This window comes from Wyeomyia smithii, chromosome 2 (genome assembly GCF_029784165.1).
Source record: "Wyeomyia smithii strain HCP4-BCI-WySm-NY-G18 chromosome 2, ASM2978416v1, whole genome shotgun sequence".
Lineage (NCBI taxonomy): Eukaryota > Metazoa > Arthropoda > Insecta > Diptera > Culicidae > Wyeomyia > Wyeomyia smithii.
In genome coordinates this window covers 215,945,623-216,017,711 of record NC_073695.1, presented here as the reverse complement: position 1 = coordinate 216,017,711, position 72,089 = coordinate 215,945,623, and the positions used below count along the sequence as shown (strand labels likewise).

General features: G+C 38.0%; 1 protein-coding gene across 1 annotated transcript; it reads left to right on the top strand.

The window, feature by feature from the left end:
* The first annotated feature begins 22,334 nt into the window (after positions 1-22,334).
* On the top strand, positions 22,335-50,725 carry LOC129719927 (toll-like receptor 6). Its single transcript, XM_055671339.1, has one exon. The coding sequence runs from the start codon at positions 22,667-22,669 to the stop codon at positions 26,576-26,578; it is 3,912 nt and encodes a 1,303-aa protein (XP_055527314.1). The 5' UTR covers positions 22,335-22,666; the 3' UTR covers positions 26,579-50,725.
* The last annotated feature ends 21,364 nt before the right edge of the window (positions 50,726-72,089 follow it).

The following is a 72,089-nucleotide window of genomic DNA, read 5'->3' as shown; positions in this document are numbered from 1 at the left end:
CACTGTACAAAAAAATGTTTTTTGACCAAAAAATATTAAAAATAAACATAAAATTTCAATTTAAAAAAAAGAGTTGAATTTTTTTTTAATTTTTTTTTAAAGAAACTAGACGTTAATACGCAACTTTAAAAAAAAAGTCCAGAATAGAGAAATGAAAAGTATTTTTTTATGGTAGATTAATTTTTTTATGAAAATTCTAATTCAAACATTTTTTAAAATATTTGTATTCTGATGATTTTAAAAGATGCAGAGAGTCATTTTGAATCAAAAAGCTCTTGGAAGTAAACATTCTAACCATTGGTTTTTGAGTTATTTTGAATTTAAGCTCGAAAAATTATTAATGTTTCGGAAAATACACGTTTTTCTTAATTTGTCCATGGGTCTCCAGCAAAAACCATACGTTCATTGGAATGCTTGATCAAAAATATACAATTCATTCTTTAACAACAAAACGATTGGGCGAACGGTTCTCAAGAAAAGAGTTAAATGGTCTAAGTGATATAAATATATATTAGAATCAAATATATATTTTCGAGTTTCATTATCTAAGGAACATATTTTTTTATGACATAGATACTTTACAGAACTAGTTTCACCTTATATTTTATATACATCATAAGTAAATGATTCGTCATCTTTTGAAAACAGCTTCGATTGTATCTTATTTTCTGAAATCGGAACAAAAGAGTAATACTTTTGTGTGGCAGCTATCATTATAGATTTTTTGAAAATATTGCTTCATTCTGTTACTCTTTTTTCACATTCTTCATATGATACCCAACTAAATGACATTTTTGATGAATTTTTATTACTTTTCTGATTAGACCAATCATACAATTCTTTTGCGCTTGTAATGGGATGTTCATGTTCTTTAGCTAAACTTGCATTTCCTGCCATTCGTTTTATTATGCCACCAATTGCATCGCATGGGCCTTTACCATGAGAAGTCGCAAAAAAATGCCACTCCGCATCGCCGTTATATTTTGTTTCGAACTTGAAAAGACTTGCAAAGTTTTTTTTATATTGTGAGGCAGCTCCATCAGACATTAATATCGCTTTTTTCAACGCTATTGTTGTTTTCAAAAAACTCATTAATTTGGCAATGAACACCTGAACCGCAACAGTATCATGATGGAGTACTTCCGATATTATGATGAAGCTGATATTCTTAAGTGTTCCAGATTCTAAATAGTAAACAACGAAGGGATGAATGGTGACTTGACTATCATTCCAATAACTACACGAATCACAAATTGATAGAGACGTATTAAAATGAGCTTGACTGTTCAATATTTTTAATTTTGCAATAACGTTTTCGTTTAATTTGCATAAGCTTGATGAGCACCGATGATCAGGAAAGGGTTTACAGCATTTGGGCTTGGTGTATTCCATTTTCACTTTATTCATCTTCACAAAATGCAAACTGTTACTAACACATCTGGAGTAGTGCAATCGTATTTATATACGAAAACAGATACTTTACGTACTTTACAAACAGTTATTATTAGTAAACAAGTAGGTAGTGCTGCACGACAAACATATTTTTTTATAAAACATTCGGCAAGGGGGGACGTGTAGGTAGGCAAAGGTTTAGCGCTTTAGTTATTTATCCAATCGTTTTGTTGTCAAAGAATGAATTGTATATTTTTGATCAAGCATTCCAATGAACGTATGGTTTTTGCTGGATAACCATGGACAAATTAAAAAAGCGTGTATTTTCCGAAATATTAATAATTTATTGAGCTAAAATTTCAAATACCTCGAAAACCGATGCCTTTAGAATGTTTACTACCAAGACCTTTTAGATTCAAAATAACTCTCTGCATCTTTTAAAATCATCAGAATACAAATATTTTGAAAAATGTTTGAATTGGAATTTTCATAAAAAAATTATTCTACCATAAAAAATTAGTTTTCATTTATCCATCCTGGACTTTTTTTTAAAAGTTGCGTATTAACGTCTTGTTTCTTTAAAAATAATTAAAAGAAAAACCAATTTTGTTTAAAATTGAAATTTAATGTTTATTTTTAATTTATTTTGGTCAAAAAATATTTTTTTGTACAGTGCATATTTTTTTATGGTGCATTTTTAATTCCCTACAACTCATTTTCAGACAGTTTTTCTATACAAACAACGGTTTCTGGGCTACAATGCTTCGAATGAAACCTATGCCAAAAGGCATACGCCCTTTTAGAATGTAACTCAAGGGTGTAAAAAATCTCTCCATCTGTGAAAAATGCTCAGTTTGCTAAGCCAAATACGTGTGCAAAGTTTCATTCAAATCAAAAATGGTCGATATTCGACCATAGGTCATTTCGCGCGATCTTGCTCTTTTGATAAATAACATACAAACTAAAAATCCGATTACAATCAAATTTAATAGGGTTTCATGGGGCAATCAAACCGTTCATTTGAGAATAATTTTATGATAATCGATCCAGCCATCTCTGAGAAAATCTGAGTGAGATTGAAAAGTTGCACATACACACACATACACACAGAAAATCAATTAACGACCAACCAACGGCTTTGTCAACAAGTAGAAAGTGTCAGAGTGCCTTATGTGAAAAACTACATAAAAAATCGTAAACTTTGTTTTAATTAATGAATGTCATTCTGGCTAGTTTTATTAGAAGAGGGCGGCTGCGTTGCTTCCTGCGTATTTGGTTTAGGATATTAAGTATTTTTTAGAGGTCTGGAATTTTTTTTATCCAAGAGTATTTTTTCAACAAGGTGTAGGTACCATATGTTAGAATTCACTTTATTAAAAGGATTATAACTTAGAAACCCCAAGTTTTACAGATTTTTTTAGAAACTAGTTGTAGATAATTTTTAATTACTTAAAAATACTTTGCAATACAATGTACACTGAGGAAAACATTTTTTAACTTAGAAACCCCAAGTTTTACAGATTTTTTTAGAAACTAGTTGTAGATAATTTTTAATTACTTAAAAATACTTTGCAATACAATGTACACTGAGGAAAACATTTTTTCGTTTGAAGATAAACAGCTAACATAATTATTATATTTTGAATTTAACGAAATTGTTGAATTTTTCTTCCATTTTTACAGGAAAACTTAAAGTTATAACACAACAGGGGAGCCCATAGTCTCAAAATTATAGAATCCGCTTGATGAGCAAATGGTCATGAGTTCGAATCTAAGAAGATTTTGACCGTTCGGTGTCAGAGGGACTTTTACGCATTTATTTGTTCTCAGGCTCCCCCAACTCCCTACTTTCCCCTATTCTCACTTCCCACGCAGGCAAGCGTAACTAACGAGGTTCGATAAAGAAGAACAGTAGAGTTGGAAGAGAAGGGTGAAAACCCATCACTTACCACGGTGACAAAAATACCTTTCCGTGGCAGTCATTAGAGCTGCAGAAGTAAACGCGCTATCTGGCAGCAACGATTGTAACATATCCTTCTTTATTTTTACAACGATCGTAAGTATGTAGCCGGCGCCGTTATCGATCTTTACAAGCGTAAGCTACTGAATAATTTTACATTGAAGATAGTAAAGGGCCGTTCCTAAACCACGTGGTCATAAATAGGGGGACGGGGAAGTTTGTTAAAAGACCACGAAAGACCACGTACGCTGGTGGGGAGGTTAACGAAATGACAACGTGGTATTTTTTCCAGATTTATCATTTATTGTTGCCACCAAGTGAAGAACGAAGCTTCTGCATTTTAGAAATATAGAATGTACTGAAAGTTTAATAATAAAAATGTAAAAATTTAAGTGAATTTTAGGCACTTGACAAATGAAAAGACCACGTGGTTAAAGTCGGAAGGGGGGGGATGGCCAACAGACCACGAAAGACCACGGAGGGGGGGGGATACAAAGTGATCAAAAGCACGTGGTTTAGGAACGGCCCTAAATTGAACCCAAGTAAACCATCTCCACGTGGTTCTTTGTGCTCGTAATTCGTAATTTTACATCATAAAGCTTTCGGTGACTAATTTTCCGAATGAATCCGTTTTCGAGATATTGCAAAATTATTTTGGAGAATTAGAATTCCTTACGGATGTACGCCTTTTCCTTACGTTATCCGAAATCTTCCAATAACAAGCATAGTTATCTAGAAATTTGTGTTTATTATAACACAATTCACTTTAAAGCTTACCAAACTAAGTTTTCATGAAATTGAAAGGAAAATTAAAAAAAAACTTTTCTATTATTCTTGCAAAGCTAAATAATAAAATACTCTACACATTCCCTCTTAAAAACGTATTTTGAGTTTGTAGTTTGCACATTTTTCAACTTCTGTTCGAGCGTCTTGATAAAATATTTACACTACACATTACACTTTTTATCCACTTTCACTATTTAATTCTATCACTTCTCACTTGCATATACGTGTTTCAACACTTACTTAGTGCCTTCGTAAGTGCTTATTTGGACAGTCCAAATAAGCACTGAAGAAGGCACTAAGTAAGTGTTGAAATACGTATATGCAAGTGATAAGTGAAAAGTGAATGAAAAATAGCCATTTCTCGATGAGTTGATGAACCCTTCGCTTCAGAAATGATTTTGTCATCTTTGCCAATGATGCAAATATAAGCATTTTTATCAGGTAACCCATTACCAAATCCATCCAAAAATTAGCAGGTTCCACATGCCTACCGGAACTCAGGATTATTTCCTACATCTGGTGACCTAGGCCAGATCTGAGGTCAGAAAATGAAACATTGGAAGTTTTTCAGTTCAATGGTGTTCGAATTATTAAAATCGAATAACATTTGGCGAAGCTACAGCATTTCAAATTTCATAAAAATTTTGCCTATCCTACTTATTTTGACTATCCCCTGTATATATGATTACATTTTGTGTGTTATTAACGACTGATAATAAATATACGGATGGGATGGCTTCTTAGTCTTTTCGAAGATAGTAAACGATAATCTGTGTAAATTGCCCGACGTTTCGGCCGTTTTTAGCTCTCTTTTTCAGGGGAAGCTGTATTTATTAGTGAACACGTTTCGAAGCATAGTACAATACAGTGTCATGCAAGAGTCACTCACTTTAGTTATGTCGTATTTGTCTGGATGGTTGTTTACCAACGATAGGAAGTCCTGTAGTGCTGTTGTGTAGTCGAATGTTCAGCGACGATATATTTTTGGGATGGTTCTTTATTTAAAAACAGCTAACTTTAGTCACTGAAAAATCAGTCTTGCACTTCATATTACGTTAAGTTCAAAATGGTGTCTTAAGCATTGTCGTCGTGATTAACTGTACAATGCTGGCGAAAAAAGGATTTCAGTGAACAGTTGTTATGGGCATAATTGTTATGATCTGTCGAGCTTACTCTTTGCGTAAGACAACTATGCTCTAATGAAATACAATGCTGAAACAGTCGTGTCGAAAGTATTGCGGCTCCATAGACACATATGTATATGAATCATCGATACCATGTAAGCTGGAAATATGATCATTAAACCAGAATTGCCCGCCGAATTCTCGCGTGTTAGCATAACTATTTTCTACATTTGAAAGCATTTTGTACGTGCCCGGAAGCACTAGGCTTTTTAAAAAGCTTAACAGGGAAAACAATGAGCCACATTCAAGTATTTTCATTCTCCCCTATCAAAAATTCAAGAAAATGTTTATGACGACCGCACAATGGGCCGGACATAGGTCCTATTCCCTAGTTTAAGTGTTACGTGTGACCATCTATGGCTTCGATAACAGTTCGACATCGTCGTTGCATCGACTCTAAAAGCTCTTTGCTCCTGGACAATAGTTTTCAAAATTGACCAGAGATGCTCGATCGAACGATAGTTGGGATATTGTGATGGCAACCTTGATACGCTTTTCCTTGAACTACTGCGAAACTAGTTTTGATGTGTGCTTCGGATCTCCGTCTTATTTTAACATATATCTGCGCCCAACTTTAGCTTTTGTGCAGACGCTGGAAGTTTTTGCCTAAAAATATCTAAATAAACCTCTTTGGTCATGAGGTAGATCATGTTGTGGTAGTCTAGTCTAGGTTTTCAAGTTGAACTATGGCTTGTTCGATTGCTAAAGTCATGTTCGATTACTACAGCCATGTTCGATTGCTACAGTCATGTTTTATGGTTGAAAAATAAATAGTATTAAAAAGAAAAATTGCTTTGTCCGCCATTACCCAAGTAACAATTATTGTTGCCTAAACATTTACTCGATCACTTTACAGTTGAATAATAACCAAAATGGAAAAAAAAACTTCTGTTAAATGGTTGTTCAGTTGATTTTGGAGAAATTATCCGACACACAGTAGTTTAGGAACGGCGAAGAGGGTTTTGAGCAACACCTGCAGAATATTGTATTCAACACTTGTTAAACCAGCGTTGAATAGATGCACCAGAAACCATTTATTAGCCTACTGTATTAGCCTATTCTGTATGTGTTCGACCTGTGTTCGAATAAAATATTCATTAAACATTTGTTAAACCTTTGCTCGATTGTTGAAATGCTCTTGTTAAATGCGTGTTTAATAATAATGTTTGAAAACGTTTGTTTCGCGTATTAGAATATACTTATGCAGCTCACGCTGAATAGTAGCGTGGAAAAAGCGTTTAATCGATATTTATTCAGTTATTTTAGCTCAAACAAAACATAAAAATAAAGTTCGAAGAAATTAGTTGAACCATATTCATATCTGTGGTAAGATTTTTTATTATAATCCTCATTATTAACTTCATTAGTTTTTTTACTTGAAAATACTACGGGTAAATTTTAATTTATGTCGGAAGGCAACAACATCGTCACACGCCACCCTTTTTTTAAACCATCTTTTTTGTTGGGTCCCTGATGAGATTCGAACTTGCGATCCATTGCTTGGCTGCCATCGATGAATGCATGTGAGCTAATCTGTAATATGACGTGTGCTGTGTTAAAGTGAATATGCTTCTGATCGTTCTGATCTAATGAATGTTGAACAGGCATTAAATAACTGCTGGAATATAAGTTTCTTGCACGCACCTCTAAACAAAGCGTACCGGGTGATTTGACATAACCATTGTTTGCAAGCAGCAACTGCAGCGTGCAAGAAGCTTATGTTCCAGTAGTTATATGATGGCTGTTCAACATTTATTAGACCAGAACGTTTAGAAGCATATTCACTTTACACACTGCACACGTCATATTAAAGATTAGCTCACATGCATTCATTGATGGCAGCCAAGCAATGGATCGCAAGTTCGAATCTCAACAGAAGCCCAGCAAAAGATAATTTTTGTTGCCTTTTAATACAAATTAAAAAAATCACCCATATAATTTCCACAAGTAAAAAACTAATAAAGCTAATAAAAATAATTTTAACAAAAAATTCGAGCTCCATTTTTGCATTTTTTTGTGCTAGAAGAGCTGAATTAATGTCGATTAAACATTTTTTACGCTACTATTCAGCGTGAGCTGCATAAGTATGTTCTAATGCGCGAAACAAAGGTTTGTAAACATTATTATTAAACAAGGTTAAACAAGCATTTAACAAGAGCATTTCAACAGTCGAGCAACGGCTTAGCAAATGTTTCATTGATATTTTATTCGACAGGTCGAACACATACAGAAACAACAATGTCGCACGTTTAGCCTTGGGGCTAATAGCGGTCTCGATCAACTAGATTAGTTGAGAGAATTCGTTATCGATATTGTTTTGGCACATTTTGTATGTGTAGGATAAGTACAACGATACACCGTGCCGCAGTGCTGAGTCGAGAAAATTTCCAGCTCGAAAAGATCCTCGACTCGGTCGGGAATCGAACCCGATATCACAACCATGTTGGAGAACTAGCCGACCGATATCGCTAACCACAGAGCCACGGGGAACACATACAGAACAGTAGCCTAATAATTTTTTTGCGGTGCATTTCAACGCTGGTTTAACAAGTGTTGAATGAAATATTCTGATGTTGTTGTTTAAAGCCCTCTTCGCCGTTTCTAGACAACAGTGTGCCGGAGAATTTCAACCATTGAACAGAAATTTTCTATTTTCTATTTCGGTTGTTGTTCGACTGTTGTCTAATCAAAGTTATTCAATAATTGTAAAATGCTATTCAAATTTTCATAGAGTTCCTCAGTTTCCAAGAATAAAAAAAAACTTTCGGGGCATCAGTGACGTTGATTTGAAAGTACACAAGTTGCTATAACTTTTAGTGGTTTGAAAAAATGTTTATACTGCAATAAATCAACTATACGACGCGTTCAGAAGGATGTTTTATAAAACCGGTGATCTAACGTTCGCGTCTATAAGAGCTAAAGAATTGCTCTTTGAAAGACTTCAAACGCATGCAGCATTTGAACAACACGTGCAGAATAATAGTTGCGGAGTTGCCGTTTGAAATGTTCAAATAGCTTTTATTGGGCGAAAACGCCACTAATAAATGGAGACCTTTAAAGCGCTTCAACGCAGCACATATTTATTAGTGCTGCTGGTAATCACTTGCAAACGTTTGAACAACTTCTGTTAAGCTAGAGTTCCACCGTTGAATAAGTACATGAACAAAGAATGTTGCAACGTTTGTTCAACAAATAGTTCAACGTGTTGTTTATTCAGCATCGATTGCTTCAACACTGCTTTTGTTTCACATTTGCTCTAATAACAGCTTCCAAATTGTTTCTTGGGTACTGATATGACAAATACAGTCATGGAGAAAATAATAAATACACTTGCAATGTTGGATAATTTTTCGTATTTGCGCACTGATTTTAATGGTTGTATGATGTTATGTTACGTCATTATGATCCGCAGACACTCTTTTGAAAAGAGGCACGGAGAAATGACTGGAGAAATTTCTTTTTCGGTGACTCCGAAATTTTTTTGCGTGAGTTGGTGTTTTTAAAGTGGCGACAAAAATAAATACACTAATGAAATATATATACAAAACAATCCAAATTAGCTTTATTTCTCTACATATCGTTGGAAAAGTGACCTTTAACATTACAACTCAGCTCACTTTCAAAATTTTGTGGCTTGTCCTTTGTTTTGTAAAGCCATATTCAATCTTCCGGGTATGTTTACCACCAGGTTTTCACGAGTAGAAGCTGAACTAGCATTTCACGCTGCCTGTCCGACGTTCCATAAATCTGTTTTATTCTTTGGATGATGCTTTGCAACCTAGACTTTCCCAATCTTTCATAGAATTTCTAAAGGATTTGAATTAAAAGTCTGCGCTGGCCAAACTAATAATTTTATATTTTCGTTTAAAAATCATCTTCGTGTTTTCAATGCTGTATGGTTAGGATCGTTACTCTCCAACGAAGAAGCATGCATTGCGCTACGTAAAACATCTACACAGTCGTTAGTATTCATAGTCTATGTTATAAAATCAATGGGTTCCATACCAGCATCAGAAAACAGTATTACACCGTTTTGTGGTCACTTCCAAATTTTACTACTTTCGTGGTTAATTGTGCGTTGAAGGCAATATTCACCGGTCTTCTCACCCGCTGCTGACCGTTTGAACCAAAAAGGTTAAGTTTCGACTCATCCGACCAAACACGATGTGCCATTAAGTTGCACCCTAGTCTAAAAACTTTTCAGAAAATTCAGTTTTTGCCAAAATGTGTCACTTTGCTGGATAGAGATCCAGCAGTATAACGATCCTAAACATACAGTATTGAAAACACGAAGATGTTTATCAAACGAAAATATAAAATTATTAGTATGACCAGCGCAGACTTCTAATTTAAATCCTCTAGAATTTCTATGGAAGATTGGGAAAGTCTAGTGGAACGTCGGACAGGCAGCGTGAAATGCTAGTTCAGCTTCTACTCGTGAAAACCTGGGGGTAAACATTCCACGAAGATTGAATATGGCTTTATAAAACAAAAAACAGGCCACAAAACTTTGAAAGTGAGTTTTATAACGTAAAAAATCACTTTGTTAACAATATGTAGAGAAAGAAAGCTTATTTGGATTGTTTTGTATATATATTTCAATAGTGTATTTATTTTTGTCGCCACTTTAAAAACACTAACTCACGCAAAAAATTTTTGGAATCACCGACAAAGAAATCTCTCCAGTTATTTCTTCGTTCTTCTTTCAAAAAGAGTGTCTGCAGATCTTAATGACGTAACATAACATCATACAACAATTAAAATCACTGCGAAAATACGAAAATCATCCAACACTGCATGTGTATCTATTTTTTTCTCCATGACTGTATTAGAATAGTAGAAACGTTGTGTGGCATAGTGACTTTTCATTCTTCCATCAGCTTTAATAAAAATAGTTGAAATGACCATCTTGCGGTTGTACACCAAATTTTTTTCCACACTCTACCATTGTATTGACTTTGATAAATTTTGAAAGCTATGCTGCGTTCCAAGCATAGTTGACCAATGTTCTACAAAAACCTTATGCTCAGTATATTAAGTGGACTTTTTTAAAACAAGCATCTGATGGTTCATATTCTGTATAATTTTAGATTTTCTACCTAACAAAAGGTTGTGTTTTAACGTTTCATATAATCAATTAATGGTATGTTTCAGATGATAGTAAATATTTCATCATACTTTGAAATTAGTTATCTGGGCAATACTGTATTACCGATGTCACCAAACTCATAAAGTTTCATTTCAATCTGTGAGGGTGTTTCCAACTCCATAGACGAGTGGAAAATTCCTTGAGTATAAAACATGACAAATCTTTCAATAATTTAGCCACTAGCGAGTTGCTAACTTGCGTTATGGTTATTTCCTCTCGCAATCATCCTTTTTTAAGGTCACGATACCACCTGTGCACATTTCAGCTCTGCTAGGTGAATTCCTCCAAAACCCATGGGAATGCAACCCTGCACGCGTTCGATAGCACCACTCTAGCTACTAGGCTGTTGTACCTATTCTACCGGGAATAACCTCACATCCACTCTCCATTCAGACTAGGTATAAAACATGCGGTCAGCATTATCGTCTCCTTCAGAGCGGCGAAACAAAAAAAACTGCGTATGGTTTCAACGGTTTATGGCCACTTTCGGAAACGCACTTCTCGGACCGCGCTTTCGACATGAATCACAAGTATTGCCGATAAAAAAAGAATAACGTGCTGTTTAAGGTTTCACGCTACAATGCACATCGTTTGGCCTGGTAGTGCACGGCAACAAATCGTATCATAGCTCAAAATACCTATGTGTGCCCCGCCGCAAGCTCATCCTGTTGCACCACGATATGTGCGGAGAGGGAAAAATACCGAAATGGAAATAATTTTGGTACAAATTGTTATTTGTGTTTAATTCTCCGGTGCCTATTCTCGGGTGTTTTGTTTAGTACCTACCTTTTTCAGCTTATGGGCGCGATAGAAAGTGGCAAGGCGCTCGTTCTTCGGTTCGGAATGGTGCGGTGCGGCACGCTGTTTACCTTTTGAGCTGACAGCTATGACGAAACGTGCGCGTTTGGCTTATTGTTTCCCCTTTCCCGGTTCTTGACAGGGGGAAGCAGAATTTTTCCGGGTACAAGAAAAAGAACTAATTACTGTAATAGTAGGGTGAATTACTGAACCGGTTGAGCATGGTTATGAGATAAATATCGGCTACGTTCTGCGGAACATTCGTTCGGTTAGGCTTAGGAGGTGTTGAGTATGTTGCCGCGTTGTGCACTGTCTATAGGAACAAGAACTAATAACTCTTCCGGCTGTTAATGTTGTGGTCGATCACCACGATAAATTGGGCGAAAGAACGCAGCCAAAGTTACTACCATTATGCCACTGCTCTGTCATTAGTTGAGATTGATGTGGTCAAATCTTTGGAGTCGTCAGCTGTAACGTGAATAGAAATTAGTCGTTTTCAACTTAATTGACGTTAACCGTATGGGACGAAAAAGAATCCGGCAGTTAGCATGAATTCTGTTGCTACTTAGAATGTGGCAGAGTTTGGACGTGTTAAAAGGTTTCAATTCTTTTTGCAAGACGAACGTAGACCTTCAGCATCGACTGCCATGTGCGCGCTATGTTAGACTTTATGTTGTTCACACTGGGGTGAGATATTTTACAGGCTTTTGCTTCAACATACGCCCAAATCTTTCGGCCAAAACTTCAAATTTCCCATCAGACAAAGTTTGGTCCGGTTAGACCTATGACATGACGTTCCATCCTTTTATAGCACAACTTATTGATCCACAGAGAAGTTGGCCTATACTCAAGGAAGCATTCGGTTCTTCAAAATAACGATATACACTTTGGTATTGATTTTAACGTCAGTATTGGTAAAAACTGGCGGCGTTTTCAAACCTTTGGACGCTATCCAATCAAACATTATTACACCACCGGAATGTTCGGTTTGGAACTTAAACTTTACTCTCTCAGGATGATCCCCAACTTTCTCCGGTTAAATGAACCGGTCTGTGCGGCTGTTGGACACAGCATCGATGCTGAACAGCTTTCCGTCGGAGAACTGAATTATAGTTTTTTTCCTTTTCTAGTAGTTCTTTTATCCGCTCCTTGATCAAGGAAAGTTTCACAGTGGCTCTGGAAGATTCGTGCAAATCTTCTTTGATGATTCTTTTCATGGATTTCTCAAATATATTTGCACGGTTCGATTTGATCACGATTTGCGTACGAGCAATCCGAGGACGATCACTTTTCGGCTTTTGCTGCTTAAGGTCATCTTGTAGAGACTTTTTCGATGTCTCAAAGGCAACATTCATCATCATGAAGTTTGCCTATCTTCTTGAGATGATACTTACTCGAACAGTGCCCTGTAATTAGATTTGTGAATGTCCTCAGGTCTTTCTTATTTAATCTGAGCAACAGCTGTTTGGCTCTATGAACCTTTTCGATTGTCGTAGTCCGCTTATCACATCCCAGTTTGCTTTGATGGTCGCTTTCTCGCATTCACCAAGCTCAGCTTTTAGAGCACTCGGGGAAACTCCACAGAAAAGTTCTGGGCCAACAAAGTTAGTGGATGACCCTTGTCTGGCTAGTAAGTCGGCCTTTTCGTTTCCTTCGATTCCACAATGACCAGAAACCCAGTATAAGTTAACCTGGGTTTTCATAGATAACTGTCGGAGCGACAGGATGCATTCCCACACTAGTTTAGAGGGGCAGTGGAAGAATTCAGGGTTTCAAGTGCTACCTGACTATCACAGAAAATGCAAATATTTACGTGTCGATAATTTCTTTCCAGACGTATATTTCCGCCTGGAAGAATGTTGGCCAGTGTCCCATGGGAAAAAATTTATTAATTCCTGGTCCTGTGAATCCAGCACCCGCAGAACCATTCATTTTAGAACCGTCTGTGTGGAAGCAAAGTGAGCCGTCCCGAATTGTGGGTCCACCTTGTTGCCAACTTTATCGTTCTATTTCTAATATTCTGTAGAGAATTTCAAAATTTGGTTTCCTCTCCATCCAATCCTCCTTACTTTCTATAAGACTTATAAGATTATTTATTTGCAAATCTTTCAGTATTCTCTGGTGTCCTGTTAGATCTTCTTCATTTAGGTTGTACTGTCGATTTAGCCTTGGAGCACTTTTTTCCGCTTTCATGTGAACCACCTGATGAAGTGGAAGAAGTATTGCATCTAGGGCTTTTGATGGAGTGCTTCTCATAGCTCCAGAAATCGATGCACAGGCTAATCTTTGGATTTTACCTATCTTAACTTGAGTGGATGTTTCAGTGGTTTTGGGCCACCAAACTAACGAGGCGTAGGTTTTCTAGGTATGATTATTGTATTATATATCCAATGTATCATGCTGGGTTTGCGACCACAGCTTTTTCCAATGGCTCTGCATTCCCATAAAGCGTTTGTGGCCTTGGTAATTGTTTGTTCGATTTGAGTGTTCCAGCTTAGCTTCTGGTCAGGTATGATTCCCAAATATTTGACTTTAGTGGAAAGCTTAGTATCAGTCCCTTCCAATAGCAGTTTAGGAATAATATATTTCCTTTTTCGAGTGAAAGGAACAATAGTTGTTTTGGAGGGACTAACACTCAACCCCTCTCGCATGCACCATTGAGCTGTGAGATTAAGTGCAGTTTACATTCTATTAGAAATAACGCAGTCGTGCTTCCCCCTAACTAAAACCACTACGTCATCTGCAAAACCGAATACGTGGAAGCCTTTTTCCGATAGGCTCCGAAAAAGATCGTCGATGTTGCATCACTTAAAAGTGAATGTAAACAAATACACTGCTCAACAAAACAGGTCATTCGATACACAAACTAACCCAATACCAACGTTTGAACATTTTCGCATTTTTTCTGCCGCATACTGTACATCCTTTACTGTTTTAAAACGGTTCTGTTATTAACAGAGAGGGAGTAAACGTACAAATGTAAATGCATCTTCTTCTTCTTCCAATGCTGTGACAGCCAACAGTCACTTTGTCAACGGTTATATCAATGGTTAGCTTTATCGTTGGATAACGCAAATCGTTCGAAATCGTTTTCCCGAGGATTTTCCTTACCCCACGCGGGTACAGCTTCACCTCTTTCGTTGCATCTGAATATCACTTCTCGCTTCAGAAGTTGTTGTGCAATCAGCCAACACTGATGAAAATCCGCCGGCAACACTTGCCGCATTTCTTTCCAAAAGAGTGTTCTTTGAAATTCCAAACAGCAACAAAAACCAGCATCCGTAAAGTACATCGAGCAGTTTGTCTTGCGAAATACTTTTACCAGCTACCGGTGCATCTTCGAACGAATTTTCTAAATCCAGATATAGACCGCCGTTCACCTCTTCAGCATCTGCAAGCTGATCGAGGATCGCAGGACATGCTACCATCGGGTGAATTTAGATACTCTACGATGATGGTGGAGTTGATTTGTTGGTTCAAAATCCATTCCAGAACCGATTTCTATCCAGCTTCCCACGAGCGGTAATGGCGAATGGATTGGACAATCAATTTAGGTTGTCAAACTACACGGTGACAAAAAAGTCCGGTCACACTTTTTTGGGGTCGCCTGTAGCCTACACGTTCCATCTCTCTGGTGCTATCTATATGTCAAATGAAAGGGTTAACTTTGTTGCCCAAAATGGCAGAGTTTCGTTTCAGTGCAGTTTGTTTACATTGAGTTGTGAGCCATGGCAGAGTTGAGAGCAGCTGTTATCGCTGAATATGTGAAAGGGTACAAACCCGGACACATATTCAAACACCTAAAACCGCTCGGAAACAACCGGAAATTCGTGTACCGGACCATAAATCAGTACCTAGAGACCAAAGGCACCGAGACAAGGCATGATCTGGACGACCAAGGTCTGTGAGAACTCCAAGGCTGAAAAAGATTATACGAGACCGGATTCACCGGAAACCCGCCCAATTTGCTGGCCAGGAACCTTAAAATGAACCGAGAATCAATCCGCCTGCTTCTGCGCAAGGATTTAAAACTTACACCGTACAAAAAACAGGTGGTTCATGGGGTTACCAAAGCTACAAATGACAAGAGGTACCAACGGTCGCGGGAGTTGCTCGGTTGGCGCGCAAATGACAAGATTATTTTTTCGGACGAGAAGCTGTTCAAACAAGCTCCTGCGGACAAGCTGAACAATTCCCAGTTCCAAAATAAGACGTCAGTGATGGTTTGGGGAGCCATTTGCAAGAGAGGTAAACTGCCACTTATTTTTATCGATAAAGGGGTCAAAATCAATGCAGCGTACTACCTGGACACGGTTTTGAATAAAAATGTTCTGCCTCAAGCTGAACTATTGTTTGAAGACGATTACTACTGCTTACAGCAAGATGGCGCCCCATCCCACACCGTAAAGGTTGCTCAGGCGTGGTGTGAGGAAAACTTGACCGATTTCATTTCGAAGAATAAATGGCCTCCGTCGTCTCCGGATCTGAATCCACTGGATTATTTCGTGTGGGGATACATGATGTCGAAGCTGAACGACTATAAAATAACAAATTTGGAGCAATTCAAGCGAGTTATCACGAAAATCTGGGACGAGATGCCGATGGAGCACGTGCGCGCCGCTTGCGACGACTTTACGAGACATCTGAAGCTGGTTCGATCAGAGAAAGGTGGTGTAATTCCGAGATACCGTCTGTGAAGTATCTTTATGAGTTACTGAATAAAGCTATGAAAGCCAGATTCAGATTTTCTTCTTATTCTTTGAAATATTGAGATTTTCCTGTGTGACCGGACTTATTTTGTCACCCTGTACTAGTTCATTGGATGAAATTGATCCTGTTTTACACGTTAATATTTCCAAAACTACTGGATTCCTGTTGATTTTTGCCGAAACAATTTTTTTATAAAGCTAATACTGGTATGTGGTATCTCCCAGATGGTCTTGAGGTACGATGCTGGCCTAACAAGCCAGTTGTCGTAGGTTCGAGTCTCGGCTCGGGAGAGACTGTTAGTGTCAGTAGGATCGTAGCGCTAGCCCCGCAATTGTCCTGTACACTAAAACAATCGGCTGCGAAGTCTGTGTATAGATAAACGGAAGGTCAAGTTCCGAATCGGAATGTATCACCAAGGCTTTACTGGTATGTGAGCAAGAAACCGCTAGTGTCATGTCATGAGTGAAATTTCTTTAATTTACCTTACGAAACACATTCAAGAATTCTCACAGTTCCTATCACATAAATCGAGGTAAAATTGATCACCCATGAAATCTATGCATTCTTTTAGAAATGTACTATTGTTCGATACGTGTACATTAGAATGGGATAACGAAGTTTTTTTGGCTCTATTTGGGACCCCGAAAAGTCATAAATTTATCGGAAGTCGATTGGTTTTGTCTTCGCTTAGTGCATTGCATTTCAAATTTGCATGAAGATTTGTATGGGAAAACCTACTTTTTTACTTTTCCATTTTAGAGAGCGCTAAATGGCTCAAACCATTCGTTGTATGACTTTAAAAGGTAGGTTTTTTGATGCTTGAAAACTTCGCCGCAGCCATAAACGAGCTAAAATACCTCTAAAAAATGCCAGAGCTGTTCAAAGATGAGCATGACGATTTAACTGCCTAAATGTAGGTTCTCTACCAACACTTCATGTTGTAGATCCTATCTACGCCTATAATATTGATCTACATTCCAGCCGAGTGTAAAAACTCGAAACGACAGGCTACTTCTGATGGAAATCCTACTGACGTCGGTACACTGGTAGTTTTGGCGGAATACATGATTTTCAGGATTTGATTGAGAGGATGATTTCTACAATGATATAAACCAATAAAATGAAGATTCATGTGAAAAGTGTAACCAAAACTCTCTTGTAACTTTTCGTGAAAATTTTTTTAGAACGGGATTTTTTGCGTTACATCATTACCGGATGCTCCTCTAAGGTACATCTCTTCGATTACACAAACGCCTGCTAGGATACCATTAAGAATGCAGCAATTGATGCAGAAGCCTTTTAGTGCGTAGACAAACTCCAAAATCTAGCAATTTTGAAAATGCTGTATCTCTGGAACGCTTCATTTCGTTTTTTGCTGATAAGTGATTCCTATGTAAAATCGTCTGCTAAACACATTGGCGTGGTCAAAATCAAAATCGAAGGAGGGGTATTTTGAGGAAATTGCGCATTAAGATTTGAATCCAAAAAATATCAATGTTGGCAACACTGCAGAAAAAAATTGATCACGTAGTTCGATTTACATCTAAAACCCTTCAAAATGATATGTCAATATAAGCAGTAGCTCTTCAGGGTCTCGAGATATTCACAAAATAAAAAAAGTGTTTTCCTAAATTTGCAAAAAGTGGAGGCAGTCCCACTGGCCGAGGGGTCCACCAATCGGTACAACACTTTGTACTTATAAGTTCCGGCCAAAAATACATCGACTCACAAATTTTGGTCGAAATCGGAGATGGTCGATGCATTTCCTCGGATACTTGACATGGAATGACCCATATTTAACTTTAAACAGTTATAGCTTTTTTGAGGACAGCCTAGCTCTCCAATGTCTTCGGCAAAGTTGTTGGGCATCCAAAATACTATACTTTAACGTAATAAAGCATTATTGAGCTCACTAGAATGCAAAACAGTAGGGTAGATCTGCTTAATATAGGCCACTTCCTTTAGTGGACCACCTGAACACCTTTAACCAAATGACACATGATAAATACACTTATCTTGATAGGTTCTTTGGCAATAATGTTCTTCACCAGAAACGTTGCAACAGATGTTTACTATAATATTCTTAATTAAAACTGTAAAAAATATCTTTTAACCTGATGCTACCTGATTTGCCATAGTTCGTTAACGGTTTCATAGAAAAACAGCTTTACCAAAAACAGAACTGACATCACACTCTCCGAGCGAAAATTACCAGATTTTTGATGAACGAGTGGAATTATAGTGTCTTCAAAAGAATAAGCAATCAGTTTCACTAGAAAAACACTTAGAATTTGAAAAAAATCAGTGGTCCAATTTATGGTAAAAAAGCACTGTTTTCCTTATTCTGACAAGCTTCTTTTCGAACGAGAGCGATCAGCAGGCTGTCTCGCTAAGTACCTAAATTGTTATTTACATCGAAGTAACACAGCGAATCATAGTTACCATAGATGTGTTATGATCGTGTTATTGTAACAAGTTGCAGCTAAAATGCGACAAACGTCAAAAATTGGTGAAATATATACTGAAGCAGCTGTTACTGAGTATCTCCAAGCAATAAAAAGTGGTGTTTCGACTAGAGAAACTTCCACGATCCACCGTAATGTTCCGTGCAAGCAGGAAGTCGTCAGGAAAACCACGAAAAGGAAAACCAGCTGCATTGTGAAGGATTCCCCATTTTGAAAGAGCGGCAGCGGCAGCGGCAGTCTACAGTTGCAAGATTGATTTCGTCTTTCAAGGTTCGTACGAAATATTCAGAATTACTTTGGAGGATTGACTACGAAGCGAGTAAAAAACGGCCACATGGTTTATGGATGGTCCTATATAATTCGAAGCAATCTGCGGCATGGTGCAATTGTTCGCAACTATCTGTTATACAGTGGATTGGAAAATTTTTCAAGTGGTCCTGGCCCAAATTAGGAAATTGTTGTGGTCCAAATTAAGAAACGGTGGTCTATTAAAGGAAACTGCAGCGATGATTTATTTCTTTTATTATAAGGAATTATAGGTATTATCTTGTTGTTTTTCATGCAGAAAAGATAGAAAACATGTTACTTCATGTTGATACATAATGGAATACTTAACTCAGTTGAGATATTTACACTTGTTCTTGCAAAATATGCAGCTACACTACTAAGTGGTCCACTAAAGGCAGTTATACCTAGTTCTACAAATGTTCCTACAAATTTGAATGCTAGCGGAGACAAAACCAAGTGATTTCCAGTAATGTTGATTTTTGAACTGAAAGTTTTCAGTCACAGACCTTCAAAAACTAAAACAACAATAGTTCTGGTGAAAATCTATTCATTTGGGCTCACGCGTTGAAATTAACTCTCATTTTGTCATCGTTCGACCAATTTCAATGTGGGTTGTTTCCTAAGGTAAAAAATTAGATCAGGAATTCAAGCAATAGTTTACCAAACTCTACTCAGTTCTTCAAATTTAACGTAATTTACTTTGAACTGACTTTACTCTAGATAAATTCAATAGGTTTTTCCTTTTTGGAACTTGTCAATCAAATTTGATTGAGTTTTGAGGAAATTAGAAAGATTTTACAAAAATATGTCAACCGGCGACTCAAGGGTTAAGTTTGACAGGTACATGATTCTAGTAAATGTTGTGAAATCAGTATCTTTTTATCAATACTTTTTATTCGTACTTTTTTTTCGTCAATTTTGGATGCTAATATCTCACTACGAAGTTTTTTACAGTTTTGTTTGGTTACCGTGACAACACTATGCGTTGCTATTGTAGTTCGCTCCACCACCTCCAACACTAAATACGTATTTTCCTACATACTGTAAGGCAGTCAATCTTCAAGCACTTTTACTAAAAACCCAGTGATCAATTTTTGTAGTATAAAAACTAAGTAACCCGATCAATCGATTATAACAAACGAGTAACACAAGTATTTCTGAACTTGATAGGACTAACAGAGCTTGTAATAGGTCTTGATATGTCAGAATGATAAAAAGTACAGAGTTATATCAAATTCTGTTACCATACACCTGAATGTTCAAAAGCGTGTTTTTTTAAAGCATATTTATAACAAAATTTGCTATTCAATTTACAAAATAAGGTACATTCTAACTAATTCCCATCTTTTTCTGCCAAAAACCTTACAAAACTTGCTATAATTTGTGATTTTCTGTAAGTAATTTTGTTAGGAATTTAGATATTTTAACTATTAACGAGACCAAGTTAAGAAAACAAATTGATACAAAAAGTTCGTAACAAAATGTCCAGATTTGTTATAATCGAGATATTTTTGACTGGTCGGGAAGGCGGAATAAATAGGTTAAAAATAGGATGCAAATGAAAACGACTGCTGTCTAGAGAATTGAAAGAGAAGAAGTTATGATCTGTTTTGTAGTTTTTTTAGTTTTCTCATCGATATATCTAAGGTTGATGGTAAAAAAAGCTTAATTTAGTGGCCTGTGTCGAATTGTGGAGTATACACATGTGAGAATCTGGTCTCTACGAGGCTAACATTTTACCTTCGTGTGTCGTCTGTGCTTGGTTTGCATTTTATTAAAATTGGCTATGAATCTGATCCATTGAATAAAAAAAATAGAAAAAAAAATAATGGCATCAACTAGAGTAATTTGTTCTATATCCAACGAGATAATAATGACCACAACCCTTTTATTTGTAGTAAATTTATAAACATTTGAAATCTTTCATACCGTTTCACTCCATCCTCGATTTTTTGGCAGGCCACCCTACTGAAGTAATATGTAACTCTACTTCAAGAAATAACACGATTGTGACAGCAGAACATATAAGCGGCAAAGTCTTCACTCCGAGAACATGAACTCCTGCAACGGCCCTGGTTAATGGGCAGAAGTTTTCCTCCGACGAGCTCTTCATATAATGAAGTAATCTAGCCAGTCGAAATTGCACGGAAAAGATGGGCAAACTTGAGAAGCCGCCGCTATCGGCTTCCGGAAGTGCACTTATGAGAATCATTCAGTCAGTTACAAGTTGGCCGGCTGGGCTCTCCCGCATCCGGCACGTTCGCGACCGTAATTTTACCGATCGATGAATTCAAGTGAACACGCATGAAAGAGGAGAGCGAGCAGTGAACATGAGCCTTACGTGAGCGAGTTCACTGTCTGTTCGCTTCTCTCGCAAACAAATTGAAGAGACAAAGACGACAAAAGAAGAGAGAATGAAGTTGGGGAAAAGTTGTTCATTTTAGAGCCCGCTCTTCAGCTTGGAGCAAAACCGTTGAAAAACATCAAAACGAGTAGGATCAATCAGGTTTATGGCTCTTACGGCCCTATCGTGTGCCATAAACAGAGAACCATCGATTCGGGGCAGGTTTAGGATTCTCGCGCGCTCTCGGAATGCACGCAAGATGTTCATTCGCTTATGTTTCTGCTCCGTGTGTGGACCGTGGTTCGACTAGTCGCTGTCGAACCGCGAACGTGAAAAGACGCCTTTTTTAACCGTGGATCCGTTCCGCTTTCGTTTCGAAATACGTTCCACCAATACAGCAGCAAATAGACGCTCTCACTCGTGAACAGACAACATTGAATGTTGTTTTTGTGCTATAGTTTGCCGCCTGATCACACCAGATAGAAGGCGAAGTATAAAAGCATTATAAAATTAGTCAGAAGACAAGGAAGAGCTGGGCAGTCCGTGGCACAAGAGGAAAAGGCTATATAAAACAATTCCGTGTGTTAATGTGTTCTCCATAGGCTTAGCGCTGGTGTTCGGAGTGTGTTTACTGTTGATAGTGTGTGCTTATTTATAAACGGATATCATCGCCGGGGGAACACTCGGAGGAGCCCAGAGGAGAAGACTGTGAGCTGAGCTCGAGCAAAAGCAACAACATAGTGGGGAGAGTGGAAAAAATAGTGGTGAAGAATTCAAACAACAAACGTCAGTTTCGTGTGTTGAAGGTTTCTTCGGTGGTCCTCGCCACCGTCACCCGGTGAACCTGCGGCACTGCATCCTTCCCATTACGCTTTCGCACTCGCGTCAACTGACGACTGTGAGGCTGCCGATTGTACTAAAGCGGTGAAGAAGACACAACATACTGTTCTTCGGTTGAGAGATTGTGAAGAAACGGGAAGAAAGTGACCGTCTCATGACCCCCAAACCGGTCGGTGAATGGTGCAATAGCGATAAGTGCTTGTGTTGCGTGAGATGAGATAATAAAGCTGATAATTTGGTGCGTTCGATGCGCAATTTTAAACTAGAACAACTGTTAGTGAAATTAAATAAGGTATTCGAAAGAAAAGAAAAAACTGCTGGTTGCTGACAGGTGTGGCTAAAATGAGAAACGAAGAATTCGGTGACGCAATGAGCGAAAGTTGCTGTTGGAAGTAAACTAGTTGGTGATTTGAATTTCGTTACGCTGGCCTTTGCAGGCAGTGCAAGAAACTGATCAATCTGGCTGCAGCACAGAAAAGCGATACGTTCCTCATTGTTTGTGTGACGATAGCGGTGTTGAGGCTTTGCACGCCGATAAACGCTGCCCGCAACAATTTCCTCCGTCATGATGACGCCTTACCGAAGGGATGCTCCTGGACCGGTGCAGTACTGGAAGTTTCGCAGGAGAAAAAGTCCGACGAGCTGCAGTGTAAAATCAAAACTATAACCAAGACAGAGAGTCTGCTGACTAATATAAGTAGTTATCAAATTGATAGGATTAAATCGCTGAAACTAGAATGTAACGACATAATGTTCTTTGAAAGTTCCTTAGAATCGACAACAACGCCTGGCAACTTTTTGGGAAATTTGAATGGTTTGCTGCGGCTGTCGATAGATTATTGCAAAATTAAATATATTCCAGCGATGGCTTTCTCCAACATGAAGGTACTGAAGAGCCTTTCGCTCAGCACTCACAATGTGGATTGGTCTGTGATGAACCTGGAACTGCATCCGGACAGTTTCCGAGGCTTGACTGAGCTCAAAGAGATCCACCTGGCCGATAATAACATATGGAGCCTACCGAATGAGGTTTTTTGCCCCCTGTACACACTGAAGGTGCTCAATCTGACCGGAAACAGACTAAGTGATATTTCCCAGCTGGGACTGTCCGACTGGGGCAAAGGGCCAATTGCACCTGGCAAGGCTTGTAACACTGGATTGGAGGTTCTAGATTTGTCAGGAAATGACATTACCTTGATGGCAGATAATGGGCTATCGGCGTTGAGATCACTGAATGCGTTATATTTGCAGGACAATTTATTGAAGGAAATAGCGGACCGCGCTTTTGTCGGTCTTGGCACACTGGAGATCCTCAATCTCTCGAACAACAAGCTGACAGCTCTAACGCCGGAATTGTTTCTGTCGTCAAGAAAAATTAGACAAGTTCATTTGCAAAACAATTCACTTTCGGTTCTAGCGCCGGGTGTTTTTGAAGGACTCGATAGGCTGGAATCATTGGACATTTCCCGAAATCAGCTAACTTCGACGTGGGTCAAAAGAGATACATTTGCCGGTCAGGTGCGCCTGGTGGTGCTAAATCTTGGCTACAACCATCTTTCGAAGGTGGATCAGCATGTGTTTAAGGGCTTGTACAGTTTACAGATTTTGAATTTGGAGCACAACGTCATTGAACTTATCGCCGATGGCGCGTTCAGCGATTTGAAAAACCTTCATGCCCTCTTTCTATCGCACAACCGGTTGCGTCAGATTGAGCCGTACCATTTCAGCGAGCTGTACGTCCTCAATCAGCTCATACTGGAATCGAACCAGATTGCATACATTCACGAGCGTGCCTTCGAAAATTTGACCCACCTGCACGATCTCAGTCTGAACGATAACCGGCTGGAGGAAATTCCCTCCGGCATGAAAAATTTGAAATTCCTGCAATCGTTGGACCTGGGCAAAAACCAGATTACGGAAATTAATAATTCTTCCTTCGAGGGATTGGAGGAATTGATGGGACTACGGCTGGTGGACAATCAGATAACGGAGATTTCCCGGGATACCTTTTTCGCGTTGTCCACCATTCGTGTGCTGAATTTGGCCAGCAATAGGATACGCCACGTGGACCAGTCCGCGTTCAGCTCTAATCCCACACTGCGCGCCATACGACTTGATAGCAACGAGCTGGAGGATGTGGCGGGCGTTTTCACCTCCCTCACGTCGCTGGTGTATCTGAATATTTCCGACAACAACATCGGATGGTTCGATTATTCACACTACCCACAGTCCCTCGAGTGGTTGGATATACACAAGAATAATATCTCCGAGCTGGGCAATCGATACGACGTGGGGAACTGGTTTCAGCTGAAAATGTTGGATGTTTCGCACAATCGCATCAAACACATCAACTCGAGCTCGTTCCCCAAAAACATCGAAACACTGCTACTAAATAACAATCTGATTGAGGAGATTACCCCGGAGACTTTTACCAACAAGGAGAACCTGGTGAAGGTGGTACTGTACGGTAATCACTTGCGTCGGCTGGAAATGTCCTCCCTGGCGCTGACGCTCGTTCCGGATACTCGAACAATGCCGGAGTTTTACATCGGCGATAATTTAGTGCACTGTGACTGCAGCATGGAATGGTTACAACGTATCAACGAGTTGAGTTATCTTCGGCAGTACCCGCAGGTGAAGGATTTAGATTCGGTCATGTGTACGATGGAGCACAAACGTGGAGAGCTGGTACGGCCGCTGATGGAAATGAAGGCCAGTGAGTTTCTATGCAAATACGAGAGCCATTGTTTTGCTACGTGCCATTGCTGTGATTTTGATGCATGTGACTGCAAGATGACATGTCCGGATCGATGCAATTGCTACCATGACACGGCATGGGAATCGAACATCGTGGACTGTGGCAGTGCCGGGCTCACATCCGTTCCGGCGAAAATCCCTATGGATGCCACCGATATCTATCTGGATGGGAACAACTTTGGTCAGCTGGAAAGCCATGTTTTCATTGGCAAAAAGAAGCTCAAGTCACTGTATCTGAACAACAGTCACATTGCTGCGGTGAATAATAAGACCTTCGGGGGCATTCCGGCTCTCACCGTGCTGCATTTGGAGCACAACGGGCTGCAGGAGATCGGTGGAGCCGAGTTTGAGTCGTTACGGGAATTGAAGGAGCTCTATCTGGAGCATAATGCCATCAGCTCGATCGGAAACAAATCGTTCTATTATCAGAAAGCATTAGAAGTGCTCACGATTAGTGATAATAAACTCGGTGAATTGAAGCCCTGGGAGGTGATGCCACTAGGCGGCACGTTCCGGCTAATCTCGTTAAGTGGCAATAAACTGGGTTGTGCTTGTGAGTCGCTGGGCAAGCTGATGGAGTGGGCCGAACGCCAATTCAACGACACGAATGGGCTAAGTGAATTCCAGTGTTCGAATAATAAATTACTAAAGGACGCGATAAAGGAATGTGAAAGCCATAAGAGCGCCCCGATTGCGACGCCGACAGTGCAAAGGACGATTATCGATAATGATTTTATAGACTATTTGCCACTGTTGATTGCCGTGCTAGCCGGTCTAGTGCTCACAATTCTGATAGTGACGCTGGTATTCATCTTCCGAAATGACGTTTGCCTGTGGGCACACTCCCGGTACGGGGTGCGAATCTGCAAGGACCCCCTGAGTGCGATGGAGCGGTGCGAAGATAATGAGAAGCTGTACGATGGCTATCTTATATACAGTGCAGCCGATGCCGATACGGTAACTAGTCAGATTGCACAAGAACTGGAACACAATGGTTATGCGCTCTGTCTCCACTATCGGGACATTCATTCGGCAGCTTTCCTATCGGACTCGCTGCAAAGTGCAGCGGATGCCTCCCGTAAGCTAATATTATTTTTTAGTGTTAAATTCATGCAACACGAGTGGTCTCAGCCGGAATTCCGAGCAGGACTGCAGGCCGTACTCGAGTTAATTAGGCCATCTCGAAGAAAACAAAAACTTATTCTAATCACATCGGTTCCACACTCGATGCTTGCCATGGATCCTATTATGGACATTCTCACGCGGACTTGCACCGTTATCTCGTGGGACGACCGCCGTTTCTGGGACAAGCTTCGCTTTTCCATGCCGGACATCGGCAAAAATTCCCCTGTAAATAAAGCTCCTCATCGTAAAGCCATCAACATCCGGTACACACCTGCCCCAACCAATCCTACGGCACCGATTGCCACGTGGCCAAAGCGGCTTAACTCGGAGGTATGCGTTCAATATCCTCCCCAGCCGCCTCGTTCTCCGAACCACAGTACTTACAACACCGAAGACGACCATTCGAGTGCTTCCTCGCCGCAGTACGAAGCGCCATCACTTCATCACGCAGGAGGTCACGCAATGGCCACCACCCCTTTTCACCAGCACCACCATCATCACAACCACCCGGTAGCAATGCCTCATCCATCGGCGCCACATCACATTCCATTGCAGTCTACGCAGGCCAACCAATCGCCACACCTGCAAACCTATCCTCATCCTATGCATAACCATGGCGGTGCCAACAATATGGGAGCTCCCGTGGGGTACTACCGCGCCAGTAAGTCCAACAGCGGCACCAATACTATGGGCCACGTATACTCCACCATTCCGGAGCCGCAGTACAACACGCATCACCCCAACAGTCGCAACGATAGTAATCGACCGTACTTTGTGTAATATTTACTCTACTTTTAGCCCGTTTTAAGAAATCTACTTTTTCGAGCTCTCTTTCTCTCTCTGTCCGTCATACATAGGTACTCATTTACTCATTCGTACTCGCTTCAAATAGACCTATCTAAAAATTAAAAAAATGTGTATAAAAATTGTTTACTATTAGTAGGCTAGGACAAACAATAACGAAACAAGGAAAGACTTATTTGACTAGAAAAACACACACTCTCGCCATCTTAATCTCTCTTTCTCACAAGCCTTCCACCATCCTAGTCACACGCCAATTCGTGAAATCATTTGCTTATAGCCCACATCTGATCCGGAACTGCATTTCGTAATGCGTTTTCACATCATAATCGGACTGATTGTTGATTTGTTTTAATTGAAAGTGATCGTCTTTTCGTGCTCGAACTTTTATGCTGCTGGGAAGGGGGTTGCCGTTTTTCATCAAGCGAGAGCCTATGTCTCACGATTTGACAGCTCAGCAGGAGTGCCAGATTTTCGCTTTTCTCTCTGCATAAGATCGTTCAAAGGTTATGAGGTAACAAACGTTATATGGTGAGTCTGTGACAGAAATTCTGCATAAAACAAATTTGTCTGTATATCTGGCATCCTCGTGAAGCAGTACGATTGCCAGAATCGGTTCTAGTGATAGAGTAAGTTTTGTTTGCCGTTTTAATTATCACTCAAAATGTAGAGATGGGGAGGAAAACTTAAACTGTAAAAGCCCTTTTGTTACACTCTAAAAACCTGTAAAAAACCACATATTTTACTAGACTTTTGACGTTCTGATTTCTCAGAGTGCATACATTCGACTGCGCTGTCGATGCGCGATATGGTCGCGTTCCGCACGCACAAAGCCTAACATTATGCCGGTGTCTGTCTGTCGGTCGGTCCGGCGCAGCTCAAGTTATTATTTATTTACATTTATCTGCCGTAAACATCAACAACAACTTGCTGCCTGCTGGCAGGCCGGAAAGCGCTCTCACTTGCCTCACTGATTGGGCGGTGTTCTTTATCTTTTGCGCTGAAACTGTAAGTTTCCAAATGAAGCGATCGGATGGGACAGCGAGCGGCGGCAATGAAATTCGTACCGAATCACAATGACTGCTGTTGTAAGACAACGGTTTTTTTGACAGGTTGCATGACAGTTCATATGTAATGCAGGCTTCAAACGTCATGTGATTTTTGTTGTTATTGGTGTCCGACCTTGGACTGGAAAGCACCAGCGATAAGAACATTGTTCGCTGGACCCGTTGTTATGCAATTTGACTCGGGCGCTATCGGATGTGACACTGGCAGCTAACCATTTTCGTTTGATGAATTGGTCATTGTTGGACAATGGGTCGTATGCATGTTTTTTGTAGCGGTGGAAGCGAAATAAACGCGCTTGTTTTGGGTGCGGTTAAATGAAATGAAATGTCAATTGATTGCGAACAATTGATTGCTGTTTGTTTCTTCTAGAGTTATTTCGTGTGTGGCCATCATCAGTTAAGTATAAGTAGAGTGTTGACACGAAATAGATTCGAATCTCATATCAGGTGCGATATATCTTTAATTAGATATTTTTCTCCTCGAAGAAAGATGCACTGTCGTTATGCAATGTTATGGTATAATTTACAGCAATCAAGCAGATGAAAAACTACTTTTGAGCGATGAAAACCCAGCTGAATAACAGCTTGATAAGCAATAATTCAATGAATGTGTTTGCCGTTTATTTCATATATTGAAATGGACAATACGAATTATCATCATCAGAGGGTTAATAAATCTGTAGAAAAAAACTTGCTTGCTACAAGTGATAAGTAATGGGCAGTGCTATTTTATTATTTAAACCTTTCGAGCCTTATACTCGTATATTGAACTCATATTTTTTCAGTCATACCAGTATTGTAAATTATCAGTTGGTATTCACAAAATTGACACTTTTCTAATGTAGATCCATTTCTCTGCTACTTATATTTATTTCGATGAAAAGAAGTTTTTAACAGGAAATCCTCAAAATTATCCAATTCGACTACAAATAATTTGTTTGTGCAGCATCCAATTTATTCCAATTCGAGTTTCGAACAGGAGATTGTCACTTCTCCGGGTGTCAGCTACGACGTTTGGCGTTTTTGGCGACGTAATTATTTTCAGCTTGTTCGGGAAAGTGCAAAACAAGATCAGAAAAACGGCAATCAATTTTACGATTTGTGTTTTGGTACTACATATTTAAATTTAATTGCCGAAATTTTAATAACTGTGAAATTCAATGTATTTTTTACAGTATTTTTGAAGATTACATCCAATAAGTGCGTCACGCAAGTTTTGATCGAAATTATCCCCGCTTCTCGTGTCACGTTTTGTCACAACCCGATCAGAAGAGTAAACTAAAAAATTACAAAATTCTATCAACGCGAGATACGAATAACATATTTTGATACAATTTTGTATTTTTCCATGTAATTTTGATAATAAAATTAAATCTGAATGAGTTATAATAACAAAACCTGACATTAAGTAGTTCTGAAACAAGTCTTACTAATTTTTCGTTTTTATCGAAACCTGTTGTTTCTAACAATGTTTAGTTTTATATTGTTCTATATACTATCTTATTTTGTTAGAAAACTGATACATTAGTAACAAACTTTGATGTGTGTTTGATACTAGTAGAATCATTTCTGCTATAATTTCTGTTATTTTAACACCTAACGGGATCAAATTGAAAAAACACAGCCCGTAAGGTTTTTCCCGTAACAAACTAACAGCTTCTGTTACATTTTTGTGTTTTCTTTTTGATCGGGAAGTGAACGCCCACTCCTCGGGGAAGTACGTCACGTCACAGTAATCCTTTATTTTATCCATGACTGCTGATGTTAATTAATGGCTTTCTTGAAGTAGGTCGAATTTTTTGCATATTTTTGCCTGTGCGAGCTCAATTTTCTCTGATTATGAGCATTTTTCTTCAGTTTTTCGAGCGTTTGCAGATATTTTCCAAAAATATGTGACATCTTTGTCAACAAGAGACATGTGTATTCGAAGTGATGTTAGCCCCTAACGAAGCAAAGCAAGTTAGATAAGGTTGCTGTACATCCAAATACATTAAAAAATTAATACCTTTTATCGAAAACATTAAATAAACATATATTTCCAAATAAGTTTCTATTTTAAAGCATACTCCATGTGACGCCACTTCATGCTCCGATAAATTTTGTATAGGCGGCAATTTGTTTTTCTAAGTAGTCTTCTTCTAAGTCGATACATTCGATTCAGTGATGCTCCAACTTCTTGAGCCCATCTATTCTTGTTCCAGTTGAAAACCGAAATAATTATGTGCCCCTTTATATTTTACTACTGTAAAGTCGAAAGGATTTCACTAAAGATTTCGAAATAAGTTCTTTATTTTAAACGCGACCAGTAGACTGGGAAACGGTTATATGGGAAAAAGGCGATAGTGAGAAGAACTTTTTCTATAAGCATCGTAGCGCGTTACGGTCTTTAGAAGAGTTTTTTCCAGGGATATTTCCTGCAAATATGATATATTTTTAGGATCCAAATGGACATCTCTAGAGAATAAGTTTTGAAAAAATGGATTTTCCCAGATAAAATTGTATGAAAACTTCAAAAATCGGGCGCAAAAATATAGTAACACCGACCAATCTGAAAATTTACACAGTTGTTATAGGACCCATAACAAACAGCAAAAGTGCATGGGAGTTAACATTTATTTTTTGTCCCATCCTAGCGATCAGTCGCAACGGTTGTTAGCACAAAAGTGACGCTAGCGTATCTATTCTTGTTACTTTCCAGAAGTTTTTGGTGCTAAAATCATCGTTCATAGTTCAGAAGTGTTGCTAGATAAATGGGAGGAATTATGGAGGGATGATGGGATTTTCACATTCTGTAGGAGATATAACTTTGCATAACTTCGTAACAATAGATGAACTCAACAACTTTGTTCTGAAAAACATCGGGAAAACATCCAAACATATTGTCCCACCTCGTAAGAAACAATGGAACAAAATTATATGAAAACGCGTTTTTCTCGGCTTGCTGAAAGTGCAAATGGGACTGACCAGCTATGCGCGGTGGTATACACAACATCAATTTTGGTCATATTGGACAGTTACCCGCGTCCTATTCGGAGTTAGTAAACGGAATTCGAAGTTCTTCAGCGTGATAAATGTTTTTTAGTTTCTCAATTATTTCCGCTTTGACCAAAACACTCCAAAAAAATACACGGAAATCTTTATAGTTGGTGGAACAGTCCATGCGTAGGAACCTTTCAGCTCCATAGAACGGCATACACTCTTCAGTCCGAAATCTTCATCTTTTCGAACCGATTGGCAAGCCCGTTCGATGTCGTTCAATCACCTTCCGGGCATACATGAATCCCAAGCACTTGTTCAACAGTCTTATCCCCTTTTCACGGACTGCAAAGCCTAGAAGCTCGATTTTAGTAAAGCAGAACTGACATTACTTCATCTTAACTTCTAATCGGAATTCCGCCAAACGTCGTAGAACACGACATTCGTCGCTCATTGGACTTTTTAGTTTTTAAGACAATCGGAAAAGAACACGGGGAATTGCTCGGTCGAATAATGCCCGCGTATAGCAGATCTTCAATTAGGTTATCACCTTCAACTCTGTCGGAATACGATAACCGTTTCGAACCGTTTGGTGTATCGAAAGTCAGCCTATTTTCGTGTGAAAGTCATCGCTCATAGCTTGACAGTTTGGAAGTGTTGCAAGCTGAATGGAAGGAACGGAATAAACGGAGTTTCACGCATAGAGATATAGTCGGAATAACGAAATTGTTTACACTAATTGTTTAAACTACCAAAAAAAGGGAAAATAACACTACACTTCCTTTTTGTGATGAGCATAATGTCGCATTTAGTGCGATGTTTTGACATCAGATGCGCTGTACAGCGCACAAAATGCGATATTATGCGCACTGTGAATAAGGTATAAAAATCGAAAGCCGCGAGTCGTTTATTTGAATTTTCAGCTGGAACGGTAATATAATAGACGTTTTCAGCATTTTAGAGCCTTTCTCATGATAGTCGATAATCACACCATGTGAATCCCAGAAAACGGTGGCCATCACTCATCCGACCGATGAGACAGTCTTTGCCGTTCTTGGAGCAAGTTTGCCGGGTAAAGTATACTGGTTCGACTGTTTCTTGGTCTCTGGTGTGTACCAGTAAATACTTTTTTCGCCGACGGTGTAAATACGACGCAGAAACTCCTTCGGATTGCATTAAAATAACGTCGACAGTGAGCAAACGCAGCACCCATCTCATGCCCAAAACTTTATGCAGGATATGACCTAGACGGTCTTTTGAGATCCTGTTGACTCAGCGATCTTGCGCACCTTCAATCGGCGGTCATCCAATACGAAATCTTGGATTTTTGTCACGTTCTCTCGGGGTACCTGGACGCGGCTATACAAAAAATGGCCGTGCGAATGCATTAAAACTCGATAAACCACTTTAAACCGAAGGAGAGTACACTGCATCCAAACGTTCTTTAATTTCGTTACACGACTCGACTTCCAATAATAAGAATCGATTCACAGATCGATATTGATCTTTTTACATTTTTGTTGTACTTGAGGACGCGCTCACTTCCACGCGCGATGCTTGTATCCACGATAATCCGGACATCAAAAAGTGAAATAACGCACTCAAAAAGCTTACATGACTTATAACTATGGAGTATGGTTTACTAATTCACGTGTTCAAAACATCATTGTTCTCCATTGATGTAAAAATCTCGTACCTTGTAGTCTCCTAGGTGATCTTGCTGAATCTAGATTTGGTGAAAATTGTGTCATCATTCTTTTCTACTTTTTTGCGGAAAGCGTCCGCTTCACCATAGCCCAACATTTTTCGATTGCCCGCAGCTGTAAACAATTGTGGAAGGATTAGCGGTTTTTGGTACAATATTTACTTTAATGGCTTCGTGCCATTTCATCACGGAAACAGTTTATGCTATATGCGTCCACACGACATGATGCCAAATCATTTTGAAATAAAAGATTAACATCATAACTCTTCAAGAAATGCAGCAATCGTTTTTGTAAACACTCCTTCTGATAAATTTCATTGTTGATTGTGCCTGTGATTATGAAAGATGAGCCACAGGTACAAACTAGGTATTTCTTGGGGAATTTAGTCATGTACTTTGTCCTTCAGTACCATTTCTGGCCATTGGAGTGTAAAAAGCAAGTTCTGCTTATTACCTACTTCCTACTTATTATTCTACTTCCTCGACTTTGTAGGACTTCAAACCGGAATGCTTTTTTGATTTCTGAACGAATCTTGGTTACATTCCTACTCTTCGAGCCACAGTTTCTTTTTCTCTCCAGAATCTTCTCCACCTTTCTGTTCATAGAACTATCCGCACTTGGTTTCCTTTCGACACTCGAACGTTTAGAGAATCTTTTCAACACATCATAGAATGTAGTTTTGGGCAAATTAAGCTTTTTGCGAGTTCACGTATCGAGAAAATCCGATACGAATTTCCGATACGACTGACAAGATCCGTTTGCGCACGGCTTTTTCGTTCGTCGACATTTTGAGCACTGTTCATGAAATGCCAAAACAAATCAAAGTAGGCGAACGCGTAAACACTTAGCTATGTTTGACTGAAAAGAGTTGCTCAAAGCTTGAGTACTCATTGCAAGAGTTACACCGCAGACAGACGTCCAAGCTGAGTTCCAAACTTGTGTAAAGTTTTTTGTAGTAGCGATCCGTAACCAGATAGCGCTACCAGTACCGCCAGCCTCGTACACTAGCGAAAAAAATGTATTGTAGCGATAAGGTCACCAGGCAGCGCTAGTATGCAAGTGATTTATAACGCAATTTACTTTGAAAATTTACACGGAAATTTTGATCAATGTTGTTCTTGCTTGGACGTCTGTCTGTGGTTACACCGATTCAAAGGTGTCCGGTTAGTTGCGGATACAAACCTGACGGGAATGTAATACGCGATAATAAATATTTCTTGCAATAGTGGCATATTTAGGCGGTGAGGTAAAGTACTTAACGGACCGCCCTCGTATTTTGCTCACATTATTGGCAGATTTCGACCAGCTCTTGTGAATTTTTGCTGATGTGAATCAAGCGTTTATGTAATACAAAATAGGGGCTGTCTGTGTTTATGTTAGTTTCAACGACTTTGGCAGGGTGTGGCGGAGCGTCGTCATGCAGAAGAAATATTTTGTTTCAACGATTCGTAATAAATAACACCGATCAGGTCTCACCAAATACACAGCATGACTGTCGAAGCGCGTACATTCGGCCAAACCGATGATCTCCATGACTCTATTTGCTTTGGATTGCTGTAATGAATCTATTTTTGAACACCCGTTCATAGCATCGTATGAAGAAAACACTTCTTTTTTTACGACGCTGGAACAGTTATTCACAGGCAAAAAAAATTAAGCCGAACATCCTTTTGGATTCGAGCCGTTTTTTTAATTTTCATTTAAAAATTGAAGCACAACGATAAAAATTTTAAAATTTTTTTTTGTCAAGCTCAATCATAATTAATTCAAAGACTTACGGAGTTACGATGAACAGATAAATACCTTGATCTAGATTGGGCATTCCAGCAAAAGTCAGGGCAAATTGCAACGCAAAGCGCACTCAGCCTAATAGGCCAACTCATAATCAAATCATACATTCCTGCTGAACCTCGGTTACAGTTGAAAATGAGCCAGGTACAGATTAAAATTTCCTACCACTTCCATACGGTTGTCATTTGTTGCGCGTCCCACGAACCATTCCGCTGGCCTCGATATAGGCTCCGGGCGCAATACCGCAAACCAGTTTGTCTTTTTTTCCGTCGTCATTCTGTCCGCACACCACCAACCAACCGCCGAGAGATCTAATAGTCTTTCCCGAACTTTCCTCATTTCCTTTCCACCACAGCGAAACCGAGGCGATGTAGCTGCCAAGAGCCACAATGCCGGTTGGTCGGCCGGTGGTCGGTAATCTGCCCCATCGGGAGCGTCACGTCTTTCGAGATCAAGATCAGCACTTTGCTGCGGGATGATGCGGTGTCTTCCCAATCCCGAGTCTCCTTGGGGAGTGAGTGAGCGAAACCGCAACGAAAGCAGGGAACACTAGCTTAAGTCACCGCACCGCACCGCGCTTTGTTTCCTAGCGCGGGGGAAGGCTCCGATGCTTCTGCTGCGGTGCCATTTCTCCAGCGCGCTCTGCCAGTGGGAATGTCTTTTATCGTGGCTATAGTTGGGGTATAAGTGGTTAGCTCATCTATGAAAACCGTTTGAGATTTATTTAGTTTTACAATTAGTCATTGATTATTTTAAATGGATGGTGGTTTGTTGGATCAACCACTACGGAATGTGGTAAATTCTACAGTTTTTGATCAACAATTTTTCTGGAACAGCTTTTGTGCGGGATGATCTTTATTACAGCAGAAAGTTCGAAGTGATAAAACAGTGTTTTGAGCATCGTGATTACAATTTAACAGTTCACCTATGAAACGACATTGTGCTTCTGCATCGCAAAATCGCTACAAAGAATCGACGATTGTCGACGAGCACAGACTGCCTGGCGTGGAATGTTCTACGGTGGCCTATAAAAAGCCACATTATTTGCGTTGTTTGGTTCGAAATTAAAAGCGACTTCGTCGTGCCGTTTATTTTTAGCGCTGACCTGTTTTGCCACTGTCGGAGGGTGTCGCTTTATTTTCGGGCACCGGCGATGATTTCCGCTAGATTAGTCGCAAAAAGGTATACGCACCTCTGAGGCACCAGGCACTAACTAACGCACGAGCCGATAAACAATTTTCAGTCCATTAATTTCGTCACCAAGGAAAAGAATAGAAAAAAAAAACTCTCGAGTGCAAATGCTTGGAACAGCTACCAGCACAACTAAAGCTGTTGCCACTAACAGGTCACGTAGCTAGAGGAAACTTTTTTTTACTGTATTTCGTGACGTCCTTTTACTAGAACAAAAAACCTTATCCACAAATTTTAGTTACGTGACATTATCACGAGTCGGTTTGAAGGTACGTTTAGCCTGATTGGTTAGGTCCTTGTTGCGACAAAGACGCCGGAAACGGTTTTATTTTCCTAAATAAAACACAATGCGACTGTGCGTTGGGAAGGTCCAACTCGTGGGCAATCCTGTCTGGAGTAGGGCAAAGATTAATGACCTTTGATAATTTATCGTTAAAAGGCTATGATGTTTCCTTTCGGGGCAGTAAAAATGGGCTGAGTTCTGCTTAGAGCGTGGCTAAAAGTGACGAATCAGCAAATTAGGTGCGAACTTGATTGCAAACCGCAAAACAAAATCGAAAAACGCAGATAATTGAGGAAAAATTCCGCGACCTCGAGTAACTGCTTAATCAACATTCCACTGCCTGACCAGACCGTTTGCTGCGGCGGGGCTCAGGTCATAATGCAATTTCCGCGATTTATTTTCTCGGAGACTATTGCCGCCTTGTAGGCCGCTGCAGACCGGAGCCAGTAGACCTCAGGTGTTGATTTGAATCATTACCAGCCATTATTCAACTTGCGAACTGGTTAGCGAGGCGGGCCATACAAGGTGACGATTGTGCAGTCCCGGCCGGGAGCAGCACAGAAGCTGCTCAGCCCATGGCAATCGCGTATGCATGCAGCCTGGCCTGATGGTGCGCGGTTTTTCACTAGTTCCGAATCGCTCCAATTTGTTTATCCAATCGCGGCTTCACTGCGCGACAGGAGCGTTGGATACGTGTGTATACTGCCGGGGGCCACATAGGCGGCGCTACCAGCTGCTATCGTGAGAATACCGGTCCCCGGGTGCGTACATGCGAATCTGATTGATGATTTAGTATTTGCTTTATTAATTGCTGTTGCTTTCTTGCGGGTACAAAATAGTGATTTGGTGTGTTTTTACGCGCGTATGCGTATATGGATGAAAATTCATCGCATGCCTGCGGGAAATAAATACTCGCGCGTAAGCCAACCAACCAACCGTTGCCGCCGCAGGGTCCCCGAACACCCGCACGAGAATGCACGGCTGCATGGCTGCGGGCTCTAGTCGTTGTTTTCCTATCGAGAGAGGAAAATTAAATATGTTATTCTAAAATTACTGCCAAGCCGGTTTGACTTGGTTCATTCCGGCAGCATAACTGCGAAGGTTGGGCTAGGTTTGAGTGGTCATAAATTTCTGTTTGGTAAAGTACGAATGGTGAATTGGGCAATTTATTTTATCTTGCATTGGGAAGGTGTGTATGAAAACCTGGTTGAACTGAATGATATTTTTTAAATTTGTTTTATTATACTGCTTTCAACCGAAATAATAAACTTTCTGTCTTTTTTTTTCTCTTGAAATGATATACGATATTCAAATGGTCTTAGCATTCTAATAACAACGGACGCACAATTGCAAATTATGCACATAAATTCAAAAATATCTAGCGTACACACTAGTCGACGAACGCAATGAAATCGGTCGGTGGTACCACCGGTAATAAAATGTCAACTGTCGTCTTTTACTGCGCTTCTCCGAAAAAGGTGCTGTTTATACTCTCTATCAGCCAATAACGTCAATTCGCTTTTCGCTGCCAAGTTTGTAAGTGAATAAAGATTGAATTTGCAACTGGTTTGAAATCAAGTGAACATTTGCTTAGCTCACCTTTAGAGCGTGCTCAAGAACCGTGATTTCTATTTTCGCCATTAACATTTGAAGGTGGGGTCAATGAACGAATCTTGATAATAATATTTTAGAGACTGAATTACTGCGACTAAGCAAAACATGTTGAAACTCTAAGTGTGTTGTAGTAATCTTATCGCTATCTGAGGTGTTAAGGGCCTAATTAGATTGTACATTTAACTCAATTTGGTACCGAACTGGAGACGAAACCTTTGGGTTCCAGATAAACGAAGTTTGAATAATGATTTCACTTAAGCTTAATTTTCGTATTTCAGAGAAATATTCAAGGCTACCAATAATGTAATACTGGATGATTCTGATTCTAACAAATAGTAAACAGACGTCATGACGCAGCGAGTGACAAAAAATGCATTTGATTACTACTGTTTCATGGATGGGGATCTTATGAAGAGTAGGTGACATTGGATGTCATCCATACAGACTAACATAGAGTCGAGCCATTTCAGCGGCACAAGGTTCAAAACTTCTAGTGTCAATACTCTATCCGCTAGGTAATACTTCAAGTATAACCTTGAATCTATTGATGATATTTTTATCCACTCCAGTTATTTTTGTGTCAGAGAAAAATGAACGCAATTTATTGTCGTCTTTTGTATTACCAACTCTAGCTTTCGGAACATATACAAATTCTTTTTCAAGTGCTTGCTGAATTTTGAGCTTGTTTTGTTGCTAGTTGCTATCAACTAGTTCTAACTTACCATTTCTTTTGTATTTTTGGATTCCCGGATAAACCTCATAGGATGGCAGAATATTGAAGATGACGGAACCGAATTTTCCAAACAATTTTTTGTGATCATTCATGTTGCTTGTTGATCTTAGAGAAAAGAAACGAGCTGATGAAAACCTAAGAATCAGAATCTGTCTGGCTTTAAAATTTTTGGTTTTATTAAACCTGTTGAAATCCATCCATCGCCCTCACTCGCCGAATAACCTCAAACTTTGTTTTTTTTTACTTCATAGAAATATTTTCACATATGAGACATTGTATGGTACATTGACGACTGTAACTTAACCTCTGCAGAGATATCTGTCACTAGAAATGCCTTGTTCTTGAGTATACCAAACTCGTTTTGCGTTCTCCAGGAGTGAATAACAAGGGTAGACATCTTTGTTAGCTGAATAGATTACTGTACTTCTTTTTTTTACAGATTAGCCAATGCTCTTTTGCCAGAATTAAATACTGCAGTTTTTAAATCATTCGTTTGAGAAGGATCGTCAGAATCGATCCTAAACAATGTTGCTAACCGCAGTACTCCCAGCAAATTTTTGAGACATCTGTAGTACTGCACAACTTTACTCATCCAATGGTGCATTTTACCTACGCTTTTGCGTTTTGCGCCTCTTGCTTCGATCATTGCAATAAGAAAATCGTTTGCATAGACGACCGGAATGCGAAGCCACTTTCGAACTCGAAATTTTTTTGGTTAAGTTCGTTCAATGTTGATTGGCAGCAATTTGAGTTGTGACGTTTATCGAAGCTGTCGATCTTCATTCAAAGTAACCTTTGAAGCAACTCAGTTGACATCTTAGAGATCGAGTGTTTCTTGGAGTTTTTCCTCCAGAAACGGAAACTTTTTATTAATCAAACATCTAGAGTATTGCCCAATTGGTTTTTTTTCCGGAGGACCAAACTAGGTGTTTACCATCGATGCACAGCAAATCGGAACGTCCAAACTTTACATGGACCGCAACTCTGAAAAACACGTGTTTTGCAAGGCTTTGTTCTGATGCATTTTTTTTTCAAGCTATACAACACATTACCGGCATGAATTTTCTTGGTATACCTTCAATTGTTACCGCCCTATCGAATTCACATGCAAGAATCTTCAGAGTTACAATAACACCAGTGAAAGTTTATATTTTACGTTGAACAGTTTGAGACTTTCCTGCGCTCTTAATACTACCAAGCTAATGATAGCTACAGTCGTTTTTAAACAACACAGATAATTTCAAGATGGCCGGCATACAATATAATTCCAGATTTTGCTCAAAGTTGGGAGAATTATTCATCTACTGTCACTTTGGAAAAATTCCAAATTTGGTGTCGATTGGAATTAGACGTGTGCGCCGACCATATCATCGGCGGCGGCGGCGTAGAAAACATTTTACCTCGGCGGCGACCGGCGCGCCGGTGTGACGCCGTTGGCTTATATCGGCGGCGGCGGCGGCGTGTATCGGCGTGACACTAATTACCACTTATAATTGCGCATAATGTGTGCTATGAGCTCTTATTTTCGGTTTTTTGTTAATTCAACGTTAATAAAAAAATATTGCGTCAGGGTTGACATGATGTCAAAACTAGAAATAAAAATGGTAAGAAATCAAGTAAATAAACAATTGAGCACCCAGAAAATAATAAACCAAGCAGAGAAAGTAAAACAAGTGTAAATCCCAAAAAAATTGCAAGGAACACTATTTCCAAAGACGTTCAGTTTTGAAAAAAAAGACAGATAGTTTGTCGATGAGTTCATTTTGATTGACCGTAGACCGACTTTGGAAAATTTCGATAGATCTTACGTTAGAGGGTCTTTTTCAACGTCCATATATTTTGTTAGGTTACCCATGGAAAAACTGAAAAAATGGGATACTCAATTTTCATTCAAACAGAGTTCTTCGTTAAACTCCACAGATTCTTCATTACCACCTGAAAAATTTTTGTTTGCTCGGAATAGCGTTGAAAAAAGCAACAATCACATGAACTATGTGATGTCATTATTATGAAAATCACCCTTCAATATGATGGGTCGAAGGCGACCCATTCTGACCGAAAAATCCGCAAATATCACCATGGTAACGGAAAATAGCTGAAAGTGTTTTTTTTTCGATGCCTTAACGTTCAAGCAACAAAGTAAGGAGAATTCAGCAAAAACATAGTCGGCCTTCGGCCCACTCGCTGTTCGAGCGAATGATGTCCTTACTCGCTTTGAGTTTGAGTAGACCTAGCAAATTTGTAGATCAGTCGTTTGTGTGCAAAAGGCCGCGGCTTCCGACGGCGGGTCGGCGGCCGGCACGGACTGTGGAAACCACGGCAGCTTAGTGCCGCCACGTTTCCTTGCCCTCGATTATGCGTCTGCGCCGCATGATTTGAAAAAATATGCCCAACCTAAACTATTTAGGAATATATTTACGCTTAAACTACATACGTAGAGTATAAAATATCTGAGTTAAATATAGAATTCATTGAATGACGCTTTTGTCAATCATCAAGGGTGCAACATATTTTTCAATAGACTCTGCTGCGGAATATATGTTGCAAATCCGGAACACATAGTCATGATAATTGGATCTCATGCGATCATACAATATCGTATTCAGCCTCGCGTCCATTCGGCCTTGCGTCCATTCGGCCTCGCGTCCATTCGGCCTCACGTCCATTCGGCCTCGCGTCCGTTATGCCTTATGGCAGTATGCCTCGTATCCATTATGCCTCACATCCATTAAGCCTTGCGTCTGTATGCCTAGCATACAATGCCTAACATCCATATGCCTAGTGTCCGTATGTCTCGTGTCCCGTACCCTTCGTAAATACGTAAATACAGGGGAGGTACTTAGCGAAGTGTTACACTGCGTGAGGCCACCATGCAAGATTGCGTTACGTCGGAGTGAAGGGGTATTTATTGCCAAATTCCGCGTTACTTAATATACGAGTGTTCCCTTATCGGCTGTGATTTGCGGTATTTCTAAAATCTGGAAAAATTCCAGCATACACAATCACTATCGACGCGGTAAAAATTTTCTCGGCGGCGCGCTAAAAATTTCCTCGGCGGCGCGCCGAGTCCAAATCATCGGCGGCGGCGGCGTGCGTAAAAGTGTTGGCGGCGGCGGCGCGGCGTGGCGGCGCACAGGACTAATTGGAATACCCCCCGCTCTGTGGGACCACCCTGTTTATTGCAATGTCACGCATTTTTTGTTAAAAATCTCTTTTTTCTTTTTCTCACAATTCATAGACGTAAGATGTCCGGAAAATACTGATAGATGATTTTTGAAGAAAATAAACCAAGGAATCCAGAAAAAATATAAGTTTTGACCGAAAGTGTTGCCAGATAAATTATGTTTGTATTTGAAAACTAAATTTACATTTTTCGGCACATGCAGCCATTTTTATTTTAAATTTGATAATTTCATGTTCCTTGGAAGATTTCACATATGAAACAACTATCATCCCGAGGCAATATGAGTCAATCTCGAGATATCACATTTTTACGAAAAACCTAAATTAATCCTCCTAGCGGTCAGACTCAGCCTTTCTCATTCAAACTTATTATTTATAAAAATAGATTTACATGAATGCTTAAATCCAATAAAGGTATATTCACTCTTTAGGTTCTAAAATATTGATTTTGTAATTGAAGTATAAAATATGAAATTTGACGTAATGTTAGTGCTTAACAAATAGCGAAATAAAATAAATGACTCTCAATTTCGAACAATTCAATCACGAGCGATACCGGGAACGTTCAGATAGTACGATAACACATTTAAATTTTATTTCTGTGGAAATCGGGTCAGCCATCTCTGAGAAACATGAGTGTTATTAAATAGTCTCCAGAACACGTTTCTTTCCATAACTTCTGAACCACATGTTCAATCTCCATAAAATGCAAAAGTTAAGGGTTGTTTAAGTAGCCCGTTCATTTGAAACTAATTTTGTACAAATCGGTTGAATAGTTTCTGAGATATTGATATTTCATGATTTCCACATTTTGATACATAACCTCTAAACTAGAAATCAGATTACAATAAAATTCAATAGGGTCTTATAGGGCAACTAGACCTTTCATTTGCAATTTATTTCATTGAAATCGGTTCAGCCATCTCTGAGAAAATCGAGTGAGATTGGAAGAGCGTTACACACACACACCTGCAGAAAATGCTCAGTTCGTCGAACTGAGTCGAGTGATTAACGACATTCGGCCCTTTTGAGCACCTTTATACCTTTAGTTTTTGCAGTGATTACTATACCTTTCTAGGAGAAAAGCAAAAAGTGAAATGATAGAAATGACTTTTAATTTCAATTTCAATCCCGAGCAAGGCCGCAAACATTGAAATAGTACATTATCGAATTTAAATGATTTTGAGGCCACATATTTTGATCGTAGCTATAGTTTCAAACAGTCGGTCAGGTTGCGTTTCTTTCTATTTATAACTTTCAAACCACATGTTTAAACTTTATGAAATTCATTGTTTAAGAGTTTAAAAGCCCATTAATTTGAATACAACTATGTTCATAGCTTCTGAGATATAAGAGCGTTTTTCACATTCTGACGCAGCGCAAAAACTAAAAGTTTGATTACAATGAAATTCAATAGCAACCTTAGCGGCAAATAGACCCTCCATTTGACACCAAGATAGAAGGAATCGGTCAGACCATCTCTGAGAAAAGTGAATGCGAAACAAAAGGTGCACATACACACGTACACCCCCACACACAAACATATACACCTATACATGCATATATGCAGAAAATGCTGGATTCGACGAACTGAGTCGAGTAGTATATGACATTCGGCCATTTGGATCACTCATCTACCTTTTAATTAGCCAGTGATCGTTAGGAGAAAGTCAATATGTTTATTTTCATTAAACGATTTCACATTTTTATGAACAACGGACAAAGTTACAATACAAAGTTACAAATCTATGGGGCAACTAGACCTTTCATTTGACACTAATTTTGTGAAAATCGGTTCAGCCATCTCTGAGAGAAATGAGTGAGTTTAAACAACCTCAGGATAACTTTTCTTTACATAACTTTTGAACCATAAGTTCAATCATAACGAAATTTAAAATTTAAAGGTTTTGGAGACAGCCCAATCATTTGAAACCAGTTTTATTGAAATCGGTTGTGTGGTTTCTAAGATATTGATGTTTCGTGATTTTTACATTTTGATACATAACCTGTAAACTAAAAATCCGATTACAATGAAATTCAATAGCAACCTATGGCGCAACTAGACCTTTCATTTGCAATCAATTTCATTAAAATCGGTCCAGCCATCTCTGAGAAAAGTGAGTGAGAAAAAAAGTTGCACATACACACACACACACACACACATACACACATACATACATACATACAGAAAATGCTCAGTTCGTCGAAAGGGGTCGAGTGGTATATGACATTCGGCCATTGGGACCACTTTTATACCTTTGGTTTTTCCAGTGATTGCTATACCTTTCTAGGAGAAAGGCAAAAAGGTGGAAACTTCGTAATTATTTTTTTCACAATTTATAGACGTAAGACACCCGGAAAATAGTGAGAGATGAATTTTGAAGAAAATAAACCAAGAAATCCAGAAAAAATATTATTTTTGACCGGAAGTGATGCCAGATAGATTATTTTTGTATTTTAAAACTAAATTTGCACTTTTCGGCAAATGCAGCTAAGTTTATTTCAAATTTGATGGTTTCATCGTATTTCTTGGAAAATTTTACGTAAGAAAAACTTATCATCTCGTGGTAATATGAGCCAATCTCGAGATATAGCATGTTTACGAAAATAGTTCTGAATTTCGTAATGGAAAGGTACGGACTGCGCCTGCGTCTGTCGTTTCCATTTTTCTCCTTCAGGTAACTCGCTACTGGGTTGTCTGGGTCTATTTGAACACAGAACACGGTCGAACTGGATTGGAGTTTCTACGAACGTGTCCTTTTTTCTGTCGAAGCACTTTCTGCTCGGAAGCCATTTCTATAACTGCTTGACAAATAGTGACGCACATGTAATCATTACACTCTAAACTAGTTGTGCTCAAAATTTCATCAATTTCAACCCATACAATACAAAGTTATACACAAAAGAAATTTCGCATTTTTCGAATACAATGATAAACCTGTTGAATTACGTAGTGCTCAAAAAATAACAAAACTGGCAATCATGTACTGTTTTTCGTTTTGCACCAATGTATTCACATACGAGTGAGGAGAGGTAGTAGTGTCATCTATTCTGCTGATTCTGAAGGCTTTAATGGAATTTCACCTTAAAAGAATTCAGTGGAAACTATTTCTCAACAAATCAAAATTGATTTTAAAGCAACTGTGTATGTCCAGGGGTGTTGGGGTATAACTGCCTTTATTGGACCACTTAGTAGCGTAGCTGCAAATTTTGCATGAAAAAGTGTAAATATCTAAACTGAATTAGGTATTTCATTATGTATAAACAAGAAGTATCATGTTTATCATATTTTCTGCATGGAATACAACTAGATAATACCTCTATTCACCACAACAATTTTCAATTTGGGCCATGTCTAAATAAAAGATCTCTTTAACCGTAGCCGCCGCTGATGAAACTATCCAGCGAACAATTGAATCCTCTTCCGCGGCAGTCAATGCAGTTTTTTACCTTTTCGTGGTTTTCCTGACCACTTACTTCTTGCACGGAACATTACGGTGGATCGTGGAACATTGGAGCGCCTGCAAGCTTCTCAACTCGAAACATCACTTTTTATTGCTTGAAGACACTCAGTAACAGCTGCTTCAGTGTATTGTTTACCAATTTCCGGCGTTTTTCCCATATTAGCAGCAATTTTATACAATAACACGATCATAACAAATTTATGGTAACTATGGTAACTATGATTCGCGGCGTTATTTCGATGACATCTCTTGTTCGAAATGAAGCATGCCGGAATAAGGGAAACAGTATTATTTCTACCCTTAATTGGGCCAATATTTTTTTCAATATTTTAAGTGTTTTTCTAATAACATTACTTGCTTATCTTTTAAAAACACTATTATCCTACACGTTCATCGAAAATCTGATTATTTTCGCTCGGAAAGTGTGATGTCAGTACAGTTTTTGGTAAGGCCATTTCCTATGAAAACGTTAACGAACCATGGCAAATCAGGTAGCTGTTATTAAAAGACATTCTTTGAAGCTTTAATGAAGAATATTATAGTAAACGTTGGTCATTTCTAATGAAGAACATTATTGAAGTTGTCAAAGCATAAATCAAAATAAGTATATTTATAATGTGTAATTTGGTGTAAGAAGTTTAGGTGGTCCACTAAAGGAAGTGGTCTATATTAAGCAGATCTACGTCGGTGAATTTAGTAGAAATATTAAACAGTGGTCGAGCAGGCTGCCGAAAGTGAGCTGGAAGAAGCTAGTTCTTGATTGGCTGAGTGTTGCTTGACTCCATTGAAGCAGACAGTGCATGTAGTTCCTGGAGCGAAAACTACATACGACGTATTTGTTCATAAGACGTATTTGAACATATGACGTATTTATATGTCAAATATATTTAAAACAAGATATGACTTTTTTCTGGAACATAACAAGTTCCACAATTCACCGATCATTTAAAAAATTTTTCACTATTACTGCCTAACATTTGCATTAAAAATGGATTTTTTTCAGATGGTGATAAAAAACTAAGCCAGTTAATTGAGTTTGATAAATATCCCATGTAAGTTAATTATATTGGCTCACTTTATAAAAAAATCTACGGCCTTGTGAGCGGTTTTCTAGCAGCTAACCGGAACATTCGCCATGGCCATGGCAGACGAAAACATGCTTGTAGGCATGTTCTTGAGTTCTTTTTCTTCGTTTTATTTATCAATTTCTCTTCAGTTTTCGCGACAAAATTTTTGGAGTTGATCTTACGCTTCAGGTTTGCCCATAAATTCTCGATGGGACGCAGCTGGGGGACGTTGGGTGGGCTCACCGACTTGGGTACCACATCAATATTCAGCCGCTTAATCTCTTCCAACGATTGCTTCAAATAATGAGCCGGCACCAGATCAGCCTAGAACACTGCGTTTTCGTATTACTTGATGAACGACGCAACTTCCGGCATGCACTTCGTCTTATATCGTCAGTTGAGTTCAATACTGACACAACTCAAAATTTTGTAGTTTTGAGTTATTGATGGCAAACGATGTCAAATACTATAAAGTTTCACCTCACAAAGACCCGTTTTAAAATTCACAATGATTCCAGAAATATGAGTAGAAGTGCCTTTATTGCACAAATCTAAAATATCCCTAAAAAGACGGAAAAATGAAGTTACAACTCTTATCACTTGCTTATTACATGCACATGATAGACCCGAACAAGTACAATTAAAATGTGAAGCCTTAAAATTGGAATTTTTCACGAAAATGAAAAAAGAAATTTTCGACGCAAATTTCCAAACGCGTTTTTCTCGAAACTATGAATTTTGAGTTGTGCCAGTTTTGAATTCAATTGACGATATGTTTCCTCGTTCATGGCCAGTCCAGAGCAAAAAAAGAGCGGCTTTGATATCCCTTTCTCGCTAATTGTCAACCACAGCAGCACCTTCTTGGAAAACTATGTGTGTTCAATGAACTTGACCTCGGAGCTCACTTCCTTCGTTGGGCAAGTAAAATACGAAGTGCCCTGCCAGTCGTTGCCATCCATGGGGAGATAGGTCCCGTCGTCCATCACCACCGCCACGTCGCGATTCACCGGTAAAATCGAGTTATTCAGCTGCTGCCGCTGCGTCATTACCTGCAGCTCGGAGATCAGTGGACGGGACTGCCGCGTCCTGACATGTAATTCCATGTTTGCCAGGTAGTCGCACCGACCTCCCGGCCAAGCGTACCCAGCGATGAGGCACTTTTCCCTCGATCTTCCTCTTCAGCATATTTTATAGCTTCTGTCGCACAGGGTCGTCGGCCATTCAGAACCGGGCTTTCGTTCAATGCATGTTTTGATTGTTGTCCAATTGTGCTAAGACGTTGTAGATACCAGAACAAACGTATCCGGCGCCCAAAAACTGTTTTCGACGCGATGAGGTGCCGTTTTTTGAACGCACACACTTTCGAACGGAGTAGCTTCACTGTTTTCACCATCACGGTTAGAGTTCGACTGATGAAGCCGTCAATTTTTTTCTGCTAATTCATGGGTTACTAAGATTGATGGGTAGTTTATTCAGTGCGAACTATGGTAAAACCATGAAAAATCGGCAGTTTTTTAACATTTTTTATTCAAATGTTATAGTACCAATTTGAGCACCGTTTATTCAGTAAAAGCTTAGATTTTAACGCCACATATCGTCAAGTCAAGAAAACAATCACTTTAAATAAATAAAAGATGAACATTCACTTTAAATAAATCCTAAATTCAGACAGTTTTATAAGTTTTGTAGACCACTGAAAACGTGTGCCACATATTTGTGAATTAGTTTTCTTCTTTCAAGCCTGAATTGATGGTTTTGACTAGTCATGTGCGCCGCCGACACTTTTACGCACGCCGCCGCCGCCGATGGTTTTGAGTCGACGCGTCGCCGAAGAAATTTTTATCGCGCCGATAGTCATTTTTTTGCTGGTTTTTAAATTGCATGTCTACTTGATTCTTAACCATTCCTATTTCTTTTTTTGACATCCTGTCGACCCGGATGAACATATTTTCATTTATTTATGTTGGAATAAAAAACCGAACATGAGAGTGTACACATTATACGCAATGTTTTAGAAGTGGTAATTAGTGTCACGCCGGTATACGCCGCCGTCGCCGATAAATATCAAGGGCGTTACGCCGGCGCGCCGATCGCCGCCGAGGTAAAATTTTTTCTACGTCGCCGCCGCCGATGATATGGTCGGCGCACAGGTCTAGTTTTGACTATATTGTAACACCGTTTGTAATCTAGGCAAAAATGAAACAAGAAATTGTTTTACAGTTTAACCACAATGAGGGTTGTAAGAACTGAAAGTTTTCCTCGTTCTCACCAGTTTTCATTGAAAAGTTAATGCATGTTTTATACTGACGTTTTTCCACGAAGGTATTGGTAACTCTTGTGCGTTAGTTTATCACACAAATAAGTTGGAGAAATGAGTTATTACTGAATTTTTTTCATTCAATTTGCGCTGGTTGTTGGAAAACGGGGTGATGATTGTTTTTCAACTTCGACTATCACAGTTTTTATGATTTTTATTTTCGTACTACGGAGCTGATTTTGTTACATGGACGATTCAAGGCCAATGCTCAATTCCATATTATTTTCATGAGAGATTGGAAGGTCTCATCACGCAGACTCCTGCTCTATTCCCTGAAGAAAATCTCGATAGGAAGTTTTGTTTTTGCATACCATAGTTTTTACTCTTTTTTGTGGCCTGGGTATCTGATACTCTCCATAGCTTTGATTTTTAGCTCTTGATTCTATGGGAAGCAGTGGAAAGTCGTTACGGTACCAACGGAGGTTCTTTTATCTTCTGAAATCGGTTTACTTTTGTATATTGAAGCATGTATTTCGACAAGTTTCTAAAGATAAACAAAGGCTAAATCCATCATATATATACATACATACAAACTTTGCCACTGTTTAAAGCAGGGGCACCTTATTCTCAGTAAAAAATGCCGTTTTAGAGTAACCAATTACGATTAAGACTCGAAATTTTGATAAAATTTATAGAACTAGAGGGAAATTCGCAATTTTCTTGTAACTATCATGGTAGCGTTTGTGGGAATAATGTGACAACTGGTGATTTGCTTCACCTTGTCTTTCAGGTACTTTGGCGCTCGCGATACTGCTTCTGGCGTCATTCATTCTGAGGATCACTTTTCAAATATGAAAAATAGAATTGAAAATGAATATTTTTCCTAAAGGAAGTATAGTATAGAGGTGACATGTCAATATTAAATGAATATCGTTTTGAGACTATGTATTCTGTACGTTTTGTAGAACGTTACTCAAAATGTGGCAAAAATTTCTTATTTTCGACAAAAGTTTTTGTCGCAAAATTGATATTTTCCAAGTCATTATTTTCTTACATATCAATCTGGGTAGAGATGCGTTCATTAAGCTCCAGAGTATATTGGTGAATAAAACTCATTGAATTGAAAAACCTTCTCAGCTTTCACAGAATAAAAATATATGTTTTAGATGATTCAGAATCACTTTGAAATATATTTATTTTACTTCAGAGCACATACAATATTGTTACCAGTTTGTCAATTGACTGCCTTCATAACTTTGACAGGGAGCCCTAAACATTTTGTATAGTTTACTAAATACAAATTTGCTTTGGCAATCAATTACCTTGATTGGAAAACAGACAATCCCCTTTGTACTGCTAGTGTGAGACTTTTTCTAGTATCTAAATACCCGCCATCAGCGAACAGTTTAGCCGGTCGAATCAGATCAGCGCCATAAATTGACCATAGCAAATTCTAGTGTCCGGCTGGTTTAGTACGGCTTCCCGTTCCTTTTCCACCCAATTAAAGCCTTCGCCACTCGAGTCAATTTATGGAATTATTCGCTCCATAAAAATCTCAAGAAGTCAAGCGCGGCGTGAATTATTTACACTTATTAAACTCCCGGGGATGGGCGACAGTCGCGATTGGCGGTCACTTTCAATTACTCGGGTGTTCGGCTTCGTTCCCGGTCGTCAACAAGACGCTATAAAGTTCAATTAAAACCAATCAACACGCAGTTTATAGAGGCAGTCGTAGACATAGACGCAGACTGCGGTGGAATCGAGTAGGAATAAGCGACTATGATTGTTGTTGTTTTTTTTTTTAACTGCAACTACTGCATTTCTGATCAGCTTAACCGAATTAACGATAATGAAGATTCCTAATTTAGGTGAAGCACCAACAAGCGTGGTCGTAAAGAATCACTAAGTAATATAAATTGCTACTCAACTGCAAACAAAACGACAAGCCGACACATTAAACAATAGTGAAATAGTCTATTAAATCGTTTGAAAATTCTTAGTAATTTTTTTGATTTTTTTATCGAAGTTTATAACTCATATGAAAGTCAAACATGAATTGATGATCTTCAGAACATAGAGACAGTCTAAAAATATAGAACAAATGCTCACGAAACGGAAAGCCTTTTGCAAGAGATATTAAATAATATTTTCCTAGCGAGAAAGATAGAAGAGAGAAAGGCAGGTAACAAATATAAAAGTTGGAAGAGAACATAAAATACTAAACGTGTACTAGCTGTGAGAATTCTAGAAATTCGGTTCCACTGAAGTGACCGAATATGCAAAGTAAGAAATTAAATTGTTATTTTCTGCGTTTTTTTATAAATGTGTAAGTCGACCCATCAGTAACTACGGCGCATCAGGCACAAAATCACAAATCGAAACTAGAGCAGCACTCATAGCCACGAAGAAAAACAAACAATAGATATATTTTATGTGAAACAGATTGTACGAAACCATTGAAAAAAAAATCACACACAAAGACAGAATAATTAGTCATACATAGAGAGAGAAATTTTAATCACTTCACCGCAGTCATAAATCTGCAACGTATGGATACGATGTTCTGAAGAGAAGAAACTTGTAAGACGAACTACCAATTTTGTGTCGGTATAGCAAAATAAACACAGCCATTGATGAGACGAAACTTCTATAAATATTGTAAATGTGAATATACTGTATATTGTACAAAGTCAGGTGAAGCAAGTATGTAACTATAGGAATCTAAAATAATCTTTATTTTATGACAAAATTTGCATTTTATAAATGAAGAAAAATAATAATTTTCCGAAAATTACCTAACCTCGTTTTTAATCTAACAGTTTAATGATGACATAATCTATTTTATCTGGACGAGAGATCGAATGCTTTGGGTAGGTATCTCGAAGGTTCTTTTCACCAAGTGTCATTATCACAGTTTCAGATTCACAAACTTTCACCCAGCTTCGAAGTTTAGAAAGTAAACATAACTTGGTTAAGTTCTTGGAATCAGGCCAACTGTTCATTTGTTCTTTTAATCAATCAATCCACTCCAGCTGCTGTACCGTGTTTCGGTTTAGCCATATGCGACCGAAACGTGCTCCGCTCTGGCCAGAGTTCATAATCAACTCTCTTCAAATTCTCGGTTACGTTGGCCTTCATCATAATGTAATACAAAACTTTTTCTGGCTCGCATTCGCTCGTTTTTGTTCAAGATGTAGACGATGCAAAAGTATTATAGCCAGTTAGTGACTTCCGCGAGTCCTACGATACCGTTAGTGCGAGTGAATGTTATTTTATGTTATGAAAAAAGGGATGCGATAACTCATCTAATCAATATAACTACGCCCAACGGTTGCTACCTGGTAATGGCACACTTTTCACCCAATCAGTTTGGGTAGGATTACCGACGGGCACCTTTCCTTCAGGACGATACCCCACATCTTGTTTGATCTTTGTTTTCCCTTTTGCTCCCATCAAATTAGGCCAACTTTTTCCTTAGATAGCACTCTTCACTTAAACCCTCGTTCGTATGTATGTTTTATGTTATCATCTTCGTTTCGTGTCACTCGCTTCACATCTGACTGGGCTGTGTGTTTTTTTTGTGTGTTCAATTTGCTTTATGTTTTACCACCCAACATTAGAAGAAGCTCTCCGCGTTTTGGCATTCATCATCCCCCGGCCTGTGTGTAACTGAAAGTAAGTATGATGACAGTATTTCATGGCCTTTCGGGGAGTACTCGGAAAAAGTGGAGCAAAAATTATTGCTACATAACGTGACTTTGATGTTATGTAGACTAGAACACATCAATTGTATTTTTTGTCATTTAGGTATTGCTTGACGCGTAGACAGATCATTTTCCTTTATGTTTACCTAGCTAAACTTTGATAGTATCACTGTTTTCTCTCCAAAAGAGAAAATTGGGTTTGACATTCATCTTGCTTTACACAATAAAGTGCAAACTTATGTTCGATGAAATTTAATATGAAATATTTAAGAACGGACACGAAAAATTTAAAAATGCAACCACAAAAAATATTAGGTTTTGGACTCTTATCTTGGATGCCAAATGCCTTGCATTTGCAAAAAAAGTAGGAGGGTGGTATTCAAGACACGACCGCATGACGTTGGACTACGGTATTCTTATATTCCATTAAAACAAATAATAGAGAGAATTGCAACTCTAGTATTTGCTGCAATTTTATCTAACAGTGCATTTCTGGATGCTGGGACGTTAAAACGTTATAAATAATAATATATACTAAAAGAATGGATATCTTTTATTTAATCGCTGTCATTTCATACATATTCGAATCAACCCTTTGTTTGCTGCACTACCAAGACAATCATTGAATTGAGCGAATTGGTAAAATTTTCCTATCTAAGCAAAAAGCAAACTTTACGAAACTATCTGAAATTGGAGCCCAGAACGATTCAACCGAAAATTTTAAATTTGAAAATTGTTTGACATTTAATCGATAAAACTCATGCTAGGTTAGTTCCAGCCCAGCATATAACTTCATGTATTTGAAAAAAAAAAACGTTTGGTTCAATAACTCAATATAGCAAGAGCTCAATCACACGTTTTTCGGTAGTTGTTATCAAGGTTTGGGCGAGTGACAGGAAAATATCTTAACTTCTTCAGTTGTGATTTAGAGCATTTCTAATTGTTTTGTTATTTTTCACGATAGCGACAAGTTTGTTTCTTTCTCTGTGTGCGAGAAACAAAATCAAAACCGCGCACCGAGAAACAAAAACGAAAATTCAATGAATGCTCATTGAGAAAACTTGCAACTCTTTTTACCAATAACTTATGATACTCAAAAGAACCCGTTTTGATCTAAATCAAATTTCTAGTAAATAAGTGTTGATCATTCATAGGTAGTAATTTTTCCTCGATGAATAAAGACTGGCTGAAGAAGTTAAAATCGCTGCTGTAAAATCAAATTCACAACTGTGTTCGTTAAGACGTTTTAATATTTTCAATGACAATAATAATCTTCGATAAACACCCGCTATAGTTATTCACACACATGCTATAACTATCTAAACACGCGTTAAAACTATTCATACACACGCTGTAGCTATAGCTATCCATACACACGCTATTCCTTTCCATACATCCGATACAACTATCTATACACACGCATAAGCTATCCAACCATGTGCTATTACTATCCATACATACGCTATAACTAATCATTACACACGCAGCAGCTATCCACACACAAGCTATAACTATCCGTACACACGCTGAAGATATACACGCAATAGCCATAATATGCTACACATGCTAGTGTCTTACACACGCTATAGCTAGCCATACACACGCAACAGCACCATCCCTATCATCGCAAATGTCATAGCAATACAGATGCACATACGCTATATGTGCACACTGCACACACACCCAACGTTTTCACCCAACGATATCTGAATTGGATTACCGCTGGTGGGGTCCAACTCAGATCGAAGGAGCACCGAACTGAATGAAGAAATGCAGCTTCCCACTACCTCCGCCGCTGCTGCCTGATACCACCGCTCTGGTTCTGCTGCAGCTCAGTTTGGCCGCTGGAATCAGCCACCGCTGCTGATTATACAAGACCGGCCTGGTGGCCTTTCACTTGTTAACTGATGAGTGCTATGAGACGACACAGGCTATTATATAGCCCAAAGCAAAAATCCATCCGCGAGCAAACAAGAAGCGAGCTTGTGATTGGTTGAATGTGCACGACTTTTAACACAACTTTTAACTAGTTTAGTATCGAAAACAAATTTAAATTATTATATGTCAATCTTGCGCAATATTTCCCCTATCAATCAAGCCATTGGTGTTTAGAATCTGTTCAGTGGTAATGATAAAAGAAGCATTTTAAAACGGTGTTGAAACACCTGTTGCAGCTACCGAAAGCGAGCTCGTTATTGGTTGAAAGCTGTGAGACTGTTTACAAAGTCAGATCGGTTGTATCCGTTAGTGTCGACTGTGCTTGTGAAGAGAGGTGGTGATTGGTTGCTCGGTATGATTTAGACAATCGATGTGATTTATCAATTTTTCAATAGTGTATCTCGAACAATAGGTTATTTTTGTTACATAAATTCAACCGTAAAAGAATTTCTGATCGGTTGATGCCAAAACCTCGAAATTCTGAAAAGAAATGACTGATATATAAGCGCTCAAAACCTGACCACTTTTCCCTGGTTTTCCCCGGTTGAATTACTAGATTTTCAAATTCAGGTGCCTAACTTCGATATAGACGTTAGTCCAACGTCAAAAGGTAAAATTTGTTGTTATTTAGAAAAATAAATTTTTGAGACTTCGAAGATTTTACAGATCGGTGATCACTTATAAAAGATATTAGTGCACCAGAAACCTTGGTTTCCTCTCGTGTGCATCTTAGCGAAAATGATACTTGTGACGACAGATATCTACATTTTATTTCAATGAAACTCAGATTATCAAGAAGAAGTTCTTCAAGAAAGAGCAAAAGCGTAGTTTTACACCGAGTCTGCGTTTCTGCACTGGAGCGCAGAGCTTCGAAATTTTTTTTAAAACAATTCAAATGTATTTTGAAAACTTGAGTAAAAAAATCGATCTTCAGTTTAATTACTAAACTAGAACACCATAAATGCAACTATTTTATTCGTCCTGTATGAAAATTTTAGAATTTAATCGCGTTTCCTTTGGTACCATATTTTACATAAAAGTGTTAAACACATTGCTGGATTTATTGATCCGATATACGAAGGTAAAAGTCTAAAGTGTTTTGTATAGTTAAAACCCTGAATTGGAGAAATAAACGAATGAGTTAATTATTATCCTACGAGGACCGAGTTGAAAACACGAAAATCCAAATGAAACGCGAATAAATTTTCGTAAGATTACACCATCACACAAGACAATACTTTTAATGAATGTTAGTAATATCCTCTTAGGTACAAGTACAGACACACAAGACAATTATTTTGATGAATGTAAGTAATATCCTCTAAGAATTATATGAATAATAATTTACTTAACCCAGAAACTTTTGAAATTTTACAAAAGTTTATCTAGGACAATATTTGAAAACGACTGAAGTTTTCAATAGACATGAGTTGGAGGAAAGTTGTCAAGGAAAGGTTTTTAGGAAATTGTCTGGTTTCAAAAATATCCGAAGGAAACGGTAAATCAAAACGTTACTATGTTTATGTGCAATGTTTCGGCCTTTGAACTTAAGCTTTTTCAGGGGATATAAAGAAGTGCCGTTTTGCGTTCAGCGTACAAAGCTTTACAATAGGTTATCATAGTTATCAACAGAATTTTTTTTTAAAGGGGGGATTTGTTAGTAGCTTAAGTATTTATGATAAATATTAGTAAATAATGAGTATGTGTGTCCAATCACAAATGGTAACTTCTCAACACTGTTAGAAATTTGTAATTTTAATTGTTAGGATTTGTTTGCTTTCGCAATTAGGACTTATCATTCGTAGGGATTTAAACCTACTTGTCAGAAAAGGGGAAGTAAACTTATAACTAACTTAACTGCTAACTTATTGGCTATAAAGAGAGCTTATCGTAGCAATTGAGGATTGCAACGATTTTTGTCGAAAATTGTTAATAATTTTATTTGACATAGCTTCTAATGGTTCAACACCAGTAAGTCTATGTAATTCGAGTGTACCAAACCAAGGGGGACGCTTCAAAATCATTTTCAGAATTTTATTCTGAATCCTTTGGAGCGTTTTCTTCCTTGTTGAACAGCAACATGACCAGATCGGTACAGCATAAAGCATTGCTGGTCTAAAAATTTGTTTGTAAATCAAAATTATCAACAGATTCTCCTTTAACAAAGCACTGCAAAAAGCACGATGCGATGGTTTTTTGTTTAAGTTTTCTCGGGCTTTTTATCACACCCCTGATGACACCAAGATGGAGGGTCCACATTTGTACATCTAGTTTGACTATTGTAGCACCTCAAAAAGTTTCGCATGAACCAAAAAGCGTAAATTTATGTTACTCTGTCTCGTGATTCTTGTACAGATGGTAAAAGCTTGCGGCTTCAGCCTAGAATTCCCCACGATTATTTTATTATTTCAATTTTTCACTATTTTCTACTCCAGAAGCCATTTTGTAAATCAAGATGGTGACTTTTGATGTCTGGAAACAGTCAAAAATAGCCTATACCACACACGAGGAATATTCCAGGAACCAGTATAGTACCCAGGGCCTGGAGACCTTCTCCGAATGCCATTTTGAAATTCAAGAGGTTCCGGAATACAGTCAAAAATGATAAAAGATTCTATCGTATTCATAGCGTTTACTATAAAAAGTAGGGTTACCATTTGGTCGGGGTTAAAAATCAGGACAACTTTTTCTGGTACAAATTTGATATGAGGTGTATTTTTTTTGAGGTGCCGTAAAACGGGGTAACATTGATAATTTTTTTCACTTTTTCGTGAGTATTTATATATTTTACAACTGAAATTACAGGTTTCATATTTTTAAAACCAGTACTGGCATCCTTAGAACTTGAGAAGTAAGTTTTCAAAGCCCTTCGAAAATCCTGAACATTAAAAACATTTATTTTTCGTCGTTGTTTCAATTTTCCTTGTTTGGGGTAACTTTGATCAGTTTCAATTTTGAATAGGGTAGATGATCCAATAGTTGTGGTAGCACCAATAGCTGCGGCATCGCTTTTAAATTCATCGTTTAAACTATTTAAAACCGAATTGCTTATGCTACATGTTGAAGAAATAATAGATTAAACATAAGTACATATGTTACTAAATGATGTTACTTATTACTGTTCAATTTTTGAACCCCACCTTCCCCTGCCACCGTGTATTTACCGATACTTCATACATGATCGGCCACAAAAGCTATCGCTCTCACTTCTAAAATGCTGAATTATGCATTTATGACCTCTTAATCGATGCTAACCCACTGCTTTTGGTCTTGTAATTCTTTTAACGAGCCTTTCACAGCTTCAGTCGCTCTTTTAGGTAACACTAACGTCAAAAATGTAAGCGCAAACAAGGTACGAAGCAGAGGTAATAGACTCTGACTTCCAGTGTTCCAATGTCACCATCTGTGAAAAAAAATGCTTCTGAATATTTCAAAATGAGCGCCACTGGTCTTTCTCTTCAGCCAATTTCAGCCCTTTTCAAATGTTAGTCTAAACACATTTTATAAAAAGTATGCAAAATTTGTTTTATTTTAATAAAACCTACATACCCTCACTGAATTTTGCCAACATCTGACCAAATTGGCGCAAAATCCGTCTCTTAGTTAACTTCGTGCATTTTTGTATTTACTTGCAAACCGACTTGTCAACCTATTAAAACCTATTAAAAACAATATGATGAATAGTAAAACAATCAAAAACCACTTCAAGCGAGGCAAATACCTTCATTTAACCAAGCAAACACGAATGTTTTGTATACCGCAACTACAGGAACACCCATTCACAACTATAGGAACTCTACAGCAACTATTGGAACAAAAGCGTGCAACTTATTTTAGTTAATTTAAACCCTCAAAGCGGGTTCAAAGTCAATTTTAAGGTACAAAATTATCAAATAGAACCCATTTCAACATAAAATAGTGAAACGGACCAGCTAGATTCGTTTTTCTTTGCCAAAACATGGCTAAACAAGCATAACTCGTGCTTAGCTCCTCCACTATTGGGTCATTTACCCTAGTTTAGAAACCGTTTTGAACTAAAAATGTCAGATAATGCTTTGATAACATGTTTAGAGACGCTTCCCGTTCTCCTTGATTGCTTTTACTTCGGAGGATAGTCGTGTCCTTGCATTTAGCCGCGGTATGTACTGCGAGGCATTTTTATGCCATATGTAGTTTTACCTTTCGATGATGAAAAACGTAAACGTTGGTCGCGAAAGTTGCTAGAAGTATTTTGTAAGTCAACAATCGTTGTAAAATTTTTGTGTTCAGAAAACGTATGTTGATCTTATATGCAAGGCCTTTTCAACAACGGAAGTATCAATAGGCCAGCTCTAGCCACTTACGTTCTATGCTTTAGCCAAGACAACATCCTGGCGTAGGGCAGGACGTTGTCTTGGCTAGAGCATAAAACTGGACTTTCTTAACAAATATAAACTAATTAACATTGAATGTAATAAATTTGATTAAAGTTTTTTCTGGTTGATTGAGAAAATTTAATGACGAATTCGGAAAACATGTCAATGAATACGAAATGTTCAATATTCGATTAGTATAAAGTGCTTTTTCTGACACTTACTGAGAGTAAGAAATATAACGATCGAATTATTGTTCAGACCTCGAATGACACAAGACTAAGATGTTATACTCAACTTTAGTAAAAGTAATCACGGAGCAGTTTGAGAAGGGTAAAACTGATCAATGTTACCCCGCTGATCAATGATATCTCCGTTTTACGGTATCAATAAATAAAACACATAATTTCAAATTTACACTTCAAAATACGCCACTCGTTTATTTATTCAAAATATTTCTCGGACGATACAATTTTGCAACTTTGATTCATTAGGCATTAGTAGATACCTAAAAAATGCAGCACACGTATACTGTTTGAAATTGTTTAAAATACAGTACAGAGTACAATTTTTTTAACAAAACGTGATCTTTAAAAATGTTTATCGTTGTCCTTCGATTTTTAAATGAAGAATAACAAACCGCTATAAATACCTCAAATGACAATCCTCCCATATACCGTACGTGTGTCATTTAAGACATTTCGAGCAATTTTCTATTCTTTATTTAAAAATCTAAGGAAAACGAAGAACATTTTTTGAAAATCACGTTTTGCTCAGAAAACGCGGCTTTTTCAAATAATATATAAAAACTTGTATCCAGCTGTTTACGCGCCATAATGGCGGACGCTAAAATGCAAAATTAAGTATTAAATCATCCACCCTTTTTAAAACTTTGCTCATGCCGCTTTGAAGTCTTCACGTTTTTTATCGAAAGAGAAATAAATCTGGCAACATTTGTGTTGCCAATTCCTCAAAAATCCAACAAAAAACTGACGTAAGCAGAGAGGTTCGCATATTACGAACACGCATTATAGTGACCGCCATTACGGTGCGAAAAAAACTGGATAGCTTTGGGACCCAAAAGTCAGATAGTTGAGGGTTGCACGAACTAGACAATTTCTCTTGACAAAATTCAACCAAAGAAAAAAAAATCGTTCAAAATGAGTCTGTTTCATTCCGGAGTCAAAATAAAAGTACTGAACAATCTTCAACATTTCTGAACATCCGACATCATTCAGAAAAATCAGGCCAAATGCTAAAATATGAAAAACTAGTTGAACGTTCCCGGCGATGCTCAGGATCAAAGGTTTTAAATTTAAGAATCATTTTTTATAATTCATTACTGCTTTAGCACAACTTACTTAAAAATTATTTCACATCTAATACGTTCATCATCACTTTAAATACTTCAATATTTTGAGAACAGAACACACATAAACTGGAAGTCGCCATATCGGATTTTCAAACGACGTATGGAGTTCCACTTTCGGAATTATTGAATTGGTTGGCTGAATACCACCTTAGGTTTTTTTCTGCAGCCGCCGTTTTGGAAAATGTTGTGTCGAGTCATCCCAGTTTTAAATATACCTATACTGGGTGATATTCGGGTATTTGACAATCGTTTACAGTAAAACCTCTTTTTAATTATAAAGTAAGTAAGAAGAATTGAGCATGACCATTTCTCCTCTATAATGAAATCTAAAGAGATGCTTGTGATTGTTTTCAAAACGAAAATGTTTGTTGGTGTCCAAGGAACACGTCTGAGAAGAAGTGAAGGTTTTCTGATAACTAACAATTGTGCTTTAATCCACAAAACTATGTAGAAAAGAAAAAATGACTTTCAATGCCGCCCTCTAATCTATGTTCAAACCAATGAAATGGGACCTTTCCTCCAGCTAAATGTTCCAAGATCTAGTTTGGGTAAAGGTAAAAAAGAAAATCGAATCCCGTAATGTGTTACTATTCCCAAATCGACGAATACATCAGAAATGTAAATTTTTTCGCACTGATTCAAAATTTCAAAACTTCACTGATTTAAAAAAAATCACAGATCATAGATTCGAACTTTGATTTAGAGGCAAATTCAGTATGAAAAGTCATGATTTCGCATGTTTCACGTAGTTTTGTGATTATTATCTCGAGTTTTTGTAATCAAATATCTGTTATTTTTACTCGAATGTCTTTCTTGAACATCAACGAACTTTTTAATGAAAAAAAAATCACATGTCATCTCTTTGAGTTTTGATTTGGAGACGAATTGAGTATAAAAAGTCATAATTTTGCATGTCTGACGTAGTTCTGTGAATAATAATTCAAGTTTTAGTAATTAGCTATTAATTATTTTTCCTCGAATGTCTTTCCTGAACATTGACAAACATTTTATTGAAATAGGGATCTCATGTCATCGCTTTGAATTTTGGTTTAGAGGTAAATTGAGCACAAAAAGTCACAATTTTGCATGTTTTACGTAGTTTTGTGGATAATATCTCTAGTTTTAGTAATCAGATACTAATTTTTTTCTCGATTGTTTTTCCTTAACATTACAAACATTTTTTTTTTTTAAGGGGGGATTTGTTAGTAGCTTAAGTATTTATGATAAATATTAGTAAATAATGAGTATGTGTGTCCAATCACAAATGGTGACTTCTCAACACTGTTAGAAATTTGTAATTTCAATTGTTAGGATTTGTTTGCTTTCGCAATTAGGACTTATCATTCGTAGGGATTTAAACCTACTTGTCAGAAAAGGGGAAGTAAACTTATAACTAACTTAACTGCTAACTTATTGGCTATAAAGAGAGCTTATCGTAGCAATTGAGGATTGCAACGATTTTTGTCGAAAATTGTTAATAATTTTATTTGACATAGCTTCTAATGGTTCAACACCAGTAAGTCTATGTAATTCGAGTGTACCAAACCAAGGAGGACGCTTCAAAATCATTTTCAGAATTTTATTATGAATCCTTTGGAGCGTTTTCTTCCTTGTTGAACAGCAACTTGACCAGATCGGTACAGCATAAAGCATTGCTGGTCTAAAAATTTGTTTGTAAATCAAAAGTTTGTTCTTTGAACAAAGTTTAGAATTCCTGTTAATGAGAGGATATAAACATCTCGTATATTTGATGCACTTGGCTTGTATACTCTCAATGTGGTCTTTGAAAATAAGTTTTTTATCGTAAATTAGTCCCAAGTACTTAACCTTGTCGGACCAACTTAAAATAACCCCATTCATCTTGACAACGTGATTATTGTTTGGCTTGAGGAAAGAAGCCCTAGGCTTATGCGGAAAAATTATCATTTGAGTTTTAGAAGCATTGGGAGAGATTTTCCACTTTTGCAAGTAGGAAGAAAAAATATCTAAACTTTTCTGCAATCGACTGCATATGACACGAAGACTTTTTCCTTTTACGGAAATGCTTGTGTCATCGCAGAACAATGACTTTGTGCATCCTGGAGGCAAATCAGGAAGATCTGAAGTGAATATGTTGTACAGGACTGGACCCAAGACTGAACCTTGAGGCACACCTGCTCTGACAGGAAATCTATCAGATTTTGAATTCTGATAGACAACCTGCAGAGTTCGATCAGTAAGATAATTTTTAAAATTTTGATTAGGAAAATTGGAAAATTAAAAGTTTGCAATTTCGCAATCAAACCTTTATGCCAAACACTGTCGAATGCTTTTTCTATGTCTAAAAGAGCAGCTCCAGTGGAATAACCTTCAGATTTGTTAGCTCGTATCATATTAGTAACTCTGAGCAATTGATGAGTTGTGGAATGCCCATGGCGAAATTCAAACTGTTCATTTGCAAAAATTGAATTTTCGTTGATGTGTGACATCATTCTGTTAAGAATAACTCTCTCAAACAGTTTACTTATTGAAGAAAGCAAACTGATTGGTCGATAACTTGAAACTTCAGCTGGGTTCTTATCCGGTTTTAAAATGGGAGTAATTTTTGCATTTTTCCATAATTTGGGAAAATATGCAATTTTGAAGCAGCAATTGAAAATTTTCACTAAAAAATACATTGTGCTCTCAGGGAGATGTTTGATTAGTATATTAAAGATTCCATCGTCACCAGGTGCTTTCATATTTTTGAAATTTTTAATAATTGATTTAATCTCATTCAAGTTAGTTTCAATTATTTCTGCAGGTAAAAAATTCTGGGAAGAAATTAAATCAAATTGACGTGTGACTTCATTTTCAATTGGACTCACAAAATTCAAATTTGAGTTATGAACACTCTCAAACTGCTGAGCAAGTCTTTGAGCCTTTTGTTCATTGGATACAAGAAAACGTTCACCATCTTTTAAAACTGGAATAGGCTTTGAAGGTTTCTTAAGAATCTTCGACAGCTTCCAAAATGGTTTTGAATATGGTTTCAATTTTTCAACTTTAGTCTCAAAATTTTGATTTCTCAGAAGAGTCAATCTATGTTTAATCTCTTTCTGTAAATCTTTATAAATAGTTTTAAAAACAGGGTCACGAGAACGTTGATATTGACGTCTGCGGACATTTTTCAAACGAATTAGAAGTTGAAGATTTTCGTCAATTATTGGTGAATCAAATTTCACTTGAGCCTTTGGAACAGAATAATTCCTGGCATCAACAATTGCACATTTTAATGCTTCCAAAGCGGAATCAATATTCACTTCGTTTTGCAAATCAAGCTCATTATTGAAATTTCTCTCAATATAATTTTTGTATCTTTCCCAATTAGCTTTGTTATAATTAAAAACAGAGCTCATAGGGTTTAAAACTGATTCATGTGATAAAGAAAAAGTTATTGGAAGATGGTCAGAATCAAAGTCAGCATGTGTGATCAAATCACTACATACATGACTTTGATCTGTTAGCACCAAATCAATTGTTGAAGGGTTTCTTACAGAAGAAAAGCATGTAGGACTATTCGGAGACAAAATAGAATAGTATCTTGAAGAACAATCATTGAATAAAATTTTGCCATTGGAATTACTTTGAGAATTATTCCATGAACGATGTTTAGCGTTAAAATCGCCGATTATGAAAAATTTCGAACGATTTCTGGTGAGTTTTTGTAAATCACCTTTAAAATAATTTTTGAGCTCGCGTGTGCATTGAAATGGTAAATATGCTGCGGCAATAAATAAAATCCCAAGTTCAGTTTGAACTTCAATTCCCAAAGTTTCAATAACTTTCGTCTCAAGATGGGGAAGAGCACGATGTTTGATTCGGCGATGAATAACAATTGCAACTCCACCGCCGGAACCCTGAATCCTATCATATCTATGAACCACGTAATTGGGATCATATTTTAATTTTATGTTAGGTTTCAAAAATGTTTCAGTAATAATTGCAATATGCACATTATTTACTGTTAAAAAATTAAAAAGCTCATTCTCATTGGCCTTCAATGAGCGAGCATTCCAATTTAATATTTTAATTGTTTTATTTAAAATCATTGCTAAATTTTAAATTAGAAACAATTTTAATAGTAAAATTTGTGCCTATTTGAATGGCTTCAAACATTGATTTTGCCTGCAACATGGCGTTCATAAGATCGAACATTGCCTGTTGCAAAAAAGAAAGTTTACCTTGCCTTGCCTTAACAATTGCTAAACGGACTGGGCATTGATAAAAATTTGACATATGGTTGCCGTTACAATTCGCACAGCGAAAATTTTTACTCTCTTTCACAGGACATGTGTCCTTTTTGTGAGAAGAGTCTCCACAATTAAGACATTTTTGGTCCATGTTACAGAATTTGGAACCATGGCCATAACGTTGGCAAGTACGGCATTGGGTGATATGCTTTTCACCTCCGCCATACTTCCTATAAGTTTCTCACTTTACACGCACATTATATAAAGCATGTGCTTTTTCAAAAAATTTTAAGTTGTTAACCTCATTGCGGTTAAAATGAATTAAATAATTAACAAGGGAAATTCCAGTTCTCTAACTGTTTTCGCCTCGTGATTTTTGTTTCATTAGAATTACTTGGGTAGGGGCTATGCCAAGTAATTCTGTTAAAGTAAGTTTGAACTCATCAACGGTTTGATCGTTGGTGAGAGCTTTCAAGACAACCTTGAACGGCTTGGCGCTCTTGGTGTCATATGTAAAAAATTTGTACATCTTGTCAGTTAAATACTGAACAAGACGATCACGACCCTTTACTGAGTCGGCTAATAAGCGGCATTCACCTCTACGGCCAATTTGATAGGTAACTTCAACGTCAGAAACAAACGTTGAAAGTTCCTTTTTGAATATATTAAATTCAGAAGAAATAGTTACCACAATAGGTGGAACTTTCTCCTTTTTTAAAGATTTTATATTTTGTATAGTTTCATTATTGGTAACTTCCATTTCACCAGCTTCTTGCTCAGGCAAAATATCAAAAGGATTGTCACTACAGACACTCGATGTGTCAGAAAGAGATGCCTCTCTTTTCCTCCCCGCAGCGATGCGAGGTTTCTTTTTCCGTCCAGCCATTTCAGGTGATACGAAAAAAGTTAAAACAAATGTTAAATTCAAAAGTAGGTAGTCTTGAGAAAGACTGATGGGAAATAACTTTCAGGTAGTCTTTAAAAGACACACTGACAAAACACAAACTTTGAAGCTATAGGCAGTCAAAGACCAGTCCACAAGCAACCGAAAAAACGTCTGATCTGTAGGACAGTTCAAGACGCACTCATTACAAACATTTTAATGAAAAAAAAATCACATGTCATTGCTTTGAATTTTGATTTAAACGCAAATTCAGCTTAAAAAGTCATAATTTTGCTTTTTTCTCGTAGAATAATATCTCAAATTGTAGTAATCAGATACTAAGTATTTTTCTCCAAATGTCTTCCCTGAACATCAGCGAACATTTTCCGGTTAACAAATCTCTATGTCACCGTTATTTTTCTGATTTAGAACGATTTTAAATGATAATGATTACTGTACACCACAGAGACGGAGGGAATTATATCAATAAGATCAAGCGTTACGGAATTCCATTTTTATATAGTAGATAAATCAGGACCCTCTAAACGGATCTCAAGATCAGAACATGTCCTGCTGATTCAGGACGGATGGTATCTATATATATACAAATGCAGCTCTGTCTGTCTGTCTATCTGTCTGTCTGTTCCATAAGGCTTGGAAACTACTGAACCGATCGGCGTGAAATTTTGTATATAGAGGTTTTAGGGACCGAGAAAGGTGAAGGGAGGAATCCCATACAAATGAAACACAAATTCATGCACATCTCGAAAACAAACCAAGCAAATGGAACCAATTTTGGCATTTGGATGTTTTTAGGGGTAAATAGTAGGAGTGTGGTATCCGTGATACGACCGCGTAGTTGACGTAGGACTACAATAGTTTTATATTTCCCTTGAGGCTCTGTTTGATTTGAGCTCGTTTTACTTCTAGCGGTTCGATTTTGGCACACATGTGCCAAAACGAGCTATTATGTCTAAACACATTTCTTAGTCTTCTTGATAATTTCAACAAATTTAAGCTCAACATCCTCCAAAAGAAAGTTTTGTTTTGGTTCTTTATGTTGCCAAAGCGAATGACCGGAATTGGTAAAACGGTTCCTGGAACATGACCGGAACATGTGCCGGTTATATGTATAATGATCATGATCTAAGCAGTACTAAGCCTCTAATTATTCGGGTAGTAATATCAAGTATCTAGGTCATCAGCCTCAATTCCTCAAGCGACACCTCAAACGACTTGAACTAAAACTAGTTCATTGGAGGAAATATCCATGAAAAAACGTTATGAAAAGAGAACCGTTCATTTTTGGCAAATTTTGCCATGTCGTGTTTGGCAAAATCAAACGGCGTCTGTTTTGATTATTTATTTGCAGCACTCTATTTTAAAATAAAAATGTTCTCTTTAACATTGATGAATATCTTTCATTCTAATACAGTCAATTTTCTTCGATACGCGAAAAGGCAAGCTTCTATACAGACCTAAATTGAGTACGATTTAGTAGAAATTAAACAATATTTATTTGTTGTTATGGCTCACTCTCCAATCACCAAGCGGCAAAGATGTCACATAATAAAATTTTCCTGCAATTACAAGTTCGTGGAAAACATAACGATAAAAAATTACAGTTTTTGAACCAAAATGTTATTCACAGAAAACTTAAAATGGACATGAGAAAAACAGAGTCTAGAGTTTAAAAATAAACAACGCGATTATCTGTACAATGAACCTAATTTATATACTCTGCTATCTGCCTCTACCGACACGTACAGAATTTTGCTGTCCCCGGTGGCGCAGCGTATTTTGCGGTACCCGAATAATCATATTGAATTCTGATATTTGCTACTACATATACGAAACAAGAAGAAGAAGAAGACAATTTAAACGGCAATTCGATTGTATTCCAGATCGCCAAACGATACCTATGCGTTAACCCAACACGCCCCATTGTGCGTCGACAACGGCAATGTAGTCTTAACTTGGCTTGGATGCACACAAATGGATATCGAGTTCTACTGTACTGATAGACGACGAGTGACCAGTAGCATTGGCCAAAAATTGCAGAAGTATCGATACTCGAGTATCGATAATTTTTCCCTGGTGGTATCGATGCCAGGTTGATATCGAGGGCGGAGCATCGATACCAGCTGTATCGATACTCTGCCTGCTACTTGAAACAGGTCTACTTGAAGGGAAAATCAGATATGCCAGGTGTTTTTGAAAAACCTACAAAATCTGCTTAAAGTCTGAAAAAAATTTGTCTGTGATTTGAAAAAATGCGTTCGCGTAGGCAAAAGTCTGCAAAAATTTTCACAGATGTTGAGAAAGTCTGCGTAAATATAAAGAAACTTCGACAGAAATCTGCAAAGACTTTGGGAAAAATATAATTATCTGCGAATCAATAAAAATCTTTATTGCCTGCCTTTTTGCAAGAACTCGGCGCTTACGATTTTGCTCTGCACAGACAGTATTACCGAATGCGGCAGCATTTTTCTCGCGGGTATGTTCAATCCTGTTGGTGTCTTTTACAAAAAGAGCACAAACCATATTTCTGCACTGTTTGTAGAAGATTTTAACGCGATGGATCATATCCGCGCACTTCTACAAGACTTTTCCGCTAGACAATTTGTAGCAATCAACAAGATTTTCCGATTTTATAGTTTCTCTTCAGTATCGAAAAAATATCAGGGCGAAAGTATCGATCCAGCTTGATATCGGAGTCGCGTGCATCGATAAAAAATAGCTATGTTTAGGTCCCAAGGTATCGATACCGTAAGTATCGATACGATATCGGCCAACACTAGACCAGCGCTCTATTCATACATTGCTCGGTGCAGTACTGTTGCCTGTGCCAGCATGTTTTCCAGCAAGACATCAGTTTTAATAACATTCTGACAGCAGAACGTGAAACTGTCTTATAGTGGAGGTGGTTACGAACTTTCCGAAAAAGCTTCATCTTCAAGACATCAATATAGTCTAGGCTCATAGAAGCAAACGTTAGTTGACCTATTGGGACGGGGGGATTCTGTCAAATTTTTTTTTGCCACTGCTATACGGGATATCACAGCAACCAGTTGGTGTCTATTCATGAAATCTGTGCCAGGGGTGCTCGCAAATTCGACCTTGAAACTTTATTCAATTTTCACTGTTAAACAATGAAATGATAATGATAACTGAGGAATCACAAAATTGTCCATCATTTTATCAATCCAACGACATATTGATTATTGTAATCCATCATGTGGTTACACCAGCATTACCGTTTGAAATCTTTCATTCCAACGTTACACCTTGGTTTTAGTTTCCGCAGAATGTATCTCGATATAGTGCGGTTAGACGTAGTCCTACGTCAAAAATTTATCCATAATGGTTTGACACCCCTCCCTCTTCTGGAAGGGAGGGGTCCCATACAAATGAAACACAATTTTCGCACAGCTCCAGAACCAATCCACCAAATAGAACCAAATTTGGCATGTAAATGTTTTTAGAGGTAACGAATATGTTCATAATGTTTCGACATCCCTTCTTCTTCTGAAAGGAAGGGTTCCACACAAATTTCTGCACATCTCGAGAAATAATCAAGTAAATGGAACCAAATTTGATATGTTGAGGTTTCTCTGAGCAAGAAAAATTTTTGACTCCAGACGCCATTGTTAAATTTAAGATGGAAACTTCCGGTTTCTATCCGTAAAATGTCTCTAAATATCATTTTCAATCCAAGATGGTGACTTCCGGTGTCTGAAAAACAGCGGGATATGACCAAATACCACCCAATATGGGTATTTCCGAAATCGTGATGATACACAGAAACCACAAATCGACCTCCGACAACATTTTGAGATGTAAAATGGCGACTTCCGGTGACTGGAAAACTGCCGAAAATGACCCAAAAATAACCAACTATGGGTGTTTCTTTAACCAGAATGATGGGTGAGGGCCTAGCGTGGTTGGTAACGTCTTCGCCAACCACGCTCGACGCCTGGGTTCGAATCCCAACGCCGACATCGGTGTCGATGGTTGTGGGGTGGCGTGATCCACCCACAACCAACTCAACTGGTCAAGATTCAATCCTAGCCGACACCGGGAGATTTTCTGAGGCGAAAAATCTCTGGGATCACGTCTTCCGTCGCATGAGGAAGTAAAGCCGTTGGCGCCAGTCCGTTAATTAACGGGTCGTGAGTTAGGGTCCTGGGTGGAGTTGCCTCCCTGGGCGTCGGTGATTGGCACAACAACAGTGGCGGAACTAGACCGACGGAAAATAAGCGAGAATAAAAAAAAACCAGAATGATGCTCAGGGGCCAGAAATTGTCACAAAATGTCATTTTGAAATACAAGATGGCGACTTACGGTTTCTGGAAAATAGCCGAAAATGACCAAATACCACCCAATATGAGTGTTTCTTTAACCAGAATGACGCTCAGAGACCAGAAATTGTCTCCAAATACAATTTTGAAATCCAAGATGGCAACTTCCGCTCTCTGAAAAACAGCCAAAAATCGCCGATTTCCATCCAATATGAGATGCTTCGATACCAGAATGATACACAGGAGCTAGAGTTGACCACAGACACCATTTTGAATTCTAAGATGGTGACTTCCGGTTTCTGAAAAAACAGCCGAATATCACTGAATAATACCTATTATAAGCGTTTCTTGAACCAGAATGACGCTCAGGGGCCAGAAATTGTCTCCAAATGCCATTTTAAAATCCAGGATGGTGGCTTCCGGTTTCTGAAAAATAGCCTAAAGTGACCAAATACCACCCAATATGAGCGTTTCTTTAACCAGAATGATGCATAAAGCTGAAAATTGACCTCAGGCACCATTTTGAATTGTAAGATGGCAACTTATGGAAAACAACCGAATACTACTACATATGGATATTTCCGTAACCGAAATGATGGACACCATCTTGAATTCGAAGATGACTACTTTCAGTTTTTGGAAAACAACGAAAATAACTGAATACCACCCAATGAGTATTTCCGGAGAGGTGATGTACTAAAGGCAAAAAACGAGGATGTTGTCATTCCGATAAAACCAATAGTTTCAAACGATATAAACAAATCGCAAGAAATCAATGAATTTGGAATGTTGAAAATTATTGAATTAAACACAAAAATAGGCGGGACGCAGTTTGCCGGGTCAGCTAGTCCCTAATAAAAAGAAACTACTGAAAAGAATGATGTTTCGAACATATCATTTGCGATCACGTTCGAATTCATCCTCCCGGCTCAAACAGTCCCAGAAAGTATTTTTTTTTTATGTTTTAAGGATAACACCAGACCTGTGACGTTTCATGCATTTCTAAGACATTTGAGCAAGTCGATTCTGATAGACCATTCCCGATTTCGCTGAAACTTTACACAGTTGGTTCCAGTTGATGAAGAGGTCATTTTATACTATCAGTTCTTCATGTAAACTTACGACTGCTGTTTCAGAAGGGCCTTTCCAAAAAAGTGACTGATGAATAAAATATTTTGTACCAGAAAAACGACTTGTTTGATTGAAATGGTGTCTTCAGCAAAGTTGTAGGTAATAAATTTGCGATTCTAAACAAAATATATACACTGTAAAATTTTTTTTTCGGGGGCAAATATTCCAAATCACAAAATCTAAAATATCTCAAAAAGTAGCTTGTTTTTAAAATCTAATTATTTTTTTACACATTGAAGACGACAATATTTGTCACTACAGTCCCTCTACAATTATGGGTCAGTCAACGTGTTGACTGAATGTTCAAAAATGGATAAAAAATCGGAAAAATTATCAACTACGAATGTTTTACTATCTATCTCTGTGTTCTGATGTGTACGTTCGATCAACAATTAATTTCACTGCAGTTGATGCGTGTAAATCGGTTGGGAAGAAAAATGTCACTTACATAGCAAAAGACTCAATTATGGGTCACTTTTGGCCTTTAAGATCATTTAATTTATAAAACCATCAAAATCCATCACAAAAGTTATTTATTGTTGTAAAAGCTTGATAATAATTTATTTTATTAGGTCGTGATGTATTTTCATGCAAAAGTAATAAAAATAGCCAAAATATGGACTGACCCATAATTGTGTACCGAAAAATGTAACATTACTACAATTATGGGTCACTTCACTAATTGCACCGAGCAAAATTATAGATTCTAGTGATATTTTCAACTTTAAATCATTTTAATCGTATAAATGAGGTTACAAGCGAGTAACAAAAAATACCACTACTAATAAAAATTGTTCAGTTTCGTAAGAATAGACGTATTTGCGTAAAAATGACCCATAATTGTAGCTGACCCCTTAACTGTGGAGGCACTGTATCTGTAAAAATTTGGTGATGATAAAGTTAAAAATAAAAATGCTATGGACGTTTGTCATATTCACTCAGAATTTTTTTTGAGTGCTTTTTCTGTTATTGTTATAAATTATCGCTAAGAGCATGATACAAATCCAACGCGCTGTTTTTGTAACATAATGAATCATTTTGTTACTGGCCCTAGCTAGTTTCTCTACATGCAGACGACATGACGTACAAATACGAAACTCGTTAGTTAATTGCGATGACTTAGAATACTTTATAGCTTTCAAGTTTTGGATATTATTATCCGATAGTTTCCGCAGCTGCTTCGAACACTTTTTACCATCGAAAGATCGAATACATTTAATTTTGTACGTTATTAATGTTGTTTGCTGGACCATAACACCAACAGTTATTAACACTTAACCACTTATTTATTCACTTGAAAACTGTTTTATGTATAGTTGTTGCTACTGCTAAGATGCCAATAACCAAAAAGTAATAAAGTTACACGCTTGTATGCATTTTTGCAGGGGAACATACAAGCAAGAACCGCGTTGCATGTGTAAGCGAGACATCATCTGCTGTGTTTGTATTGATGCAGCGTTCTTATTCATTGAGGTTACGACAGTGTGTGTTGTTAATCGACTGGAGATGAGGATAATTTTTCATTTACCTTTTCAAGTAGTGAGTAAAAGTTTTGCAAGTAGTTGTAACGGTTATTATTAGATACTCGTGATCTTGCAACATGTGCGAATTATATGGCAGTAAGGGTTGTTACTCAACAGGAGAAGAATTTTATTACTTGTAAAGTAATAGATTTGTTACATGAAGGAAATTTTTTTTAATTACTCTCCAAGTAATTAGTTAAACTTTTGCGTGTAGTTATAGCAGCTATTTGGCTGGGAAATATTATAGGTAGGTATGATAGCATGGCAGGTATAATCGATTAAATAGTTAATTTTACCACAAAACAGCGCGTTGGATTTGTATCATGCCGTTAGCGATAATTTATAACAACTCAAAAATAAGTTCTGAGTGAAAATGATAGAATATTCAAACGAACATAACTTTTCTGTTTTTCATTTTACCATCACCAAATTTTGATAGATAGTAGAACATATTGTCGTCTTCAATGTGTAAAAAATGTGTACTTTTTGAGAAATTTCAGATTTTACGAATTATTTTTACGGTGTATAATTTTTTTTTTAAATCGCAATTTTATTAGCTACAACTTTGCTGAAGACACCATTTCAATCAAACAAGTCGTTTTTCTGATACAAAATATTTTATTCATAAGTCATACTTTTGGATAGGCCCTTCTGAAACAGCAGTCGTGAGTCTACATGAAGAACTGATAGTGTAGAATGACCTCTTTATCAACTGGGAGCAACTGTGTAAAGTTTCAGCGAAA

Bases quoted from the DNA above. Each gene is read 5' to 3' on its own strand.
- LOC129719927 (XM_055671339.1), top strand. From the start codon at position 22,667: ATGTTCTTTGAAAGTTCCTTAGAATCGACAACAACGCCTGGCAACTTT.